The 72,089-nt window shown below is 36.5% G+C and overlaps 2 protein-coding genes across 6 annotated transcripts; one reads left to right on the top strand and one right to left on the bottom strand.

Annotated features, from left to right (window-relative positions):
- Positions 1–15,015: 15,015 nt before the first annotated feature.
- SERP1 (stress associated endoplasmic reticulum protein 1) lies at positions 15,016–19,713 on the bottom strand. The gene is made up of 3 exons (XM_069473090.1): positions 19,261–19,713; positions 18,897–18,972; positions 15,016–17,678 (listed from the first exon to the last, which is right to left on the bottom strand). The coding sequence occupies exons 1-3, from the start codon at positions 19,342–19,344 to the stop codon at positions 17,638–17,640; spliced, it is 201 nt and encodes a 66-aa protein (XP_069329191.1). The 5' UTR covers positions 19,345–19,713; the 3' UTR covers positions 15,016–17,637.
- Positions 19,714–19,928: 215 nt separating this feature from the next.
- On the top strand, positions 19,929–54,794 carry EIF2A (eukaryotic translation initiation factor 2A). 5 transcript variants are annotated; one of them, XM_069473086.1, is made up of 14 exons: positions 19,929–20,026; positions 28,339–28,408; positions 33,154–33,228; positions 35,781–35,884; positions 36,814–36,913; positions 37,279–37,361; positions 38,963–39,036; positions 39,172–39,316; positions 39,454–39,570; positions 42,537–43,108; positions 46,950–47,063; positions 52,384–52,512; positions 53,774–53,839; positions 54,437–54,794. In XM_069473086.1, the coding sequence occupies exons 1-14, from the start codon at positions 19,999–20,001 to the stop codon at positions 54,500–54,502; spliced, it is 1,743 nt and encodes a 580-aa protein (XP_069329187.1). In that variant the 5' UTR covers positions 19,929–19,998; the 3' UTR covers positions 54,503–54,794. The 5 variants fall into 5 exon arrangements, with proteins under 5 accessions (XP_069329187.1, XP_069329186.1, XP_069329188.1 ...); XM_069473085.1 differs by having other exon boundaries at positions 35,766–35,884; XM_069473087.1 differs by lacking the exon at positions 33,154–33,228 and having other exon boundaries at positions 35,766–35,884.
- The last annotated feature ends 17,295 nt before the right edge of the window (positions 54,795–72,089 follow it).

Below are 72,089 nucleotides of genomic sequence, written 5' to 3'. Positions count from 1 at the left end.
TGATAAATGGCTATATTTGATGCTGTCATGTAGCTCTTTATTCTGAATTGTCCCAGATTAGCCAAGTGGTTCATATTTAACTGGACAGTGAGCACAAAAGCACAAGAGTATATACAAAGAGGGTAATACAAGTGATCAGAAGGTCACAAAGTCTAAGACAAGGTACTAGGAGAGACTTTCTTCTAAGACTGTATAGATGCTTAGAATAAATACACACCATGAAGGGGCACATGATCCTTTTTCTATTTATTTTTCCTTTAAATGAATGTTGTCCTCAAATCACAAAAATATTCTCTATAGCAAAAATCATTCAAAAACCCATAAAGTGGAAGCAACCCAAGTGGTCCATGTACAGAAAAATTGATAAACAAAATGCGGTATGTACATACAATGGAATGGTATGCTGCCTTAAAATATGATATATACACATAATAGAATATTATGCAGCCTTAAAAAGGAAGGAAATTCTGACACATGCTACTAAATGAAATAAGCCAGTCACAAAAAAGACAAATACTGTATAATTCCACTTACATTAGGTACCTAAAGTAGTCAAATTCGAAAGAAACCGAAAGCGGAATGGTGGTTACCAGAGGATGGTGGGTGGGCGGGGGTGGGGAAAGAGAGGTGATTGTTTAATGGGTATAGAGTTTCAGTTCCACCAGATAAAAAAGTTGTGGAGGTCTGTTTCATAACAATGTAAATATACTTAACCCCACTGAACTGTACACTTAAAAATTATTAGAATGGCAAATTTTATGTTATATTTTTACCACAAATTTTTAAAATTAAGCTTCCTTTTAAAAGTGGTTAAAATGGGTTAACATAGTTTAGTTGGGAGATTGATGTCAGTGAGACGGCCGACCAGAAGTCCCTCGCACTTGTGTCCACCACAAAGACAGCCAAACCAATGAACAATTACATTTTAACAAAAATAACTAAAAGATAGCACCATAGTACATCAAAGGAGTGACAAAACCCCAGGTGAGCACTGCAACTGAGGACAGCCACATAGAGAATGGAAGGAAACACGGAGATTCCACCACCCTATGCCCCACCTGGGACCATCTGGGAACCAAGAGCAGCTTCTCCCTATGGCAAGAAGGTGAGCAAGAGCATCCCAGCAGCCCCCACCGACACCTTAGACACTAAGTCCTCACCCCTGGCGTCCTCTGCCGTCAGCACTAAGCCCAGCTGAGGGAGCTGCCTGGCGTCCACACACTGTGCTCCCCCTAGAGAAGGAGCTGCCACTGTGCCCCACCCCTGGTGGCCCTCGTGGCTACTGCACTATACCATCTTGGAACTGGAACTAATGCTGGAGAGTGTCTTGTTCTGGGGGCGAGTAGCCATGGCACCCCTCCATCCCTAAGACTAAGCCATCAAACCACCCTCACTGGTGGGCCAACATCCCCAATCAGAGCTGCAAGCAGCTGTTACACCCTCCCTTGTGGGGCCAAGGCTGCACAGTTCCTCCTGGGGAAATGGTACTTTAACAGAAGCACTCTATCTGTATCTCCCTGTGTGGCTGCGCCCTGCCCCCTTGGGCTGGAGCTGAAGCAGCACACGCCCTCCTGGGGAAACAGTGCCTTGTCAGAGCTGCTCCGTCCACCCCTCGTAGGTGCTGCTGCTGCTGCTGCTGCTCCCTGCGCCTGGGCACTGCAGCTAAAGCAGTGCACTCCCTCCTGGGGAAACAGTACTGAGGCAGAGCTGTTCCATCTCTCTCTCCCAGCCACTGCTGTGCCCTGTCCCTCAGGGCCCAAATTAAAGCTGTACACTCTCTTGGAGGAGTTGTTCCACCTGCCCTTCCAAGTTGATGTTGCACCCTAACCCTAGGGGCATGAGCTAAAGCTGCACACTACCATCCAAGAGTTATTTTATAGCAGCTCTGCCAAGGCACTGTTTCCCCAGGAGCTGCTCCAAAAACCCCTCCCGATCGCTGGTGCATCCTGCCCCACGGGACTCTAACTGAAGCCTCCTAAGGAAACGGTGCTTTGGTGGAGCCACTCCATTTACCCCTCCTAGTCACTGCTGTGCCCTGCCCCTGTGCCAGAGCTGAAGCAACACCAGTCATCCCAGGAAAATGGTGTCTTGGCTGACCAGAGCAGTTACACCTTCCCAGTGCCAAAGTTGAAGCAGAGCCCTCTCTCCCAGGAAACTGTGTCTTGGCCACCTAGGACAGTCATGCACTCTAGTAAATATGCTGAAGCAGTGCCTTCATCCCAGGTAAATGGAGTCTGGGCCATCCAGAATAGTCACATCCCCAGGTCTGAGCTGAACTGGCTCATCATCTCTGGAGAATCAGTGTCTTGGCTAAACCGAGCAGTTGCACATCCTGGAGCTGAGCTGACATAGTACCCCATGTTCCAGGGAAATGGAACAGTGGCTGAGCTGAGACACCCTACCCTAGAGGCCAAACAATGCTAGCACCCTGTTTCCCTGGAGCTGGACTAGCCTCCTAGAATAGGAGAACTGAGACATCCCTTCCCCCAGGGATGTCTGTGCTGCTCCCTGCCCCGCAATGTCCAAATAACAGTTGTATTACACCATTCTGGGGTACTTGCTGCTGCTTCTGCACCTGGCCTCAGAGAGTCTAAGATACTGCTGAGCCCCACCAACCCAAGGTCTAGAGTCACCACTACACAGTGCCTCATTTCCTGGAATGTGAATTGCCACTGCACCCTACTGGCTCAGGTTTCCAAATTGTGCCCGCCCTCCCCCAGGCCCAAGCCTCCAGCACACCCCTTCTTCCTCAAAATTGAGCCAACGCTGAGCTGAACATTTCAATGAATGAGATAAAGAAATAAAATAGAAAGCTTCCACAGTAGACTCAGAAGAAACAATCTCTGCACTTGAATATAGGTCATTTGAAATTATCCAATCAGAGAAAAAAAAGAAATTGAAATGAAGAACAGTGAAGGAAGCCTACAAGACTTACGGGGCACTATTAAGTGAACAAATATTCACATTATGGGAATGTCAGAAGGAGAAGAGATGTGAAAATGTGTAGAAAATCTAATGAAGTAGATTAAAATCTTATGGAACCACCATTATATATGCAGTCTGACATTGACAGAAACATCATTGTGCAGTGTATGACTGTAATTCCTTTTCTTTCTTTATCCCCCACTCCCACTCCCAAATTTGGCTCCATCAATTCAGCAAAAGATAGAGGAAAGAAATGCCGTTTTTTTTTTCACCACTATGAAGGTAAAGAAATGACTATGTCTTCTCTGAAAAATTACTATAAAATTCAAGGTAATAAGAACATTTAGAAATAGTAAAAAAAGTTATTGGGTGTCTCTAATGGAAAACTAAGCACTATTAAGAGCCCACCCTTCCCATTATCTGTTTCTACCCTTCTATTGCCTTGGAGCTATTAATATTTTACAACTCTGTAAGTTGTGGATAAGTAATAATGAAAAGTAAGTCTTGTTTATAGGCAGGCAAACACATTTTGTTATATGGAGGTCTAATTTTTTCCTCTCTGTGAAACAACCCAGTTTCTCTATTCATTTGTAAAATTATTTCAGCATTCCTTTACTCCATAAAAAATTGTGCTTTTTTTGACAGAATTGGTTCCTTTGGACTGGCTGTTTAACATCTTACTGGTTCCTTCTTTAATAATGATTTAAATAAAATCTTTAACATATGTTCATTTTATATTTGTATAGAGTCATGATTTTACCCGTTTTTGAAAATCATCCTTTAACAAGGTCAAGCTTTCCAATTAATTCCAATAAGAGGAGTAGGAAATTCTACCCTTCCATTCAAGAGATTGCTAAATAAAATATAACAATAATCCCCTTAAGTGAGTAGCAAAACTCACAAGTTGTAAAGAAGAATCTCCAAATGCCAGAGTGAAGAAGGAATGGAAAACTGGGCAAAGAAGGTAATCCTGTGGCTGTCCTAGAAGCTACGAAGGGACTAGAGACAAAACCTTGGATCCCCAAGAGTCAGGGAGGTGAGGTGAATAAATTAAGATCTTTGAGTGAAAAAGTGGGCCAGAATGAAATGTGTCCACCAAGTTAGGAAGATGCCAAGGAAGCTTATCTTTGCTGTTCTGGACAGTTTAGAGAAAAAGAAAAAGAAAAAGAAAAAAAAAAAACCAAAAAACGTGTTGCTAGTTTTCCTGCTGTGACCACTTCACCTCCAGTAAATCGATGTTTTGAATAATTCTATGCCCTATAATTATCATGGATTATGCATAAATCCCTAGTTTTGACTAGTCTGTGTGCTGATCAGAGTCTTAAGGGAGGCAGAAATCTGCATTTGATATTACAGAGCGTGGGTTTGTTTTCATATTTTAGTAGCTTGTGGCTTTTTTTTTACTACTTTTGATATCACATACATTCCTTTCATAAATTTATGTTGTCACCTCAAAGAAATCAACAAAAAGGCATACTCAAATAGTTTTGACAAGTTGAATTTGAATGTAGTTGCAGAAATTGAACACTGGGTGGCACCCAATCATAAAAATATTAATAGTTTACAATTTTTTTTTTTTTCCTTTGTTTTTTTACTTATTGTGAACGGAAAATTTCACAAACAGAAGAGATTTTTAAAGATCCTTTGCTAAATATGGACTTTAAAATTCTTTATTTGGAAATACTTTCAAAGTTATAAAATGTTGCAAAAATAAAAACAGTACCAAAACCAGCCATATACCCAGATTTACCTATTGTCAACATTTTATACTATTCACTTTCTCTGTCTCTCTGGATATGATTATTTTCCTGAACCATTTGCAGATAAGTTACCTACATCATGGGTATTTACCCGTAAATATTTTGGTGTGTATATCCCAATGACAGGGTTAGTCAAAAGAGTCTATCTTTTGACGGTAAGCATTATAGAGAATATTTTTACAGTACAAAAGATCATGATAAAATTTTTTTCTCAAAGGCTACATGGTAAGCTGCAGTTTTGTGTACTTTATGTAAGCTTAAATTATGATTCATAAATTTTTAAAAATTTGTAATAATTTCTACAAATTAAGTCTTTCTCAAATTACCCATAAGCTGAGGGAGGGGAAGGAACTACTACCGAAAAGATGGTCTCTAATTTCTGAATAGAAGAGCCACAGGTAAAAATCATAATAAAGAAAATGTCATGCTGATGAGATATATTTTACTCTTTAAAAAAAACCCAGAAATCCTAAATCCCAATCAATCCAATAGAAGAAAATTAAAAATAAGCAAAATATAATAATGATAAGAGCTAAAATATATGGTAAACAGAAAGCAAGAAATATGACAGTAGAAATGTCTCAAAACATCACTAATTATAATATATTTAAATGAACTAAACACAGTATTTTTTAAACTACATAAAACTAATCAAAATCTAGATATTTATACTAGACACTTAAAACATAAGGACATAATAGAAAGATTCAACACAAAGGGATAGAAAAAGACACTGCATAAACTGCATCCAAAAGAAAGGTGAATATATACATATACTTATATATACTATTTGAATATATAAATATTTATATTCGAATACATATTTGAGTATATATATTTGAATATGTTTTTCAATACATTTAGGATTTATATATTTTTGAATATATAAAGTCATCCCCTGATATTCATGGAGGCTTATTTCCAGGACCCCTGAGGATACCAGAATTTGTGGATTCTTAAGTCCTTTATTTAAAATGGCATAGTATTTGCATATAACCTACTAATATTCTCTCCTATATTTTAAATCATCTCTAGATTACTTATAATATCTAATACAATGCCCACATATTACTTTATTAATGTGGACTCAATATAGTATTTGGCACAGCAAATTCAAATTTTGCTTTTTGGAACTTTCTGGAATGTTTTTTCTGAATATTATCAATGTGAGGATTGGCTGAATCCACAGATGTGGAACCCACAGATATGGAGGGCCAACTATATATATAAAGATTATATATATAACTGTACATATAAAAATTATATATAAAGATTACATAAATCTCAACATCAAATATAATAGACTGTAAGTGAAAAAGATTGGGATGAATATTACATAATGAAAAAGAAATAATCCAACAGAAAAATGTCCCTGATCTTGAATATATCTAACAGAGCCTTAAAATATTTAAAGCAAAAATTTATGGAAATAGTAGAAGAAATTTATAAGCCCATAAACCTTTTTCAAAAAGTTAAAAACTGATAAGAGGCCGGGCGCGGTGGCTCAGGCCTGTAATCCTAGCACTCTGGGAGGCCGAGTCGGGTGGATCGCTCAAGGTCAGGAGTTCGAGGCCAGCCTGAGCAAGAGCGAGACCCCCGTCTCTACTAAAAATAGAAAGAAATTATCTGGCCAACTAAAATATATATAGAAAACATTAGCCGGGCATGGTGGCGCATGCCTGTAGTCCCAGCTACTCGGGAGGCTGAGGCAGTAGGATTGCTTAAGTCCAGGAGTCTGAGGTTGCTGTGAGCGAGGCTGACGCTACGGCACTCACTCTAGCCCGGGCAACAGAGCGAGACTCTGTCTCAAAAAAAAAAAAAAAAGGAATATTGATTTAAATAACATAATTAACAACTTGAACAAAGATCACAGAACTGGCACTAAAACTAGAGAATACACATTATTTTTATTGATCACATCACTACATAATAAAAAGTAACCACATAGGGATACTGACAATCTTATACATTGCTGATGGGAATATAAAATAGAACCACCTCAATGGAAGGGAATTTGATAATACATAACTGCACTTATCCTTTGACTCAGAAATTTCACTTCTAAGAATTTATCCCAAAAATACACATTCAAAAATGTGAAAAGATATAATGCATAAGGCAATTTATCCTAGTTCTATTTGTAATGGCAAAAGACTGTAAAATAAATGTCCATCAATAGTGACTGGTTGAATAAATGGCACATCCTGATCATGCAGCTATAAAAAGAAGTGGGGAATATCTCTGTACACTGATAGGTGCTAATACCCAGGATATATGTTTATTGCTTTTGTTTTCCAGGATATATTTTAAGTGGAAAAGTGGAAAAAGCAAAGTGAAGAAAATAGCATCTGTGCTATCATTTATCTAAGAAATCAAATATTTATATATCCACATTCACATCTATCTACTTACCTATCTCTAAATGAAAGAATAAAACAAAATCTTTCTTTAAAAGGTTATCTATATAATCAAAATTCCTGCAGAAATTTTTAAAATTTTAAAAAGGGGGGGGGGTGGGGAAAAATAAATAAATAAATAAAACAAAATTTTAAAAAGGAATTAAACCCAGCAATTCTTCTCTGCGGTATATACCCAAGGGAAAAAAAAAAACATGTGTCCAACACAAAAATTTGTACATGAATGTTCATGGCAGCATTATTCATAATAGCCAAAAAATGGAAACCCAAACGACCATCAACTGATGAATGGGTAAGCAAATAAAAAGGGATAAAATATTAATTGATGCTATAAAATGAACCCTGAAACATGTTAAGTAAAAGAAGTCAATCACAAAAGATCACACATTATATTAGTCCATTTATATGAAAAGTCCTGAATACGCAAATCTAGAGAGAAAGAAAGTAGAATAGAGGCTGCCATTGCCAGAGGCTGGCGGGGAGGAGGAAATGAATGCTAATGGCTACAGGTAGGGGAGTGATGGGTATGAAGTTTTTCTTTTTTTTAGGGAGATGAAATATTCTGTAATTAGATAGTGATGAGGCTTACAAAGCTTTGTAAACATATTTAAATTTAAAAGGGTGAGTGTTATGGTATATTAATTACATCTCAAAAAAACATTTTTAAACCTTATCAATAGGAAGAGACAACAAAGTAGAAAGAACAGGAATAGGAACTAGATTTCTCTGGATATACTTGGTTTGATAGATTTGATATTAGACTTATGTAAATATGATAGTTATGAAATTAAATTGCTTTCTATTTTTTATTTTACTTATTTACTTATTTATTTTGAGACAGTCTCACTCTGTTGCCCTGAGTAGAGTGCTGTGGTGTCAGCCTAGCTCACAGCAACCTCAAACTCCTAGGCTCAAGCGATCCTCCTGCCTCAGCCTCCCAAGTAGCTGGGACTACAGGCACACCCCACGATGCCTGGCTAATTTCTTTCTATTTTTAGTAGAGACGGGGTCTCACTCTTGCTCAGGCTGGTCTCAAATTCCTGAGCTCAAGAGATCCTCCTGCCTCAGCCTTCCAGAGTGCTAGGATTACAGGCATATAAAATTAAATTGAATTAAAATTAAAAAGCAAATCCTAAGGTTCTACTTCTGGTAATGTGAGGACCTCTGTGGACCTACTCCACAGTGCAATTGGTGAAAATTATTTTTTAAAAAATTTTAATTCTCTAGAAATCATCTTAAGGCCATACAGCTAACGAAGAAACATTTATTCAAGAAAACCTACTAAAACTACGTAGGGACAGTAAGTCTGTGGCATCAGAGTCATGATCCATTTCCCTCCTCTATACTCAGAGTGATGGAAACTCTACTCTGGATGGACGCAGCCAAGAACACAGGGCTCCCTCTGCTCTCAACTGGAGGGCTACAATATCTTCCCAGGAGGAGCAGGATGTCTGCATTTCTCAACCTGCTCCCAGCTACCTGTTACAAAGGCTAAGTTCTGAGGAGTATGGCCAAAAGGTGAAGTTCCTTTCTTCTACCTAGCCCCCATGCATGGGATAGAGTATCTACTTAGACTACTGGGTCCAATTTCCCTCACCCAAGCTCATTCATAAAGCAAAGCTTCTATTCTAAGAAAGACAAGCCAAGAATACCAAGAGCTATAGAGCAGAAATTAAAGAAATTGAGAATAAAAAGAAAACAGAGAGAATTAATAAACCCAAAAGTCTTTTCTTTGAAAAGAACCACAAAGTCAATAAAGCTTTAGCTACACCAAAAAGAGAAGGCTCAAATGAAAGAGGGGATATTACTACTGATTATACTGAAATTTAAAGGATTACAAAGGAATATTGTGAATAATTGTTTGTCAATAAATTAGATAACTTAGACAAAATGACAAATTCCTAAAATGACACAAACTACTAAAACTGAGTCAAGAAGAAATAGAAAATCTGAATAGACCTCTATAAGTAAAGAGATTAAATTTGTAACAAAACAACTATCCACAAAGAAAAGCCCTGGCCCAGATGGCTTTACTGGTGAATTCTACCAAATACTTAAAGAAGAATTAATGCCAATTCTTCATATACTCTTCTAAGAAATAGCAAAGAAGGGAAAAATTCCTGATTTATCCCATGAGGCCAGTATTACCCTAATACCAAAACCTACATCTCAAAAAATGAAACCTATACCAAGATCTCTTATGAACACAGATGTAGAAATCTTCAACAAGATACTAGCAAACCAAAATCTTTACCCAAAAAAAGGCATCTACAAAAACCCACAGCTAACATCATACTTAATGGTGAAAGGGCTGAATGTCTTCTTAAGATCGGGAACAAAACAAAGATGTCCACTCTTGCCACTTCTATTGAATATTGTACTGGAGGTTCTAGCCAGAGTAATTAGACAAGAAAAGGAAATAGAAGTCATTCAGATTAGAAAGGAAAGAAGTAAAACTATCTCTATTTGCAGATAACATAATCTTGCATGTGGAAAATCCTAAGGAATTCATTAAAAAACTATTAGAACAAATACATGAGCTCAGTAAAGAGTTGTAGGACACAAGATCAATATACAAAAACAAATTGTATTTCTACACATTAGCAATGAAAATTCTGAAAATGAAATTAAGAAAACAATTCCATTTATAATGGAATCAAAAAGAATAAAGTACTTAGAAATAAATTTAACAAAAAGTGTAAAACTTATATACTAAAAACTACAAGACATTGTTCAATGAAATGAAAGAATATCTAAATAAATGAAAGATAAGCATGTTCATAGATTGGAAGACTTAATATTGTTAAAATGGCAGTGCTCCCCAAATTGATCTACAGATTCAACACAATCCCTATTAGAATACCAGCTGACTTTGTAGAAATTGGCAAGCTGATCCTAAAATTCACATAGAAACTTGAGGGACCCAGAATGTAGATAAAACAATCTTGAAAAAGAACAACGTTGGATGACTTACACTTCCTGATTTTAAAACTTACTACAAAGTAAGAGTAATCAAGATATTGTGGTACTGAAAGAAGGCTAGACATATTGATCAATAAACTAGAATAAAGAATTTGGAAATATACCTATGTATAAATGGTCAATTGATTTTCAGCAAGGATGCTAAGACAATTCAATGGTGGAAAAATAGTCTTCAACAAGTTGTGCTGGGACAACTGGATAGCCATACACAAAAGAATAAAATTGGACACTTAGCTCACACCATATACAAAAATTAACTCAAAATGGATCAAAGACTTATAAATATAAGAGCCAAAACTATAAAAGAAAATATAGGAGTAAATCTTCATGACCTTGGATTTGGCAATGGATTAGTAGATGTGACACTCAAAGCACAAGCAACAAAAGAAAAAGATATATAAATTAGACTTCATCTAAATTAAAAAACTATATGATTCAAAGGACATTCTTTAGAAGGTGAAAAGATAATCCACAGACTGGGAGAAAATACTTTCAAATCATATATCTGATAAAGGATTTGTATTTAGACTATATAAAGAATGCTTACAACTCAATAACAAGATATAAATAACTCAATTTTTAAAATGGGCAAAGGATCTGCACAGACATTTCACCAAAGTTATACAAATGGCCAACAAGCACATGAAAATCATTAGACATCAGGGAAATCCAAATCAAAACCACAATGAGATACCATTTCACACTCGCTAAGATGGCTAGAATAAAAACAACAGATAATAACATGTTAATAAGGATGTAGAAAAATTGGAACCTTCATACAGTGCTGATGGGAATGTGAAATGGTGCAGCCACTTTGAAAAACAGTCTGGCAGTCCTCAGAAAGTTAAACACAGAGTTACCATTCAACCCAGCAATTCTACTCCTAGGTGTGTACCCCAAAGAAATAAAAACATATGTCCACATAAAAACTTGTACATGAATGTTAATAGCAAATTATTCATAATAATCAAAGGTGGAAACCACCCAAATCTTCATCAATTGATGGATGGATCCACAAAATATGGTATATCTGCATTCAATCAAAAAAAGGAATGAAGTACTGTTACATGCTATAACATGGAGGAACAAGCAAAGAATTTTATGTTGGAGGCTAAATAGTTTAATATTATTCATAGTCCTATAAGTTTTGAGAGTCATTCAGAAGGTAAAACTTTGGAAAGGTAAAAGTTATCATTTGAGATTTATAGATAGCAAGTGATCCTAAGAGGGTGGGTGACTTTCTGCCAGGTCAAATATGAAGCCTATGATTCCTTTTTGTTCTCAGTAAGGAAGGCTTCACCCTATCAGAGATCTCTTTGTTTTTGCAGTTCACAAAGTCAGTGGTATCTTATTTGCATAGAATATTTCTACCTTTTCAAAGCACTTTTACCATGATTAGATTTCATAACAGTTGTGTGAGGCAAGAGGGTGTTTTCTTTTCCTCAGATAAAGAAAACGAAGCCCAAAGAGGTTGTGGGATTTAAGACTTGTAACTAGTTAGCTCTAGAGCTGGAGCTAGAACTCAGGGCTCTTTTCAATACTTCTCAAAGTTTCATTTGCAGACAGATCATCTGAGGATCCTGTGAAATGCAGATTCAGATTTAGTGGGTCTTGGGTGGGGCCCAAGATACTGCACTTCTAACAGGCTTCCAGGTAACTGCTGGTCCCCAGCCTATACTCTGAGTAGTAGGAGATTAGACCAGGCTGGGTATTAAACTCCCCTGGTCAGCTTTCCCTGCATGTACTTGGCAACACCGATGGATTTTAATGGAATGTTTACAAAAAGAAAGGTGTCCGGCCTTGAAAAACATGTTGATACTGTTCTCAAGAACAAATTACTTTCCAAATGGTTTTTATTCTCTGCGGTACCTTTTTTTCATTAGTAACCAAGGCTGGAGCTAGCTGGAAATATACTTGGATATTCCCACTGTTTGTCTTTATGATTTCGGCTTTATCAGAAATTATAACCTATCTCAATCCTGGATGTGTTTGCATTTTGGAATTTGCAATTGTGCATTTATTAGTGCCACACACATCAAACAGAAAACAAACATCCAGCACCTCTGTGGCTCTGGCCTGGTCTCATGGCACTCCTGGATGTCAGGAGCTAAGTGTGCTGCAAGTTGGGCACTCCGCGTGGTCTGGTAGATGAAAGTTTCCCAAAAGAACCCTGGAAGTCTCCTTTGCCCAATGCATGAGATCTGGTTTGAAAACCACACCATATTCTAAATGATAGTCAACATGGTGTGGCCTTGCTGTGGGGAATTCCTTGCGAGAAGAACAAGCTATTTCTTCTCAAGGGCTGAATTTTGTGTGGGGTACACCTGCCGGATTTGCACAGGTCTGGCACTGAGAAGGGCACACCTGTGTGGTGTCCTTGCCCCTTCCTCCACTCTAGGATAGGGCTAGGACAAAGGGCAGCTGATAGCCCACAGGCACCTGCTCTAAACAGCAAGCATGGCTATTTGACTCTTTCCTTGTAACCAGACTGACTGGTTACAGCTTTCTTTGATAAAGCACTTTTTCGTTTTCTCAATGACACTTATTATGAATGCTTCTCAAATGTGACTGCAGGGCAAACATCACACTGTTGATGTGTTTCCAAATATCAATCTTATCCTGGATGAGTTTATTTCAAGGGTAAAGAAACTGAATTCTGGTGCTGAACCCAGCTATCAATCAGAGGTCACCAAGTTTGGAAGTAGTTGGATGACTGTTATACTAGAGTTAGAAGATTTCACAAAAAGACACATTTCTTAAAGATTATTCTGATGTCATAAGGCATTTGTTGTTGTTTTTCATTTTACCATTCAATTAATATGTTAATCTCCCAGTATCTGTGTAAAGCTCCATACTAGCCTTGGGGGTGGTGAAAGTAGGCAAAGAAGTAAAAAAGAGAAACATATGGCCTTTGTCCTTAAGGATTCCGTACTCTGAGAAACCAAGAAACAAAATTAACAAACATGGCAACATAGTAAATGCTAACTGTTCCAGAGTCACCAATCCCAAAGAAAGTGTTTCTGACTCCCATGGCAGGGGAAAACGTTTCAGAGGAGGTGAAATTAAAACTGGATCTGAAGGGTAGGTAGTATTGTAATGTATGGGAAATGAGCAAAAACAAAGTAAAGGTATCTGGAAAATTTGAGCTAGAACAGTTCTATAGAGGGAAGCTGTGGGGACAAGGCTGAAAAGGTAGGTTGTGAAGTGCTCTGAAAAATCAAGGATAAAGAATTATTTCACCTCAACGGCAGTGGTAAGCTATCGAAGTTTAACAAATCTTTAGATTTTACCTCCATGGAAAACTCTTGGGGTTTAATGAGATTAATACATAATCTGTGAAGTTAAAGGAGACATTCTTAAAGAATCATAATTCCTTGGCACTCAACATACAAAAGAGCCATTCTAGTCTTTACAAATCAGTTTTCTAATCCTTGTTCTGCTAGTGGTTCATTGGTATTTGGGAAAGATAATCTTTCTAGGCCATAATTTCCTCAAATGTAAAATAAAGGGGCCAATCAAGATCATTTCTAAAGTTCCTAAATCAATTATTTCAGTCAAAATCAATTATTCTCCCTCTCCTGTTTGAGAGGCTTTCTCCATAACAGAAAAAAAGAAAAACTTGTTATTAGTCCATTTAATGATATGGACATCATAGTTTTAATTACTTAAATTTATAGATTTGTTCTAATTTTATCTGCATCCCAAAGTAGAAATTTGCACACTGGAAAAGAATTCATACATGGTTTAGTCACTGAACTTTTCTTATAAAAAGTATCTATGGAGAGCACATTATTGCATTTTTTGGACTACTGGACTACTTATTTTTAAAAATAATTTTTAAAATAATTTTTTCTGTCTCTGCTGCTTGAATCAGGATAAAAATAATTTTTAGATTTTCCAATGTCACAGATAAAAAATTTTAAAACAAAATTGTAGCAAAATAATTTTTAAAAATGTAATCTTGAATATGTCACAGTGGTAACATTACTGGTTTGATCGTTGCATTTTTGTGCTGTAAACACCAATAGTAAATTTGTTACTTGAGTTCATTTTCAAAAGAAATTGCACCCATAAAAGGACAAATTCCTTTTATTCTTCCTTAAATTGGCAAGTTGAAAAAAACTGAAGAACTTTTGTAAAAGAAGTCGGAAAGGACTCATCATGAAAACAGAAGTGTTCTAAGTTTTGCAATCATTCTTATGATTTCTATAGAGTACAATGAGTCAAGAAACTCCAGTTCTAATTTCTGCTTTACTTCAATTAGTTAAATGGCAAAAAACAAAACCAAACAAAAAACCTGATTTAACTGGTTTTACTTTTCCTTTGAAATACTTATCGCAATTATGATCATGCTTTCATTTATTGTCTGTTCCCACTCCACCAGATTGAAAGATACTTGAGTGCTGGGGCTCTATGTATTCACAGCTCCCTATCTGACACATAAGTTACTCAATATTCATTGAATAAATGCACAGTTTTATTTATCCATTAATTGAAGCAGTTGGACTAAATTTCCTATGTCCTATCTTATGTTTCTGTGATATATATGAATTCTGTGACATATTTGAGTTCTCTAAGTCTACATAGTTAATTCTTTCCCTTCAGTTTAATTTCTAGCCTTTTATTGCTTGTTAGTACTCTTTCCAAATAAGGACATGTTATCCTAATTCAACTTGAAAATAAAGCAGTACAAGTAGCTAGAATGAAACTAAGTTTAGACAGAAAATGCTTCTCTAAGGGAGTGATGTAGAGTTTGCTGTTGAAGCCAACTTCTACCTCTTGAAATTAGGGTTTGCATTGAAAACAATAAATCAAAAAACTAACTTAAAGGTAGGTAAAGGGAAATCAAACTTAAGAACAATTTCTAAATGGAGAATTTAATGATGCTCTAAATTTCACAGATGTTTAAATACAATAAAGTTTTGCTAGTGAATCTGCTACTGAGCCCAAGAACATAATCCACCTCTATATAAGAAGTCCTTTGTGTCAACAGAATTCCAGCAACCTCAGTGAGAAGAGACATGGCCCTGCAGTTGAGTATATACATTTCTTTAATGTAAGTCAAAGCCCATTACAATGTATCCTGTTACAATGAAAATCTGTACTTATTTTGGAAGCCCACTTAATTATTTTGAGCAACATTATATACAACCAACAGATACAATGAAATAACTGACAACTCCTTGAAATGTTAGAGCTAAACCACAAAGAGTAATTGGATAATGTAGACAACTCCAACAAAATATTTATTCTCATACTGTGCTCAACACTACGTCATATATAAAATTCAACTGGGAAAGGGAGATCAAAGAATTGTGCTTTTTCCTTGAACCTGACTTGGATAACAATGAGATGAGTAAATCCTAAGTGGAGAAAATTTAATTCATTGTGCTTTTTACATATTTTTTTCTTACTACCCATTTTCAGTTATAAAACCTTACATCTGTGCCTCTGGGTACTATTTCTTTTAACTTAAGTACAACGTAATACTAGGCATTCTTTACAATCATTTGCTATTAACTATAAAAAGTACACTCAAGTAAGTCTATAAAATCATTTTCTTTTAGAAGATAAGCATCAAATATTCCGGGAACTTTATTTTTAAAGGAGAAGTCAAATAAAACACAGCTTTTGTTTATCCAAACATGCATAATCCAACCTGAATATAAAATGTACTCCATTGGTAAATTACACATGAAATACAAAGGGAATGCAATTTTACATATGCAAAATGATTGCCGGCTATAGCAATTTAACAGTCAAATTAATCAAAAACATTGTACATTAAAAAACAAAAACAAAAAACACCTTGAAGCCAATTATCTATAGTAAATCAAGGAAAATTCTGATATGGAATGGTTTGACTCGAAGCAAAGAATAAGGCACCTGCTATAAATTTAGAGAAATAACTTTCATTTTTAAAGTTACAATAAAATAGCATTAGTTAACCAAGACGCTTGTTTCAAAGAGGGAAACAAGTACAGGGGTTGATTTACTGGGCGAGAAGGGCAGGTAACAATTCGGTTAAAAACCTGCTGGCCCAAGGTCAGCTGATTCCTTTCCTATTCCAAAATAGTTAAGTTCTCAACCATCCTTAACCACTTCTCTCCCTTACTCTTCTCCATATTTGAGGGTATCAGAAACCCTCTATGAGGTTCATACTGTGTTATAGACTAGGTAGATTTCCCTTCTGTTCCTCTTAAAACAGCTTATTTTAAAAGAGATATCCTGAGGCAATTAACAAAGCAAACATAAGCAGCTTTCTTTTTCCAATTCATTACTACATAAACACTGCTCAGGCTTTTTTTCATCAAGTTATGGCTAAGTATATAAATAGCCAATACTTGCAGTTTTCAACTAGAAAACTCAAAACCTGCCCTATCACCCTCACTCTTACCATCAGTAAAAGAAAATTTGATCAATCATAACCTATAAAAATCATACAACAAAGGGAAGACTAAAGATTGATCCTTATCAGTAAATCCATTTAATTCCAAATGTCACTGATGTATCTAATACCTTAATGGCATTTCAATTATAAATCTAGGAAAAATATTTCCAAACTAAGCATAACTTTTTAGTTGATGTGCCTTGTTGCTATTAAAAGTGCTATTAACATGCTAAGATGTCTTATGGCATGCTGGACTCAACAGCATGTCCTGATGAGACATTCATTTTTAGTAGTATTTTTCCCTAAAATTTTGTCTAGCATAGTAAATCCCTTTGATATATTAAAATAATTCTGGTAAAAATCAATGTGACATAAGCAAACCTTCCCAGATTAACTTCACTCCATCATGAAAGCTTTTAGTGAAACCTCAGTGACTGATTAAGTTACAAAATGCTCAACCAATTTTTTTTTTTAATGGCATCTTAGGTTACTATACTCACTCATGCAAAATCCAAGGTAGTACAACAGAAACTATATTGTTAAAATAGATGTTGTGGCTATAAGCATCTCCCTTTATATTAGGCATTTAGAAGCTTTTTAAAATTTCTAGATGCTGAAAGTTGTGGTAAAACTAGGCTAACTATGTAGTTGTTCCATTTATAAGCACCTTATTACAGGACAGTTACATGACCCTATAAAGGAGTGTGCTTTGAATTCAAGAGAGAGTAATAAAGTGCCTAGCTATATAAAAATCACAAGACTCTAAATTTTAAATTAAGCTAACTGCAGTTACACATTAGGGTTAACAAAATCTAGACACTGTCTACACAGATTTAATCTAATTGCCCATTCCGCATACTATTTCAATAACCACATAAAAATCTTACTTTTTACTGACTAAATAAGTAGGGTCCACTACTGTAGCTTAACAATCAAATTTTATTGCTTTATTCATGTGGTGTTTTTGCAAGGCACTGTGGTATGGACTAGAAAACTTGGAATGACTCATGAAGAAACCTTGGAATGACACATGAAGGATGATAGGAAAGTTATTCTGAGGCAGGATGCTTTACTGAATTGTTTTTAACCAGGGTATCAAACATCAGGAATGAGTTCAAGTTAAAATTCACAGGAGAATGGAAACATCTTAAGGTCAGTCACTTCACATGCCCATCCTGATACTTTGAATAATCTGGAAAATTGCTGTAAAGAGAAAGAGCAAATATTAAAATAAGCTTTGAATAAAATAGGTCTGCCAACTGGCAAATATTTATAAAGGTAGTTGAAGAATCCAAGGATACTCTTACATTTGTAAATGCTACCTAACTTCATTGTAATAAGTGAAGACAAGCCTATCGTAATAAACAATTAAATGCCCCTAAGTTATTTTTGTAAATCTCAGTTTCCCTGAACTTTATGTCTAAGTGTCCAAGTGAGGTTTGCAGATAACTAATCATTTTTAGAAAGAACTTAAAGCACCAAAGCAAATAGGTTTTTCTAGCACAGAGTTATTTTTGGTTTATCCCTAAATAATTAAGCATCTTTTTAAGGTCTGGCCTATAATATATGCATGTTTCCTCATTCTCACAAAGCTGAAATTCAATCATCTTTAGGTTATATAAACTACTTGGCTCTTGGCCATTTATCAGGAAAGCTTCCTATTGGTAAGTTCAGGAGAAAGGCAAAGTGAAATGTTAAACAGAAATCTCAGTAACTTTACAATGTGGAAAACAGAAACATCTACTTCAGTTTTAACAGCTTGCATATTAAGATAATAAACGAAGAGAGGAAAGACATTTTGTAACTCATTTGCAGAAGCAAATGTCTATTACTGTAACAGACTGCCCAGACAACTAATTTTTCTTACCACATGTCAAATTTTTTTTATTAATTTAAAAACATTTGTTTCATACGTTAAATTGTCAATCAGGTATGTTTCCTCTACAGTAAACCCATTCTTTGCACAAGCTTTATTCCATAAAACATACCCAGTTTTGACAAAAAGACATTAGGTTTTAGTACATGTTAAATCAAGTTCTAACTCCATATGTTCGTGATGTGTTTAAGTTTCTTTGCAAAGGCACTGATAATGTAGTTGCATTACATTCTAAATTCTCATTCCGTGAGTTTTTTGCTTGTGTGTTTGGTATTAAATTTCTTCCAACTTGATTATTACCAAGGACCTGACCTCCTTTCTGATCTCCTGTGAGCACAAATCAAGCTGGGAGAAGTTTCTGGAGCACCACCCTCTGTGCATATGTGGGACAAGTAATTTGGTTCATACAAAACAGAATTATATGGCGCTTCTGGCAGGTGGAATGAGAACTACGCAGGTGGGACTCACCACTGATCGGTCACCACGTCATCCCAAAACCTTCACCCAAGCCTCTCTACCCGACGGGAGCCCCCCAGGACACTTACCAGAGCCACAAACAACAAAAATGAAGAGAGCCAATAACCAGGGTCCTACAGACGCCTTCTCTTCGGGGGCATTTCTCTGCAAAAGCGAAAATCCACCGTTCAGATGCAGAGAAACCACTCGGACCCAGGCTTCCACAGCCTGCACCCCGGGCCAGGTCGCGTCGCCAGGCCTCCCTCACCTCACAGGTTTTCCCTCCGTTCCCAAGCCCCCCGACTTAGCGTCCAGCTCGCAGCCTCGGGCAGCCCTCCACGGCACCCGGAGCCCAGCTTCGGCCGGGTCTGCGGCAGAAAACTCGACGCGGCCCCAGGGCCCGGGACTCAGCCCCAGCTGTGGAACGGAGAGGGGCGCCCGCTCTTTCCTTACCGAGGTCTTGGCGACGTTGCCGCGCTGGGTGATGTTCTTGCTGTGCTTCTCGTTGGCCATACGGATCCGCTGTTTGGCAACCATTTTCGCGGCGCCACCACTTGCCCCGACCACCCCTCCCACTCGCACGCTCGCCGATCCTCGAGCCGCTGCGAGGCTCCGCTCCGGGTGCCCGCGCCACCGGAGCGCGGAGGCTATCAGGCCGGGCACTAGCTACAGCCGAAGGGCCTGGGCGCGGCGAGCGCGGGGACTGAGCGCTAGCGGGGCGCGGGCTGCCGACTGACTGACGATGCCGGACTGACCAGCCGAGCTAGGAGGGTGCGCGGGAGGAAGACAGCAGGCCGCCGGGACGCCCTCGCGCCGCTGCCGGGAGCGTGGAGTGAAAGAGGAAGGAAACGCAACACAACCGGACGGTGCAGCCCGCCGCCTCGAACTACTTCGGGTTCGGCTGCCAACGTCAGCACTAGGCGGGCTCCGCCCCGCGGAAGTGCGGGCTCCGCCCGCTGAAGAGGGACGGCAAAAGCAAGCTCACTCGCTCTAGTCCAGCCCTCCCAAGCTCTGTAAAGTATTGCCCCAGTGCTGCGCGTGCGCGTTCGGGCTTCTTTCCGCTTCTCTCCGCAACCGGAAGTGAATCGGCCCCGAGGCTGGTGGCCCCGGAAACACCAACTCGCAGTCTCCACGCTTGAGGAGACGTGTAGGGGCCGGGTTCGGCCCTCGTGAACTCTCACACGGGACGATATGGCGCCGTCCAGGCCGCTCTTGACAGGTAAGTTGTGAACGAGCAAGGGACTCTTGTTTCTTCAGAGCAGTTTCATTTTCTGTCTTTGCCCTTGAGAACTTACTTGAGGAGCCTTGGAGTCTGATCCACCTCTTCTTGTGCCTTGCGAAGCCAGACTTTCTGGCTTTCTTGATATCGCGTGGCAATCGGAAGTGAAGCCTCCGCCCCTGGGCTCCAATATTCCCCCTCCCTTTTACCCATCCATCATTCTTCCTTGCCACTTGGCCTTCTGCAGGAATAGAAGACGGGGGAGAAGAACAGAAGGTGCTAGTTGAATTTGTGAACTCTGGGTCTGCAATACTGGTGTTACAGGGGTCCCTGTGAAATCATTTAGCTCTATAATAAGAACAAAAGGTAAACATATCTTTTAGTCCTGTAGAATGACCACACACATTAAGTACACCTGGACTTACGTAATTCTGAATTCCGTACTCCCTGCCTTAAAGAGGTTTGTAGGACTGAGTAAGGAGAGTGGAGCTGTGGTAGTGCAGATTTCAAATGATGATGGTATGGTTTGGGGGAGCAGTAGTGAGCATGATAGAAATATTCAAGCAACATTTGATATTGAAATGGTTATGAGCGTTTTAGTAGAGGACTCCTGAGATGTTGAAGCTGCGGAAAGTTTGTAGTGCTGAAGAAGATAATAAACTTAGTATTGGACAGTGCCGGGGAAGAAGACACTGGACTATGGTATGCCTGGGAATCTTTGGGTATGAGTATCAATAAGGAGTGGGCAGTTGGGAGAGAAAAGAAGACTTTGAATAAGTCATAATAACTACATAGGAGGAAAAGAGTCATTACGAGAAAGGTTGCTTACAGTTTGAGGAGGGGGATCATGTTCCCCCCAGACTTGAAAGAAACCTTAAAAAGTTTTTGCACTTTTTGCTATTCTACAATTTTAAGACCTTTGGTGTTAAGCACCATGCCCACTCATATTCAATCTATCTACCACAGTTTATTCATCAGTCATTTATTAAACTATGACTATAATCTGCTAGATATGTTTCAAAGGCATAATTAAATGAATTTTTTCTCTAGATTCATGAAGGTAGCTTATGTTATTCACAATTTTTGAATACTAAATGCTTATTTGAACTCTAATAAAAAATTAGTATATTTTAAAATCTGATAAACTTTTCAAATACTTGCAGTGGTTCCTCACTGCTTACAGGGTAAATTCCATCCTGTGTAACATAGCATAGGGAACCTTTATAATCCTTGAATAGCTCTTGACACTCATTTATTTCCTTGCCAGCACATCTTATTTTGTGTTCCATCAATACTGACCTGCCTGTAAAATCCCTTCGAATAATCTATTTCTTCAGCCTAGGAGTATTCTGTTCCTCTTGTTGAGTTGACAAACTTCTTTTCATTTGTTAAAATTCATATCAGACACCATTGTTCTGTGAAGCCTTTCCTCATTCTTGCTAGATCAGTCACTCCACAGTCTATTTTTGTACCTCATGTATAATTGAATTTTTTTCCACTTATCACATAGGATAATATTCTAGATGTTCAGTTGTTTTTCTCCTCTGCTAGACTGTGAGCCCCTTGATGTCAGGGGAGGGTCTTATTCATCTCTGTCTTCTCAGTACCTAATACAGTGCCTGGTAAACAGTAGGTACTCTCAATAAATGTTTAATGGAGAAATAAATTAACAAAGGATTGCTACTTTATAGTCAAATTAACCAAAGATGGCTATTTTCTTGCAGTGCTTAAAATCAAGGGCTTTGTAAGAGCTTAAAGGTTATCTATTCAGTCTACCCCTCATATTCTTAGAGATCCTGAGAGATTGTGGTCAGATACACCCTGCAAATTGGCAAGGTCAGGATTATATGTATTCACATCATTCAACTCCATGGTCCATTTTTCTTTCACTAAAATACACTGCTTAATTTTTTAAATGTTCTTAATGTAGATATTTCACTCAACAATAGATTATTTTACTTCCATAGTCTTTTGTTAAACATAGACTGATGGGATTTTAGAGCTGTGAATAATTTGGAGATTATCCAGTAAATTTTATTACTCATGGCTCTAATTAGAAATGACAAAAAAGCCAAAGCAAATGAAAAGGGGATTTTTTTTTTTTTTTAACTCATGTAACCTAAAAGCTTCAATATTGCCATATGCAGGTACTGACGTGCCTCAAAAATCTGTTTTTCTTCATCCCTAGATCCTTGCTTTCTTCTAGATTAAATTCATTCTCAGTCTAACATTCAGCTAGTCCAGTAGCTCTAAAGGAAAGAGCACATTTTTTGCCAGTAGTCTCAGCAAGAGTCTCAAGGCTAGCTGTCTGTGACTTTGCTTGGTTCCTGTTCATCTTTGCATCAGCCAACTTTTAGTCAGATGGTCAGGACCAAATTATATTTTAACTCCTAGATAGTTCACAAAAGCTTAGTGTCTCTTAAAGAAGAGGAGCTGGATGCCAGGCATGTAAAACAACAATGTTCATTACATGAAATTCATGTTGTCTAATCAGCTTTCCTAGTTGAGGTCGTCAAGATAATTTATCAAAATTGAGACATTTTCCTAAACTGATATGTAGTTCAGGAAATGTAAGGTTTAGGAAAAGTATCATATTTTAAAGATTACTGTACCCCTGACATAGGACCCTTGTTTGTGATACCCCAGTGTTTTTCTCATTCCAACTCAAACCTGGAGCAATAAATAGTAGATGAGTCTTTAAAAAGACTAGTAAATTTAGAAAAGATACTGTGTAATACAACTTCAATTATTGTTTTTAAACAGTTACTGTGTGAAACTCTGGCATTTATTTGTTGTTGTAATGAAAGGAATTACTTGCATTCTAGTTTTTTCTAATAGAACGTATTACTAATACCCTTTGATTAAAGGAGAAAATAATTAAGGAATCACACCAAGTCTGAATGCACTGTATTAAGCTAACTGTACATTATATTCACTGTTTCACATTCAGACATTTCTAATTAAAATGGATTCCTCATTAAAAAGTTACATGTAGAACAAATTTGTATGTGTATTGAAAAGAGTTTGTTTTTAGTCCATATTTATTTTTGCTTTTATTAACTTGCAGAACAGTTTATGTTCTGGTATGGACCTGATTTTGTGTTTCTCCTAATAAACTTTGTTTATACATTTATTCAGATTTGAGGCAGCGCGTTCAGCGGTCCTGTGGATCTGTCTCTTGCTTCAACAGTGTTTGAACAGAACAGACCACGCACTTTTTTTTAAAAAAAAAAAAAAAAGAAAAGAAAAAAAAAACCAGATTTGTATAAGGAAGCTGTATAAACTGATTAAATCTAGTAAAGTATCTTAGAGGTGCAAAATGTGTTGTGGCACTTTCTCCTAGTTAGGCTTCTCTATAGGGAGGTATGGAATAAAATACTTGTTTTAAATAGTGATTTATATTTATGAACAAAACTATAATGACCCAATATGATTTTTATTATGAATTCAATTGGTAATTACTTCAATTGATACCCTAAGACTGACATATCTATCAGAAAGTATCATGTACAAGGAAGGTTGTCTAATTTAATGGAGGACCATCAATATTATCAGCCTTCATAGTAGCTTTGGTATATATTTTTGTCTCTTGAAATGTTTTTACCTTAGTACAAAAATCTTAAGTCTATTCAGTATTTGATTTTATAACTCTATACTTTTGTCCAGTATTCCCAAGTAAAACCCAATGTAGAAAACTTTAACTTGCCATTGGTTTAATTTCTTGTTAAATTGTGAACAAAACATTACCAAAAATGATTTTTAAAAGCTTTTCATTTTGATATAATTTAAGAATCACAGAAGTTGCAAAAACAGTAAAGAGAGTTCTGTGCACTTTTCACCCGATTTTCTCTAATCATAACATCTTATATAAATGTAGTACATTATCGAAAACAGGAAATTGACACTGGTACAATAGTATTTACTAAACTACAGTCCTTATTCAGATTTTACGTGTGTGTGTGTGTGTGTGTGTGTGTAACCAAAATACTAAGAAATTTTATCACATACAACTACTGCTATTAGAATATAGAACTCCATCCACCAAAAAACTTTTGTGCAACCCTTCTATATAGTTAGATGCTTCTTCCAGCTCTACCTTTTACAGCCACTCTGTCTGGTATCATGATAATCTTATCATTTCAAGAATGTTATATAACTGGAATTATTGGAAATGTAGCTGTAAGGTTTCTTTGAAGTAGCCGGCGCCAGAGAAAGAAAGATGAGCAGAGTTGAAAGGGATAAGTAAAGAGGCTTTATTGGAGTGCTCCCGGGTAGGGGTAACGAGTCCCCAAGAGAGGGACCCGGGCGAGCCTCACAGTCCCACGAGTGGAACTAGAGAAGCTGCCCCGCCCAGAAGTCTGAGTGGGTTTATGTAGGTTCTTAGGACTGGGAGATGGGAGCTTCTTCGGCCAGGAGATGTCTGCGTGAGGAGTAAGGAATTTCTTTGTTGCAGCTTTGGGGCGGGTATTGAGGGATAGGAGGGACTTCTTCTTTTTTCATTAGGGAAGGGAGGGGTGCCTGCCACCAGCCTTACAGTAACCTTTGGATTTTGTTTTTAAAAGTTTTCTTTATTTCAACATGTACATGTTGAAAAGCAGGATTTTCCTTTTCCAGAAACATACTAAAACGAGGAATTAGAGGCCACATGAGGCTTGGATGTTATTTGAGCAAGAAAGACATGGCAATTTTCACACTGACTTTTCTGTTGCCTTCTGAGATTTTGGGCTATTAGGCTGTGCGCAGTAGCTTATGCCTGTAATCTCAGCATTTTGAGGAGCTGACGTGAAAGGACCGCTTGAGGCCAGAAGTTAACGAGCAGCCTGAGCAACATAGCAAAATCCCATCTCTACAAAAAATGTTTTAAAAAATTAGCTGGACATGGTGGTACACACCTGTAGTCCCAGCTACTGGGGAGGCTGAGACAGGAGGATCACTTAAGTCCAGGAATTTGAGGCAGCAGCAAGCTGTGATCATGCCACTGCATTCCAGCCTGAGTGATAAGACAAGATCCCGTCTCAAAAGGAAAAAGGTTAGGGTGAATGTGTGAAAAAGTGTGGGTTAAATGGATTTTCTTCGCCCATTCCTTTGGGGTCTTCTACCTTTTTAGTTTGGGAAATGGATAAGAAATACAAATTTTAGAAAAGGAAAACCTTCTACTGGTTGCCCTGTATACCATGAAAGTTCTCACTGCTGTAGCCAAAAAGTCTACTTTTGTGGATTCTGGGGCATAGCTGCCACTTAAGTAATGTACAAAAACTTTGAATTTTCCCCAAGTAAACATAGTGGTTAGTGATAACAGCAAAATCAAATATGGAGGACCAAGGCTACTAGTTAAAAGTTTCAGGAGAACACAGGAAGCTGAAATGAACTGGGTAAAAGCTTTTTTCTTTTTCTTTTTTGCCAGTCAGTTTAGGCATATGTTCTTGGGGCCAGCAGTTAAGGTAACAGAACATGGTTTGATTGCATCAGCCTTTTCTATTCATACTGCAGTTTCATTGGGGCTATATTAACCATATGCCATTTTGCTATCCTAGACCTGTGTGTGAATTCTAAGAGAGCTCTTAAGTGTGTTTACTTGCACCAGCAGCTTGTGAAAGGGTCCTCATGGTGACAACCTTTTGTGTAATGTAGGAATAAAATGTAATCTGATAATTATGAACTCCCTCACTTGAGAAATTCATTTTTTATTAATCCCTCAAATGTCTGTTAAAATCTTAATTATAGTATTAAGAGAAAATGGCCTTTTCTATTCTAAATTGTAATGTGTCATACTTGGTATTGCAATAGATTATTGATTTGGTAATGAGAAATGGCACTACTTTGCCTGTATGGTAAGAGAATTTTAGTGCTAAGAATTAAACTTTATAGTGTTTAAATCTAGGAGAACATTTTCTGGCACAAGATGTTTTATAAATGTCATTAGAGATTTTTAGAATGGATTATCTTCAGTGTTTCATTCCAGCTGTAGCAATAGGCTGAGCTTCTTTGAAATCACTATCTCAAGTGCAGTGATGGATTCTTTTTTTTTTTTTTTTTTTCCCTTCATCCCTGATGCCTAGCATACAGTAGAGCTATGCAGAGGCTATATCATGTAGAGCCTTGTAGGCCATTGGTGTAAGGAGTTTGGGTTTTGGTATAGGCATAGTTCTGTTTACAGGTAAACTATTCCCAGGGGCAACTGCTTTCCCAAACTAGCTCAGCCCAGTATTTTGCATATGAGAAAACATGACATCCATTAATATACTTGTGGATGTCTAGCGAGAAGCTCATTATTCAATTATGTGTGTTTACCTATTTATTTTCCATCTCTCCACTAGAGGGAGGCTCCATGAGGACATAGGTTTCATCTTGTTCATTAGTGGTTCTTTTACTTTTGTTCTAACTTTAGATTATTTACTTTGAGATCATAGGATACCTGAAATTTGAGCTAGTTAATTCTCAAGTAGAATATCAGTGTTTTGAGAACTGTCTCTTAACAGTTTTTGAGAAGGGAAAGGAAATAGAGATCAGAGTTGGAGCACCCAGGCAGGGTGGCCCCTATTTACCAACTCTGCTGCTTTCCCAATAACCAGGAAAAGGGTGGGAGGTTTGTGAATAACTGGCAGAAAAGGAAGCAGGTGTAATGGTAGCCAGGACCCTTAGTAAAACGTTTTCATCTCTTCAGCCCTTATACTGTTGCTGCTAGTAAGAAGTCTAACTAATGAAGCCCAGTGTGGTGGTACTTGCCTATAGTCCTAGCTACTTGGGAGGCTGAGACAGGAGGATTGCTTGAGCCCAGGAGTTCGAGACCAGCCTGGACAACATAACGAGACCCCCATCTCTAAAAAATAAAAATAAAAAAATTCTGCCTGATGAAATAGCAACTCATCATCAATTTTTTAAGTTTTGTTAGTTTTCTCACCTATGTATTACATACTCATTTATTGCTTTCCATCTCCACTGCCCAACCCCAGTTCAAGTTTCCCTAATCTCTCTTATGAAACTACTGTGGAAGCATCTTGAATATTTTCTCCACATCCACACTTAATAGTCCACTCCAGTTCATTGTCTACACTGTACCAGATTAACTTTTTCAAAATGCAAATCTTGCATTTTAACAATCTGCCTAAAACTCTAGAGGATTTCCACCATTCTTAGGAAACAGACCAACATTGCTTAACATAGGCCTCAATATCCTTCTTGTTATGAGCTCTATTTTCTTTTCCAGCTTCATTTTCTTCTAGTCACACAGGCCTTTTTTCAATTCTTCTGATGCTCGGCCATTTCTCTTACCATGGAGTTTTTGAACTCATTACTGTTCTCTTTGCTTGTTAGTTGCTATTCATTCTTTAGATCTCAATGTACAAATCACTTACTCAAGGGCACTTTCCCTAACCTTCTATTTTTAGGTCAAAACTCTCTATTTTACACTCTTTGGTACCATATATGTTTGTAGCACTAAACACAGTTATACAATTCCATATATTTGGAATTATATTGTATTACTGTCTGCTAAGTTCAATGAAGTCAGAGACAAGCCTGATTTTCTTTCCTATTGTATCTCCAGTGCTCAACACAGGACTTAGGAGGTAGGGTTTTTGTGTGTGTGTGTGTGTGTGTGTGTGTGTGTGGTTTTTTTTTTTTTTTAATCCAGTAAGTATTTGTTGAATAAATGAGTCAATTTATTTGGGCCAGCTTTAAAAGTATCTAATTCAGCCATTTAAAAAGTATAGTCTAGTTCTATAGATATTTTAATTATTTAATCTTGAACTTTGTTTTCACTTAATTTTTCAGGATATTACTGTCATTGGGAGCTTAATAAATGAGTGTCTCATTCCACTTGTTCTTTTAGTTGGAGAAATAGTAAATATATTAATAATGCCTTACATTTCCAAGAGCTATAAATATATACTATATTTTAATATTATTTTTTTATATAAAGCATATAGCTATCTTGTGTTGTAATAGTTCCATTTTATAGATTAGGGCACAGATTCAGAGGTAGTGATGTATCCAAGGTTCCACAGGCAGTTACAAACCCAGGTCTGCCTCTGAGTTCATGTCCTTTCTACTGTACCACAGCTGCCTTTCTTTCACTGGTGACAGTTAAAGTTTTGAGTTTACACTTGTAAAATTTATGTTTGTTTCTCAGCAATTATTTGATTTTATGTACTAGGGTAAGAAAGTATGGCCTTTTAATGCTAACATTCTGTAGTTCAGTGAAATATTTAATGATTTTATTAATGTTTTGACTAAAGCTTTTAAAAAACATTTGTGATAACTGAGTCTCTATTAACAAAGTAATGGTGGTTCTTTCCATTTTATTTCTTCAGTCCGAGGATCAGAAGGACTATACATGGTAAATGGACCACCACATTTTACAGAAAGCACAGTGTTTCCAAGGTATGGTTTATTTTGTTAAGTGGTATTATGAGGAACATACAGTATATTCTAAACTGTTTTTGTTTTGGGTATATTTTGAACAAGAAAGAAAAAGAACAGATAAACTAGTTTCTTGGAACATATATAATATTAACAGAACATGAAAAGAATACGTATTCTCTGTCAAGGACAATGATCTTGACACTAGATAATTGAGTTCAAGCCTTTAGTTTATAATAGTTTTATCTTACGGAGTGAGACAAAGATGCAAATTTTATAGCCAAACCACTACCAGTAATCTTTGTGAAATCAGAGAATGAAAAGGGTATAAGAAAAGAAGGAAATATGACTGTATGTGCATAATACAGAGCTAGCTAGATATATTTTTCCCAAAAAGAAATAACCGAAGAGTAAACCAAAAACTAGTAAAAATGCTTGCAGATAGGGGAGAGAGAGTTAACAAGATTCAGGGGATATGTCTATGAATGAACTTAAGTATATATAGTTTTGACTTTGGCCCATGTAATTGTTTTAAGTTAAAAAATAAAAATAATTAAAATAGGAAACTGAAACAAGTGATCCCAGCTTTATATCAAGTTGGTGGCACATCATATGAAGACCCGTAAAATTCTTAAAAGCATCCAGGTTTATTGTTAACTGAAAATTGATATTGTCATTTAACTCTGTTATAGGATAAAGTAAATAAGCAATTATATTAACATCATTAGGAATCAAGATTTTTCAGCATAAGAGTAAGGAAGTAAACTTTCCTGTATCAATATGAATTCGTGATTTCTTTTCCTTAAAAACATTTATATTTCCTATTTCTGTCTACGGAAAAGGCCAGTAGCAATGAATACCCCTGCCTCACAGATTGCGATCTCTATCATTCCTCACTAAAAGAAACTAATTCCTTGAAGAATTGATCAACTCTAGACCTAGGACAGAAAATGTACATACGGAGTTAAGGACATTTTGTATCAGGAAACAAGGAAGCTATAAAATACTTACGGGGTTTTGTTAAAAGGTCATAGGAGTCAATTTGAAGGGAGTTCACACCAATCTAAGATGGGACACTTTGAGCATTAAGAATTATAACTAAAAGGATAAAGCATGTCAAATGTATAAATGCTCAAAAACAAAACAAAGCAGAAAGATCTTTCCTCCAAACCTATTGTTCAGCCTTGATGGTTAATGGAATCGTTGCTCATTACTTTGAAAATTGATAAATAAAGGGAAGGAATCAAGTATTTATCTTATTTTCCCCATAGAAACTGTCTTTCAGAGTAACCAAATAGTTGATGAGGAAAATATTTTTATTGAAGAATTCCAGTTAATAAATGTAGGGCTGATGGGATTAGACAATCATCATTTTATAAACCTAAAGAAATCATGGATCTGGGCCAGTGGTTCTTGAACTGTACCAAGAATCATCTGAAAAGCTTGTTAAAACACTGATTGCAGCTCCCTCCTCAAATTTTCTGATTCATTAGATAAGCAATGGGGCCAAATAATTTGCATTTTTAACAAATTCCTCGGTGATGCTGATGGTGCAAGACCAGGGTCCCCAGTTTAAGAACTGCTGATCTGGGCAGATGATCATCAAAGATTCTGAAACCATTACATGAGCCGTTGATGACTGTTGATGGGGAACTTTATAATCAGGCTGACATCATCTGTATCTATTGACCAATCTTTATTAGGCCCAGTTCTCTAGAGCCTTGCTATGGGAAGTATGGGCCCCAAACCAGCCATGTTGACATCACCTGTGAGCCAGTACTGAAATGCATCCCAGGCCCTACCCAACTTACTCAGAATCTGTATTTTAACCAGGTCCTGACATGATTTTTATGTACTTTCATGTTTTAGAAGCACTACTCTAGAAAACAGAGTTTGTGGCAAAGTTATGTACTACACTTGATTGGGGTGTGCAGTCCCAAGACAGCAGGAGTGAGGGGACAAAGGGAAGTGAGGCAGGGAAGGAGTAAAAGCAAATATAATGGGGACGCACTGAGCTGACCACAGATCTCCAAAATATAGCTGAGTTGCTTGGTCACGTGTGCAGATTTTCTCCAGGGAGGCTGTGTGGAACCATTGAACCTGAAAACCAACCTGTTGTGGGGAGGAAGGATAAGACATTTATCTGCAGCCAGAGTTTTTTATCCTGTTTGGGTTCAATCTGAGTGATGGAGCTCCTCTCCTTGCTCTCCCATGCAGTGGGCATGATGGAAACCATGCTGAAGTATGGCTCTTACTCCTAGAGAGTCTGAGACAACCAGTGTCATTAGTTGAGGTGGCCAGTTCTCTTCGTTGAATAGGTGAGGTTTGGCAGCAGAAAGGATTAAATGGATCCAAGAAGGCACTTGACTGAATCTAGTACAATCTCAGTAGAACTAAGAGATACTGTGCGCTTCCTGGTAAGTTGCAGTGGGAACGTATGTGGTACTTATCTTCTTTGAAGGCTAAAAATGTTTTGAAAAAACTCTGAATTTAATCACTTTTAGATGAATGGTTCTCAAATTTGGCTGCACACTAGAATGACCTGGGGAGCTTTTAAACCTGGATATTCAATCCAGATACTGGCTATTAGATGATAATAAGGAGTTAATTTCATGAGATGAAGTGGCATGGTGGTGATTATGTTTTTTTAAAAATCCTCATCAGTTAGAGATGCATACTGAATTATAGAATAAAATGATAATGACATCTGGGTTTTGCTTTAAAATATTATGGCATTAAAAATAACAGAGAGTAGGTAAAATTGGCTTAGGGTTAATAGCTGTTTAAGCTTGATGATGGGCACATGGGTGGATTATCATACTTTTTCTCCATTTTTGTGTATATTTGAAATTTTTCATTTAAAAAAATTATGCCAAAATGAAACAGGCAAAATTTCTCAATTTCCATTATGGGAAAGAAAATAATTGAATTCTGGATTCTGTGGTCAAGCTTGCTTTCAATCCTAAACACAGTTCTAGAGTGATATACTGAAAGGACAGTTAGTAATCATTGAGATAAGGGGGCTGATTATTAGAGTCAGAATGAGCTTGCTAAGAACAAATTGTTTCAAGCTTATCTTATTTCCTTTCTGAACAGAATTTCCAGACACATCAGAAAAATAGAACTGTAAACATGATCTTAGGAAAAAATCTCAGAAATCAAGTCTTTAGGTTGGACAATGATGACACAATTGTCATTGGTTAAGGGCAGTGAGGTCAGCTGATTAATGAATTGATTTTAGTTTGAAGGAAGGACCGTTGGTGAGCCACCGGATCTTGTTCAGAGCTCATTCAATATTCTTATATAGTTTAGAAACGATGTTTTATAATCTACATATTACATAAATCCGTAAAGAATGACTAATGTTTTAAAAAGAGAAAATCAAGATTTAAGTGGATCTCAGTAGGCTGGAATGATAGGCCAAAACCTGGGTGGAATTTAATAAGGATAATTATAAAATTCTGCCTTAAGGTTCAGAAATGAGTTGCACCAGGATAAGATGGGGAACATCTTGGTCATAGCTATTTATGTGAGAAAGAGGTAAAAATAATAGTTTCATTAACTTTAAACTGAGTATAAGCTACCATTGTGTGATTAGAGAAGTGCACATGTCATTTCAGATGAATTAATGTAAAGATAATGTCCACCTTAATTGGGAAGTATTGGTCAGTTCTCAGTGCATTTGCTGTTATTTAGTAATTTGAATTATGTATCAGTCATGAAATTCTCATCTAATGTTGTGACGATACTAATGGACATCTACATGTACACAGATATACATTTCTATTTGGGTTTTCATTATCACTGAGAGATATATTCATAGTGGCCATCTCCAGTTGAGAGATAAAGTACTCATGGTTTTAATTACTTGATAGAATATTGCCAAGCAGTCTGATTTCCACAGATCTGCTTTGGTACAGCATACTGCATCAGCATTTATGTAATGGGAAGATCTCTTGTTGTGCTTTCTATCTCTACACATGAGAAATTGATGGAAGGTCTACCTTTGTTCTTCAAATCCAGGGGCATTTCTTGGCCACATGAGGATAGTCTATCTACCATTGTTTTGTTATGGAGGTTGTCTGGGGCATTTTCCGCAAAGTCCTCGTTTTGAAATCCTACAACATTCTCAAGATTAGGGCTGATAGCTGGTAACGTTTACATTCACTTACATTTGGGGGTTTCCACACAAACTTATAATGCACTCAAAAGGGTTCTTTTTCTTTTTTTTTTTTTTTTTTTTTTTGAGACAGAGTCTCGCTTTGTTGCCTGGGCTAGAGTGAGTGCCGTGGCGTCAGCCTAGCTCACAGCAACCTCAAACTCCTGGAACTTAAGCGATCCTACTGCCTCAGCCTCCCGAATAGCTGGGACTACAGGCATGTGTCACCATGCCCGGCTAATTTTTTGTGTATATATATATATTTTAGTTGGACAGATAATTTCTTTCTATTTGTAGTAGAGACGGGGTCTCACTCTTGCTCAGGCTGGTCTCAAACTCCTGACCTTGAGCGATCCACCCGCCTCGGCCTCCCAAAGTGCTAGGATTACAGGCGTGAGCCACTGCGCCCGGCCTAGGGTTCTTTTTCTTAAGATTTATCTGTTGGTATAAAATCAGTTTTCAGCTTACTTTACGTGATTGTTAACATTGCATTTTAAGAGATTAAAAGTGTTTTGGCAGACTAAAGCATTTTTTTCTAAAATTTGTGTAAGTTCTTGGTTATTAAAAGTATTAATATTTAAACTTTTTTTTTTTTTTCCATTTTCAGAGAATCCGGGAAAAATTGCAAAGTCTATACCTTTAGTAAGGATGGGACCTTGTTTGCCTGGGGCAATGGAGAAAAGTTAGTGTTCATTTATATAACATTATATTTTATGTGTGTCATGAATATAAACATAACTGGCATTATTTGAATAACATATTTGAATGTTATTAATAAAGTCCAACTTTTATTGTCATAATGTGGCATCTTCAGTGTTACAAAGAACACCTTCAGAATTGTTTGTATCTGTGTTTATGCCATGATTTGAGTTATCTAGTTACTTAGAATTAAAAATTAACATGTGAAAAAAATTGATTTAATGCTGAAGAAGCTAAGTTGTTTTAAATAGTGCTCAAAGTTATTGGTTAGCGTTTCTTAAGTTCTGTACTGAGAAAATAATTCTCTTTGCTTGTTTTAGAGTTAGTACTTTTTATCTTTGCTGTTAAATTAGTAACAACTGTACTTACTACTGTTAGTCTTATTTATATGAAAGAATGTTTAGTATAACATTCTAAAAAATTATCAGATTATAAAATTAGTTTTGCAAAGAATAATAATTTTGGTTAAATGCTTATATTGTACTAAAAAATTAGTCTTTTTTAATTTTCTAAGACTTACCACAACATTTCATTTCACAGACCAAGAAAATACCCAAATATCTGTTGCTTGGTTTAAAATTACATTGTTTTTAACCACATATAATAGTGCTAGGTTTTTTTATAGAGAGAAAAGTATGCATTCATTCAAAAAGTGCATTTTCTTTTCTTTTTTTTTCCTTTGATCTTTTTCTCAAGTTCTGTCATCCTTATGAAAAGTGCATTTTAAATGTTCTTGACAGTGGTACTGTCTTTAACTATTAAATAAGATTGGATTAAACACAGGATTTTTAAAAACTATCTACTAAAGAGAATCTTTGTTAACTTAGGTGGTTCACCTTTTATGACTATAAGTAGCTGGCAGAATTAGCTTTTATAATTTAAAAAATTATTCGTTTTTAATTTTTTTTAAGTTATTGAATCCAAGGGTCTTATCCACAATGTTAACAGTTATAATCTCAGCCTTAAAGATAGAACGTATTCTCAAATTGTCTTATTTCTTTTGGTGTAACCTATTGTGGGTATTTAAGTTTTATTTTTTAAATCCATATTTTAGTTTATACTATTTGAATAATGAGTCCATAGAAATTTGCTGCCCAATAGGATATACCATACTTCTTTTCATTGTTACTTCTTTAAGTTATCCCTTATTCTTCTAGCTTAGAGTTTGTTGAATAAGTCTATTTTTACCTTGGCAATTATTGTTCATACTTCATATTTCCACTTAGCCTTCTCTTGGGTTCATCTCTAAATCTTTTTTAATGTGTCCCCATATGTTATGTCCATTATTTTAATATATATATTCTACACCAGTTTCTAGCATTTATTTCCTTAAAGTGCTGTGGCCACAATGGTACATATTGTTGTTCGAGTGCAAGAGAATCAGGTATCGTGTATTGATTGTGGTCTTTGTTCAGTTTCTGGCTGAGTCAGAAACTTTAATTGATTCTTCCTTAAATATGTATTTTTTAATTAAAATAAAATCCTTCATTAAACTAAGAATTAAAGGTTATCAATGACAACAAAAAACAAGAAAGCTGCTTGCAATTCTAAAATGTTATTTTTTAGTAAGTTGTGAAAAATTATATATGAGTGTGTTTAAACAATATGCAAAAATCTTTCATTCCTACCAGTTATTGCTTATCCTAACCTTGGTATCTTCCTCAAACCTAAGTAGAACGAAGTTACTTTCAGCAATTTCTGGAATAAGATGGAGTATAATTGTTTTTCGTTTTTTGTTTTGTTTTTTTTTAACCCCAAAGAGTTTAGTGTAGTACATAAAAGCAAGTCAGGCCTAAATGATTTCAAAGCTTGGCTCTGGCATTTATCAATATTATGATCTTGGGCAAATCATCAAATCATTTGATTTTTCTAAACCATTCAACAGAGATGATGACACTTATATGGCCATTATGAGGATTAAATGAGAAAATGTACATAAAGGGGGTAGGTCACTGCTTGGTACATAGAAAATATCCAAAAAATGGAACTGCTTTTATTATAGTCATTTTTGTCATTATTGTACTATAATAAATCTTATAATCATATCTTTTGGAGACTGCTTTTGAGATTTTAATAGACATCAAAAGCTTCCCTACTGATTTCCCTAGCTGCTATAGCTTCTATTTATTCAAATTTAAAAATGTGCTCTTGCTATTCTTTCTAGCACCTATGCCTTCCCTTTGGTTTGATATACCTCAGCTTCTCTGTAGGTTAGCTTTGTGTTCACTCAAAGGCCTTATCATTTCCCTTTCAGCTGAAGGTAGAATCATCCATGTGTCTTTCTGCTAATTCTATTTTATTTCCCAACACTAATCTTCTATAGGGACCTTTTGGTAAAATGTATAATTTTTTTTAGTTAAGGTATTTCCTGGATAATTTCTGGAACTAACTGAAAATTGATTTTAATGGAAAATGAACACTTGAAGTGATCTGTATTTGAAAAGAGGTATGAATGTTTTGGTTAGTGCTGGCTATTATAAAACAATATTTCATTGCTGAAGTAATTTCTTTTGAAACCAGAGTAAATATTATCAGTGTCACTAACAAGGGACTACTGCACTCCTTCGACCTCCCAAAGGCAGTTTGCCTTGAATTCTCACCAAAAAACACTGTCCTGGCAACGTGGCAGCCTTATACTAGTAAGTATTTTCCCATCATAAAAATATTCTGACAGGACTAATTAAATTTAGTGGGGAAAAAAAGGAGAAAGTTTATAATCTTATAAGAAAGTAATTAGTCTTTATGACAGTAAATAGTGTTTGTGAATATTTATAATCAAGAATGAGTCTCATACTTTCCAAATACAATGCACTGAAAATAATTTCAAGATACATAGTAAGGTAGTGAAAAGATCCATTATGAGATAGAGGAAGAGAAAAGCTCAAGGGAAAATTTACAGATTAACTGCTGGGTAGAGGAGATCTCTAAGATTAAGAATAATAATGACCTTTAAAATCAAAACATTTTAAATACTCATTATAAGTGAAAAGAAGTACAGTTAGACACAATATCTAAGGGATGACAAAAAGTAGGAAATGGTATGTCATTCTCTAATAATACATTATGTAATACATTATGTGAACATTTTATATAGGTGTGCTTCATCAAGTAATAAAATATAGGAAACTGGTATAGGGGCTTATTTTAAGAGACATTTTCTAATAATGTTGATACTATTGAATAAGTAAATGATAATAGGTCATTGTTGGGTTATAAATCTCTTGGGTTTTGTTCTTTCAACTCTAATGAATCTTATTTTTCCAAGTAAATAAAAGAAAGTTGAGAATCATGAGTGTTTTTATGTAACTTTGTATGATTTAATCCATTTGACAGTAATTTATGTCAAACTTAATAAATAAGAAATCTCCTAAGTATTCTTAAAATCTGTAGTAATTAACTCATTTCAGAGATGCTGGGTTTTTACTTAAACATCTATCATCATGGCTTTTAGAATGGATGATTAACTCTAAGGCTAGAGAGAAAAGTTGATTTAAAGCAACTCTTTTACTTGATCTTTATAATCTCATTCAAATTTTTTCTAAGAATGAAACTATTGTTTTTATTGCAGCTTCTAAAGATGGCACAGCTGGAACACCCAACCTACAACTTTATGATGTGAAAACTGGGACATGTTTGAAATCTTTCATCCAGAAAAAAATGCAAAATTGGTAAGTACATGCTTTAAATTACTAATTTTTTACACACTATTTCAAATATCATCACTGTATACTATGTGTTTTTCTGGTATTGATTTTTAAAATAACTTATCAGACCAAAATCTAGATCTTTTAAGATTTTGTATTTAGGAATGTAATACAATAAAAACTTGATCTTTCTTTTGTTTAGTATTTAAATGTAAAGGAACAATATTTTTTTATTACATACACTGACTGAAACTATTAGTAACTGACTTGATATCATATTTATAATTACTTTTCCTTAAATAGTAAGAAATATCACAAACTTTAACATGCTAACATGATGTTACATTCTGTCTAAAAATTTTTTTTTATACTCTTTGTTTGTGACATAGGTGTCCATCCTGGTCAGAAGATGAAAATCTTTGTGCCCGAAATGTTAACAATGAAGTTCACTTCTTTGAAAACAACAATTTTAGTATGGAAAGATTTATGAAATAATTTATTATTTACTGTAATTATATACAGTTTTCATTAACTTTTATGGCATATAGGGTTTTTCTAAATGCTGTTAATTTATTAATCAGTAATTACTGTTATTTTCATATGCATAGCTCTATAAGTCTAAATCCAGTGAAAATCTGTAACACAAAGGTTTTCTTTTACAATAACTTTTTATTATCCGATAATTGCTGTTAAATTAAGACATTTGAATACCTCTTCCTGAGTTTAATTGCTGTTGAAATTCTGTGACACAAAAATTTTTAAATGTTTTGTTGTGTAGAATTTTAAACACAAAAGTAGTTACCTAGTCCCAAGATCGTCAGCCTGTGACCAATCCTATCTCATCCATACATCTATCTTGTTACATTTCTCTTACTAAGCTAAAGCAAATCCCAGACATCATATAATTTTATATAGAATTTTAAATACTTTAGAATATATATATCTCTCTCTCTGAAGATTAGGGTCCTTAACTTTTTAAACTGCCACAATACCATTATCACAGATCATTAAATATTTAGTCAGTGTTCAAATTTCTAATAATTGCAAATGTTATAATTTTTTTTTTAAACTAGGATCCAAATAAGGTATCTCACATTTAAGTTTTTTTTTTTTTAGTGTAGTTTCCCACTCTATCTCCCCACGGCCCCCCTCCACCCCCCAGTAATTTTTTATTTAAGAAACAAGGTTATTTGTCATACATATTTTCTCATGGTTTGAATTTTGCTTTTTTATCCCATGGTTAGAATAGGAATTGGTATGTCTGTTCACATGTACCAAAGATGGCATACAGGCTGATTTTGTACAGCATCCAATCAGCATAGCCTTGCACTTCATTTTTCTGCATTTGACACTTAACTCCTACCCCCATTGTTTTTGGGTTATCTTGCTTTCTTGTCTTACTTGCCTCTTTGTGAGTATGTCAAATGTAGGAGATTCACCACGTTGGCCTTTGGTGTGCTACTTTTGAGCAGCCATTGATTTCTGAAAGTGAGCAAAGAGTGAGTAATAGCTCTTGATCCCATAAACTAGGGTGGCAGTATTATTAATAGCATGGGTTCTGACTGCCTAGCATAGTAAGCACTTAATAGCAGCCATTGTTATTATTATTGTGATGATCATTATCATGTATCTATGTATCACATTAGTTACAGAATTTCCATATCCACATTCTACAGTAGCAAGTTAGCTCTCCCATCTAATGGGCTCTAAGACTACTTTATTTCAGATATTAAAAAGAGAACTGACATTTATTGAAACCTACCATGTGCCTGGCACTGTGCTCTTAAAATCAATCGCTGGGAGTTGCCCAAGCAATGTGCTCTTAAAATCAATCCCCTTCCTTGCCCAAGCTCACGTAGCTATTAATACTAAATGACTGAGTTGGAATTGAAACCTAAATCTGTTTTGGTCCTACTCCATGCGTTTTCCACTGTGTTGCTCTGCCTCATCTATATGAGACTGTAATGAGCAATGTTAATGTGTAGTTATAGTAACCTTTTATATTGCATTCAGAGTTTAACATGTTCCTATTAGCTTCTGTCATCAATCTGACATTATTTACTTTCTTTTTAGATACAATTGCAAATAAATTACATTTGCAAAAAATTAATGATTTTGTATTATCACCTGGACCCCAGCCATACAAGGTAATTGCTATCCTTTTATTTGTTTAGATGCAATATTTTTAAAACTTTTCCTAGTTTTTGTGACTGTAAAAACATATCTGCCTCACTTTATATGCTTCCAAAAATTAAGTAATGATTTATGTCTGTGTATCTTAGGTGGCTGTCTATGTTCCAGGAAGTAAAGGTGCACCTTCATTTGTAAGATTATATCAATACCCCAACTTTGGTGGACCTCATGCAGCTTTAGCCAATAAAAGTTTCTTTAAGGCTGATAAAGTTACAATGCTGTGGAATAAAAAAGGTATGATATATATATTTTATCCCTAATTTTGTTTATCAAGTGTTAATTTGGACTATGTTCCTATGTGTATAAAAAAAGAGTATCGATGCTTATTTAATTTGTGTTTTGAATCTAATTAAAGTTTTTTACTGTTACAGCTACTGCTGTGTTGGTAATAGCTAGTACAGATGTTGACAAGACAGGAGCTTCCTACTATGGGGAACAAACACTGCACTACATTGCAACAAATGGAGAAAGTGCTGTAGTGCAATTACGTGAGTATTCCAGCAGTCCTACTTTTGGTAAAAACAATGATAGTAAAAAATACTATGCCATAAAGATAATATAATCTAAATTCTTAATCAAGTAGTAGAACTCAGATACTTTAATAACCTTTAAAATAAAATTCCTCTTAATTAAGAAAGTTAAAATCATCTTCAAACATACCTTATTTTGACAGGATCGAATTAGTTAATTGAGTTATGCCAGCACTTTAGTAGGGAAATTCCTGAGTGAGGTAATTCCATTGTGGTAGCTCTTTTAGGATTTATTTAACTAATTATGACAGCAAGTTATTTAGTATGTTTAGTACTATCTTTATAATTGTTAATAATACCCAAGAATGTTACCACTTCATCTGTTGTTTTGAGGAGCTAAAACTTTAAAATAATAGTTTTTAAATAAAGGCAGCTTCCTAATTTTCTCACTTTGAATTGAACATTCATAAGTAAGATAACCTTCCCTACAAAAAACTTTATTCCCATTGAAGTCAGAAACAAAATAAGGATGGCTCCCCTTTCCACTATTAGTTTAATAACATTCTAAAATACCTAGTCAAAAGGTATACCTGATCAAAAGAATTAATTTAATAACATTCTAAAATACCTAGTCAAAAGGTATACCTGATCAAAAGAATTAAAATGTGCAACTTTGAAAGAAGGAAACTAAATCATCTCTGTTCTTATAGATGAAGTCCATTATAAACAATAGCCACTTAAAAAATAATGAAAGGAAAGATTCCCAATACAGCAACAAACATGAGAAATACGTAGGGGCTGGGCCAGGCGTGGTGGCTCATACCTGTAATCCTAGCACTCTGGGAGGCTGAGGCAGTAGGATTGCTTGAGCCCAGGAGTTTGAGGTTGCAGCAGGGGTGACAACAAAATGCTGTTCCAAAAAAAGAAATATGTAGGGCCAATGGGAAGAAAACTTAAAAATTCTTCAGAGGAACAAACTATGACTTTTAATAAGAAGAATTTTATAAAGATGTCATTTCTTTCCAAATTAATCTAAAAATTAAATTTAAATGCCAATTGATTTTTTAATAGATAAATTGGTTCTAAAGTTGATACTAGATAATGAATATGCAAGAATGTTTTGAAAATTTTACAAAAAAAGAGTAGGACAGGGGGAGTTTGGGAATTTTTATATTGCCAGATGTTAAAATGTAAGGCAGTCGTAATTAAGACAGTTTGGTTCTGGCAAATGAATAGAATGGTAAATCAGTGGAACAGAACAGGGTCTAGAAACAGATCCATACTTTTGTAGGCATTAATATATAATAAAGTCAATATTCGAATCAATGGAGAAAATATTGGTCATTTAATATATGGTTTGGGGATAACTGGCTAGCAATTTGAAACAAAAAGTTACTATCTCTACCTCTTCACCAAAATAAATTCTGGTTGAGCCAAAAAATTATCTGTAAGACTACAAAGGAACTAGAAGAAAACATGGGAGAATATGTTTTCTAATGTTGGAGTAGAAAAAGAAGTCATAAGGGGAAAAAATTATAAATTTGAACATATAAAAAGTACAGATTTCTACATTGGGGGAAGAAAAGAGTCTATAAATTAAGCAAAGCAAACAAAAATTTGGGGGAAATTTTTTTTAAGCAGAAAAGGGATGAGTATGAGAAAAGGTGAATTTTCTTAAAAAATAGCAAGTAAACCAAGTAATAGACCAATAACTGGAGAAAAATGGGCATGGGACAGTAAAAATTAGTGTACAGAAAAATGAAATTACTCATTAAAGTATGAGTATAAATTACTGATATTAAAGCTTAGCTAATAAGTAAAGAAATAGAAATGAAAAAAAGATGGGCTTATTTTAGTACAGAAGGAAAAAATGAAAACAAGATAGAAGTTTTCACTTAATAGGTTGGCAAAGATAAAATTATGAAACTACACAGTATGGGTGAGAGCAAAGGAGAAACCTCTACCATCAAAAACTGTTGATAGGAGTGTAAATTGGTACCACCTCTTTACAGGGCATTTTGGGGGTATATTATCAAGTAAATGCATATGCCCTTTGACTTTGCAGTTTCACTCCTACAGATACATTTGTGTGTACTCACAGTGGAAAATATGCAGCAAAGTTTGCAATAGAATATACAGTGCGACTAGAGAAGAGTGAGACAGATCTTAAGGTTCTTATGTGGAAAAATTTCCAACATTGAGTACTAAATGAAATAACAGAGGTCTATAACCTTGTCATTTGTTAGTGTGCTTAAGAGAAAAATGTTTTGTTTCAACAAAAAATTTCTGAAAGGATATGCAAGAAATATAGCAGAGGGTTGCCTTGTGTATAGGGAACTTTTTTTTTTTTCTTTTGAGACAAGGTCTCACTCTATTGCCCAGGCTGGAGTACAGTGGCCTAATCATAGCCCACTGTAGCCTTGAACACCTGGGCTCAAGTGAGCCTTCCACCTCAGCCTCTCAAGTAGCTGGAACTACAGACACTTACCACCACACCCGGATAATTTTTTAATTTTTTGTAGAGTTGGGGTCTCACTCTGTTGCCCAGACTGGTCTCGAGTGATCCCCCACCTTGTACCAGGATTACAGGCATGAGCCACCTCACTCAGCTCTGAAGGACCTATTTTTTGGCATGTCTTTTTATATAGTTTTTATTTTTATTTCCAGGTACGTATATTACCACTTACAAAAAAATTGTTTATTAACAGAATAAACTGTTACAAAAAGCCCATATGGGCTTCTCTGAGTCCAAGGTATTTAAAAACAATTAAGATTCAGTTGGGATTTTTAGATAAATTTATGATTATACATTAATCTCCATGGCATATCCTGTAAGAATATTTTAATTTTAACATTCCTTGCAATTTGTAGAGGTTTTTTTACTGTTCGATGTGTTTATGAGTGCTATATGTTTATAACTTGTGCTAATGTTATATTCATATAATTCTTTATTGCTAATTGGGGCTTTATTTTTTTTTTTCTAGCAAAAAATGGCCCAATTTATGATGTAGCTTGGAATTCTAGTTCTACTGAGTTTTGTGCTGTTTATGGTTTTATGCCTGCCAAAGCGACAATTTTCAACTTGAAATGTGATCCTGTATTTGACTTTGGAACTGGTCCTCGTAATGCAGCCTACTATAGTCCTCATGGACATATATTAGTATTAGCTGGATTTGGAAATCTGAGAGGACAAATGGAAGTGTGGGATGTTAAAAACTACAAACTTATTTCTAAACCAGTGGCTTCTGATTCTACATATTTTGCTTGGTGCCCAGATGGTGAGCATATTTTAACAGCCACGTGTGCTCCCAGGTTACGTGTTAATAATGGGTACAAGATTTGGCATTATACTGGTTCTATCTTGCACAAGTATGATGTGCCATCAAATGGAGAATTATGGCAGGTTTCTTGGCAACCATTTTTGGATGGAATATTTCCAGCAAAAACAATAACTTACCAAGCAGTTCCAAGTGAAGTACCCAGTGAGGTACCTAAAGTTGCAACGGCTTATAGACCCCCAGCTTTAAGAAATAAACCAATCACCAATTCCAAACTGGTAAGTGAAGTTTTACTAATTCGGTAGGGAAGGTTTTTCATTTTGTGGAGTTCTCCAGAATTGTCTTATGCTCTTGTGTTACTTAATACTTGATTAGAATATAAATTCTAGGTAAGAAATCATTGAAGATGTACTCCTGAAGATGGTTAAACAGCTCATATTGTTAAGTTGACAAAGTAGTTAACATAAAACAATTCACGTTTAAATTTTCTGGGAAAGGTAACTGAGTATAACATACTGGCTTTGTAGATCAGGGGCTCAAATTCAAGTGCTTGTCAGGCTAGGCCAGTCATATAAGGCAATAGTGAGTGGTGAATGAAAGAGCTTATGCCCTGTTTGAAAGCCATAGCAGCTACATAGCAATAGCTGAATCTTTCCATAGGAGATTTTAAGTCCAGTTTTCCAAAATGTTTGATTTTCAAGACAAAATGAGTCTGGATGCTTATGGGAAATTTTTCAATTTTTAAAACACTGTTGGTCAACCAAAACACATTTGTTGTCCTCAGGCCATTAGTTTCCCACCTCTGTTGTAAAGTTATGACCAGGGTATTGATCAAATTGCTTTAAAAATGTTGCATTTGAGAGCTCAGAGGAGAGCATTTATTAATTCCCTGAGTTTCTGTAATGGTGTTAAGGAATAAAGATGCTCTGAGAATGAACAATATTATTGGTGTTACTAGAAAAGTGACCATACAACAGCTATAAACTGGGGCTGTACCAAGTAAAGAGGGATCTATAGTTGCCTCATTTTTAGGCACTCAAGGAAACAGATAGTTTTTCAAAGAATAAATATTCCTATGACTCTCTTGTGCCATTTCTTACCCCTACAAAAACAAAAATAAAAGAATAACCCTTCCTCTTGCACTAAGCAAAATATAGCCACCATCTGTAACTTCTTAACTCCTATTGAGATGTTTCTGTTTAAACACTGTTGTTATATTAAGTTATTTAAGTAAAATTGTACAAAAATATATTTAGGTTATTAAGTGAAATGATTTCCTTAAGTACTAAGTTTGACAGTTGATATCTCTAACATTTCTCTTTGATACTTCTTGTTTTATTTTTATTGTGAAAATACATCTTTACTCTTTCAAATGCATGTTTTGGCTTGTGGTTATCTTTCAAAAAATTTTTTAGAGCAATTTTTGTGAAATCACGAATAAGTCAAAAATGTGTGTTATTTTCAAATATGAGTTACGTCGTGGAACCAATGCAGTGCAGACAGCTCAAAATATCAACGAAGTGTGTTTAGGAAGGATGTGGCTAATGAACGCACAGTATGTCGATAGTTTGAGAAGTTCCATTCTGGTGATGTTAATATTGAAAATGAGCCACTTGGGCAACCTGACACCAAGGTGGATAATGATGAGTGAAATAGTGGAAGCGAATCCATCTTAACCTATTGTGAATTAGCAGCAAGGTTTGATGTTACTATTCCAACGATAGTGGACCACTTGAAACAAATTGGCAAGGTAAAGAAGCTGGATAGATAGGTTCCACATGAATTGTAATAGTTGCATGAATTTTTTTTATCTAAAATGAAAGGCTCTTACTGGCTACATGATGCTCGTAAGTGTGGGAGAGACTTGTAACTTTCTTCTGTCATCATTTTTAATCAAAATTCTCATGAGCAGAAACATTTTCAGCCAAAGCAAAGTACTGTAGAAGAGCCCACTATTGAACAAATTTTAACGTTATGTTGTGCTCTAAATTAGTTCTACAAATGTGGGTTATTTCTCTGTATCTTAAGTGTTTGAACCTTGCCCATTTCCCTATATTTGAGACCTAGTACTCAAGAAACTTCATAGAGAACTGGTACTTTTGAAGTGCTAAGTATGACAGTCTAAAAGACATGCTATATTAAAATAATAGCAATGTAGGTAGAGATCAATAAGTAGATCAATCTGATAAGGAGTTGTAGTGCCATCACTTAATATTGTATATGTTGCTTGAAGCTACTCAGAGGTACCTTGAACCTATACTTAATTTGCCCTTTTTCTGTCTTGGAATATAGTTATATGGTTATGTAAATATGAAATGGGTCATTAAATATGAAATTTTCAATTTCAGATCAAGAATGTAGTTGTTATATCTCAAACAAGAGAAGTACAATTAATCAAAGTATACACCTAAACTATTGACACAGTTTTGCCATCTTAATAGCTTATTTATGCCAGCAACAAAGAAACCTGGAGAGTGAGTGCCAATGAAATCGAAAAAGGCGTTTTCCATAGCTTGTTGAGAATTGAATGTTATTCCTTGCAAAGAGTGGTCCAAAGCCTGGAAGAAGTAGTAGTAAGTGCAAGATGTGGTGAATATGGTCGATAACAGAGAGTTTCTAAGTCCAGCTGCTATGGTTTGAACAACGTTGTTTGTGCAACATTTGATCAGTCCAGTGTTGTCTTGCAAGAAGATGGGCCTGTCTCTGTTGACCAGTCTTGGTTGCTTAATTGCAAGCATCCTCATCATTTCGTTCAGTTGGTTGCAGTAGACATCCGCTGTAATCCATTGACCAGGTTTCATGTAGCTATAGTGGATAATACCAGCGCGGGACCACCAAACAGACACCGTTAGCTTTTTTTGATGAATATTCAGTTTTGGACTGTGTTTTGGCACTTCATCTTTATCCAGCCGTTGTGCCGAATGCTTGCAATTGTCAAAAAGAATACATTTTCCATCACATGTAACAATACAGTGTAGAAATGGTTCACCTTTATGTCATGACAGCAAAGACAGACAAGCTTTGAGACCATTTCTCTTAGGCTTGTTTAAATCATGCGGAACCCATCTATCCAGCTTCTTTACCTTGCCAATTTGTTTCAAATGGTCCACTATTGTCAGAATAATAACACCAAACCTTGCTAATTCACACATAGGTTGAGATGAATTCACCCACTACAGCTTTCAGCTCATCATAATCCACCTTGGTGTCAGGTTGCCCACGTGACTCATTTTCAAGATTAACATCACCAGAACGGAGCTTCTCCAACCATCAGCATACTGTGCATTCATTAGCCACATCCTTCCCAAACACTTCACTGATATTTTGAGCTGTCTGCACTGTATTGGTTCCATGATAGAACTTATATTAAAAAATAACATGCATTTTTGACTTACCCATGGTTTTACAAAAAGTGCTCTAAAAAAATTTTTGAAAGATAATCACAAGCCAAAGCATGCATTTGAAAGAATGAGGATGTATCTTCACAATATAAATAAAACAAGAAGTATCAAAGTGAAATGTCAGAGATGTCAACTGTCAAACTTAGTACTTAAGAAAATCAGTACAGTCTGACAAACCATTTAATTTTTTGTTGGCCTCTTCATTATGTTAATCTCAGGTTTATCATTATGCAGTTACCCTTTCTAGTTGATCTATTTTCTCATTGTTTTTGTTTTTAATCTTATAACTTCTGGTTTTACAAATAAAGATCTAGCAAGTAATCGTTTGTGTGAAAAAAAGAAGCAAGGCAACTAGGCTTCTGTTGACAGTAGCCAGAAGCAAAATACTTCAGAAGAAGTTATTGGTATCAGTTTCATAAGAATCATGTGTCTGCAGTAGTCATAAGAAAAGTGATATTGCTTGAACAAAACTAAAGTGAATTTTGCCAGCTCTATGTAATTGAAAAATGCCTATAACCTACTAGGAAGACCATTAAATCTATCGTGGCAGTTGGAGTGTGCCACTACTAACGAGTATTGAAATAATTTTTACCTGTAATCTTAAAATAAATTTGATAAAATAAGTTTATCCTATACTGGCAAAAGTATATAATTTTTTTGTGTATAACTTTTAAAACATGGACTCCATTTCAAAATTGTTTATTTTACATTTCCATAGCATGAAGAGGAACCACCTCAGAATATGAAGCCACAACCTGGAAATGATAAGCCATTATCAAAAACAGCCCTTAAAAATCAAAGGAAGCATGAAGCTAAGAAAGCTGCAAAGCAGGTATTTGGGGCACTAAGCTCTTCAAAACAAAACAAAAAATCAGCTAAATTAGCTGTGAGCCTTCAAAGTTTAAAGAATTGTGGTACTAAAATCTTGACTGTTATATTATAAAATGTAGTTGGAGTTACAGTTAAATAGGTAGACTATCTTTTGTGTTTGCCTATGAATTTCTAAGTAGTCCTGTCTGTATAATGGGTGATAAAGGAATTGGACCTGACTTTAAGACCTGAGACCCCAATGAGGTCCCACTATTAATGGGATTATGTAGTAGGTTACTAGCTGTAGACCCTTATGGTTGAACCTGTGGGAAGTAGTATAGTTTGCTTTTTTTTGAGACATAGTCTCACTCTGTTGCCCAGGCTAGAGTGCCGTGGCCTCAGCCTCGCTAACAACAACCTCAAACTCCTGGGTTCAAGCAATCCTCCTGCCTCAGCCTCCCGAGTAGCTGGGATTCCAGGCATGTGCCACCATGCCCAGCTAATTTTTTCTATATATATTTTTAGTTGTCCATATAATTTCTTCCTATATTTAGTAGAGACGGGGTCTTGCTCTTGCTCAGGCTGGTCTCGAACTCCTGAGCTCAAACGATCCACCCGCCTCAGCCTCCCAGAGTGCTAGGATTACAGGCATGGGCCACTGTGCCCAGCCTAGTTTACTTTCTTTAGAGTATGTATTTATCAGTAGAAGCTGGAAATTATATGATTATAAAGCCATTTCAACACAGAGTATTATATTACTATGTGAAATGTCCATATTATTCAGCTGAGAATCTAAATATCAGAAGTACCCAAACAATGAAATTTTTAAAGACAGAATCTCTCTCTGTCGCCCGGCACTAGAGTGCAGTGGTGTCCATAGCTCACTGCAACCTCAAACGCCTAGATTCAAGTGATACTCCTGCCTCAGCCTCCTGAGTAGCTGGGACTACAGGTGTGCACCACAATGCCTGGCTAATTTTTCTATTGTTTCAGTAGAGACAGGGATCTCACTTTTGCTTAGCTTGGTCTTGAACTCCTGGTCTCAAGTGATCCTCCCACCTCGGCCTTCCAGAGTGCTGGGATTACAGGCATGAGCCACTGAGCTCATCGTATTGGAATTGTTCTAAAAATAATTTTTTTATTTGATTTTATTGTTGAAAAACCACATCATTGTAAAAAATGACAAAAATTGTGATAGTGTATGGCTCATGGTGATATTGTGATGAGCTGGGCTGGAAATGTCTGATTAGTGAAGTCATGATAACTACATTTTTGCAATTCAGAGTATAAGTCTTGGTCCATTCAGACTGCTATTACAAAATACTAGGTAATTTATAAACAACAGAAATTTATTACTCACAGTTCTGGAGGCTGGGAAGTCTTAAGTGCAAGGTGCTGGCAGATTTGGTATCTGGTACTCATAGATGGTACCTTCTGTGTGTCCTCACATAGCAGATGGGCAAGGGATCTCCCTTGAGCCTCTTTTATAAGGACATTAATCCTATTCATGAAAGTGGAATCCTCATTACTTAATCACTTCCCAGAAGCCCTATCTCTTAGTACATTGGGTATTAGTTTCCAATATATGAATTTTGAGAGGGATACCAATATTCAGACCATAGCAGCGAGGTAGATTTTTAACTGATGATTGCTGTATCACCAATGCAATCTTGCTGGTAATTCTTGAATTTTGACAGATCTAGGTTGCTCATGTGTTTTGGTAGGCACTTGCTATTTTAAGGTGTAGGATTGCATTATATAACCATATTCTGCTAAAATATGGGCTTTTTAAAAAAAAGTCATTGTGCTCGTTTATAGCTAATAAATTTCATCTCCAGCTAGGCACAGTGGATGGTGCGTAAATGCCTGTAATCCCAGCTACTTGGGAGGCTGAGGTGGGAGGATTGCTTAAGCCCAGGAGTTTAAGATCAGCCTGGGCAACACAGTGAGACCCCGTCTCAAATTTTTTAAAAAAAATCATCTCCAGAAATATCTTAATTGGTCGGGTTTAGGTTATTCCAAGTAAAATGATCTATTCCATGCATTAGATTGGTATAAAAGCAAAACTTGTCCCTCATCAGTGCAGATAGGGACCTCTGCTGTTCCTAGATATTATAACACATTAGTGGTATTCTTATAACTTCTTATGCCTTCTAGTTGAGATTTAGGGCCCCCCTGAAACCCACACAACTTAGAATTCTATTTTTAGAAGTAAGCTTTCTTCCTCTTTATCTGAAGATATTTTTAATATGACCATCACTGGTATTGACCTAAGATCCCTTTGAAATAAAACATTAGTTGTTTTGTATGCTTTTCTGGTATTGGAACATGTAAAAATTTTTTGGGTTATAGAATCAGTATGTCTTATTCAGAAAAATGAATTTTAAAATAGTTGACTTGACTAAATAGAGCCTTGTGGCTCTTTTAACAAAAGCATCAATGTTGTTAATATAAAACATAATAATTATAAAATCAGTCCCCCTCCAATCCAGTCATACAAGCACCCACACATAGTGTTTACTAAAGACAATACCACTAATCCACCATTATAGAGTTACTTTTTGAGTGTTTTTCCACTAATGGCAAAAGATTTTCAACCTGCAAGATAATCCTTTCAATATACATTTTTGAGGTGACTGGCTGGATTTAGTAAAAGTTACAGCTGTGTAATAGAACAGAGCTAAATGTCCCATGACAGGATCTCACCTTGAGCAGGCCTTCTCAGTCTCAGACCTGAATTATGTAACCAAAGATAGAACAGTGAGATGTATATAATCTAACTAGTGTTTTTATAAACTGGTAATACTTTTATAAGTTTGTTGACTTTACCAAAAAAGGATTGAAATGTAAGAATTTAGTCTTACCATATATACATCCTTTCTAGAGAGTGACCAGAATTTAAGTATAATAATGCAGACATTTTAAATTATTCTTGATTAGTTTATGGTAGAAAAATAAGTTTCATATTTCACTTAACTTTAATGGTTTTTTTATAACATTAATCTTTCTTCCTAGATGAAATGTTATATTCTTGGCTGATTACAAGCAACTAAAATTTTATATTTTTTTATCTGATATCAAAAATGAACTTTGATAGGCAAAATATCCCCCTTATCTTTTTTATCTACTCTTCCACTCTAGTTTTATGTTATGAAAAATACCTAACTGCATAGTATCAGAACTTACAGTTTTCTTAAGAGTAGAAACTAAGTATTTTCTTTCTAAATACTCAGAGTGCCCAGTAATGTGTTTTTACACAGAAAGTAAGGAATTAATGCTAGTTGAATTGGAATGTAAAAAAAGTGAAACCAATATGACTTTAAAAAGAAAAACTGACTCCAGTTCTGTACTCTAAAAACTTGTAGGCAGACTTTTTTAGAGCTAGAGATCGAGGAATGATACCTGTTCCCCCAGGATGCTTTGAGAGTTTAGAGTATCCTGCCCACAACTCTGAATAAAGGGTTTTGGAGACCTGGGGCATTATATATTCCACTGAGAACTCTGCAAGGAAGTAGAAACCTTACCTTGGGGCCAAAAAAGATTTAAATAACTTTTTTCTTTCTTATAAAAACATATGTCCTGTCATAATTACAAAGGGAGAGTCAGTCTTTCGCTTTTTTATTTACTTAACCCATAAAGCAAGTATCATGCCAAGGGCCCAAGTCTAATGGGGGATAATACTATAGGGTGTTACAGTAGGGTTAAATACTGGGTATTGTGGGAGTCTGAGCAAAGTGCCACTAACCCAGTCTTAGAGTGGGGAAATTTTCTGGGAGATTTAAAGAATAAGTAGAGTTCAGCCAGGTGACTTGTGAGGGGAAGGTGTTCTAGGCACAAGGAACAGTATCCCCTTATCTGCAGGGGATAGGCTGGAAGACCCTCAAGGGATGCCTGAAACCATAGATAATACCCAACCCTAGATACACTGTTTTTTCCTATACATACATACTTATGATAAAGTTTAATATATAAATTAGGCATAGTAAGAGATTAATAACAATAACTGGTAATAAAATGGAACAATTATAACAGTACACTGTAATAAAAGTTTTGTGGAGGTGGTTTTTCTCTCTCTCTCAAAAAATCTTATTGTAGTGTACTCACCCTTCTTGCATTGATGTGAGATGGTACAATGCTGGCGTGATGAGATGAAGTGAGATGCATGACTGTGGCCGTAACTTTTGTAGTTTGAGGAGGGACTGCAAAACCAGCATGAATTTTTTTTCCTTCTTCACAATTTCACAGACAGAAGATTCATTTTTACTATAGATCTTAGCAAATCAGTGTACAATTTTTTTGGTTCTTATTAACTCAAGAACTTTCACCTTTTCACTTAAAGGAAGCTCTTTATGGCTTCTCTTTGGCATATCCAAATTGCCATCACTACTCTTGAGCTTTGGGCCGTTATTAAGTAAAATAAGGGTTACTTGAACACAAGCGCCAGGATTCCATGACAGTCGATCTGGTGGTGACCAAGACGGCTGCTAAATGAAACATGGGCGGGGAGCATATACATCAGGGATATGCTAGATAAAATGATGACTCTTGTTCTGGGAGGGACAGTGAGAGATTTTATCATGCAACTCAAAATGACATGCAATTTTAAGTTTATGAATTGTTTATTTCTGGCATTTTCTATTTAATATTTTCAGACCACAGTTGATTGCAGGTAACTGAAACCAAGGAAAGCGAAACTGTGGATAAGAACTACCATACACAAAGGCCAGGAGGCAAGAATATACGACACCTTAGCAGAAGTAAAAGTGGTTCAGAATCAGTGGTCCTTCAATGAGGAGGGATGAGTCTAGAAAGGTTATCAGAGGTCTGATCATATTGGAAGCAATGTAGCATCCCTGTAAGGGGAAAAAAGGTTTTCCATGGCATTTTGCTGCAGAGCTGAATTGATCTATAATGATTATAAATAAATCTCTATTAATAGGATTCTTATTCTCCATCATCTGTTACATGTACTTGATCATAATACTCTTTATAGTTTTGGAGAGGGCATTTTAAGAGTAAAACTTTAAACACTTTCAGTAGAAAAACCCCTTTCACATTTTGAGACCATCTGTATAATGGCACATTCTGGAATATCTAAAACTTTGGAATGCTTTTTGGCTGATAACTCCCAGTTTACTCAGATAGTTATTTCATTTCATGTCTATTATAAGAGTATGTAGCATATTTTATGAGGCCTTTAATTCAGATTGTTTCTTTTTCTGAAGTGTAGATTAAAATCATATATTTGGTTTCTGTATTTTATATACCAGGACTGTATTGATTGAAATACTTTAATGTTTTTAATTATGAAAATTGAATTTTAAAAAAAGTATTTCCTACAGGAAGCAAGAAGTGACAAGAGTCCAGATTTGGCACCTACTCCTGCCCCACAGAGCACACCACGAAACACTATCTCTCAGTCAACTTCTGGAGACCCTGACATAGACAAAAAAATCAAGAACCTAAAAAAGGTGAGAGACTTAAATAAAAAACAGATGTATATGTTAAAAGGCATACGTGAGACTTATGTAAATATGGCAGTACTTAGATGCCTACAGGCAGGTAGGTATCTAAGAGGTTTGTAGCAGTTCTCATTGTTGCTTTCTCAGTATGAAATACTGTAACTCAGGAATACTGATTTTAGTTCTAGTCACAAGTATCTAAAAGCTAATAGTACTTTTGTTATCGATTTTTGAAGAAATAAAAAATAATATGCATTCATCTAGAAATGTGCTGAACATTTTTATACCCAGTATTTCATTAGATAACTGTGAGATAAGTGGGAACAGAGATTTATCTCAGTTTTAAAGATGAAGAAATAGATGGAACATGGAGGCTCATGCCTGTGATCCCAGCACTTTGGGAGGCCAAGACAGGAGGATCACTTGAGGCCAGGAGCTCAAGATCAGCCTGGGAAACATAGCAAGACTCCCTGTCTCTACCAAAAAAAAAAAAAAAAATTTTATTTATTTATTTTTTTTTTGAGATGGAGTCTCGCTCTGTCACCTGGGCTAGGGTGCTGTGGCATCAGCCTAGCTCACAGCAACTTCAAACCCCTGGGCTCAAACGATTCTCTTGCCTCAGCCTCCCAAGTAGCGGGGATTACAGGTGCCCGCTAAAATGTTCGGCTAATTTTTCTATTTTTAGTAGAGACGGGGGTCTCACTCCTGCTCAGGCTGGTCTCAAACTTCTGACCTCAAGTGATCCTCCAGCCTCAGCCTCCCAGAGTGCTGGGATTACAGGCCAAGCCACTGTGCCTGGCCTACAAAATTTTTTATTTTTAAATGAAGAAACAGACAAAAAGAAGTTTATTAACTTATAAAATTGCAACCAGTGTGTGGTGGTGGCTTTGAGGATAAAACCAGGTCTCTAGAGCCTCAGCTGCATTTTGAGGTTTCTTTTAAAGCCAAAGACATCATCCAGGTCCAGTGGGGTATTGAAATAAATTGTGAAATTAGTGACATATTTCCATACACATATGTATATATGAGATAACATTAATTAAAAGCTTGAGAAAAATATTTTGTCAAATCTTGTGTTTTTAATGTATAAGGTTTACATTTAACGTTAAAAAATAGTTTACCCCAGCATTTTAACAGACCATTCTTCATACAAATGTAAGATGATTGATTCTCCTTATTCAGGTTTCACATTCATATGTTGAGTTAATAAGTAAATTTGCATTTGACATGTCTTTTTCTTCCTTCCTCTTAACTCATTTGATATTTACAGAAACTGAAAGCAATCGAACAACTGAAAGAACAAGCAGCAACTGGAAAACAGCTAGAAAAAAATCAGGTATTTTCTGCATTTTTCATTTGGACTGGTAGTCACCGCCACCCTACCCCTTTTTATTAAAAGCAATTATTTAATCAGGGAAAAGAGCACAAAGATTTTAAAACTTGTTTTGAAGACCACATGCCATATTCCTTTTAATGTTTTTACTCTTAAATAGGGGAAGATATGATGTAGATTATGGTGATTGAAAGAGTCACTATTCCTAAGAGGCATAGTATGCTGTTGCTGCTGAAAATAATGGAATTTTCTTATATTAGAGAAATATAAGATTCTCTTCCTTCTCATATCTCAGGTTGTACTCCCTGTTTGCCTTTCTCCTGTTTTTTTCCTCAGCACTTTTAATCCCAAATATAGAATGGAAAACTTGACCTAAAAGGATGCAGTAAGACCATATCTGTTCTTTGCCCCCTTGATTCATACCAGATAACAAATTAGAATTTGTTTCTAATCTGTATTTTTTAATTTGTGTTTACCAGTGGATCTGATAAAGTATCAAATATTCTTTCAATAGATTCGTCCTCCTGTGCTATTTCGGTTACCAATCCAATAATTATTTCATTTCCTATTTAATAACTTCATTGTTTTAAACTTTTCTAGTTGGAGAAAATTCAAAAAGAGACAGCCCTTCTTCAGGAGCTGGAAGATTTGGAATTGGGTATTTAAAGATTCAAAGAAAGCAAGTTGGTGACCAGAAATCAGTGCAAACACATCTTCTGTTAAACCCATTTGTATACACGGGGTATTCATATGCCCATATTTAATGCTGATCTATAATTTTAACCAATCATCCAAGATTCTGCATTAGTGTGAAGTTATTTAATAATGTCTATTAAATTGATGTTTACATCCTGCATCCTATATCATGTCAATATGTGATATAGAAAAGAAATACATGAATGTTTTAGCTAAGCTTGACAGATTGAAATACAAATGTCATTGTTTTTTAGTAGGGGACAGTATTTACCATATAAATAAATAAAGACATTATAAATGTAATCATTTTGCTTTTGTTAAAAGTTCCTTAGCTAAGAAATCCTTTATTAATTTATGAGGCATATATTAAATTATTTAATTCTCACAGCAAGACTCTATGAGGTAGATGTTATTATATTTTATAAATGAAGAAACTAAGGCCATAAAATTAGAAGCTTGCTGGTGTCTCAAAGCTAGGAAATGGGATTTGAACCCAGGCAGTCTGATCCCAGAGCCTGTCTTCTAGGTTACTTATGATACACTGCTCCTATACCCTTAGGTAATATATTCTTCAGTAACACTAAGCACCCTGTTTAGTGTTACTGAAAGAGTTCTGTAAGTATGACTGCTGGATCATAAACTGTGTACATTTGAATTTTGATGTATTCTGCCAAATTGCCCTCTTTCAAGGTTTATACTTCTACCAGTGAAAGTTTTCCATGCTCTTACCAATATGAGAAGTTTTAAGGCTTTCAAATTTTTGCTACATTGTTTAAGAGGAAATGACAGTTTATTGTTCTATACATTTCTTTTTATTAGAGATGGGTTATGTACTTTTCCACATTTGACAGTTGTTTGTATTTCTGTAGTGAATTGTTTTTCCTTTTCCTCTGCCCATTTCTCTATTTGGTTGTTTTCCTCTTAGTTTATAAGAATGTCTTATGTGGTAACATGTAAAATCCTGTTTTTAAAAAAATTATAAGTAGAAAATACGTGCATAGGATTTTTTAAAAGATTCAAACAGTACAGTGAAAAGTAAGTCTCTGTTCTAGAGCAACAATTACCAGCTTTGTTTTTTTTTTTTTTTTTTTTTGGTGTATCTTTCTAAAGTTAAATAGCATATATGTATTCAAGTATACATATATACACATTTTTTAAAAAGCAAATGATGGCATATATGCACTGTTCTCTACCCTTTTTTCCCCCAAATATTTTGGAGATCATCCCATATCACTACATCTCCTATACAGCTATTTTTTTATAATGGTACATTGTTTAGAAGGTAATTTAACTAGCTTCACACTGATGCACATTTATGTTATAAAACTCAAATATATACACACGCATAAACAACAACAACAAAGTATAGATGCTTATCTGTGTTCTGGGATTGAGTTTTGTTGAAGTTTTGAGAAATTAGTTCCATGGATGATCAGTTTGGTGGTCATTTTTGCAGTGTGACTATTTCTTTGAGTTAGTGAGATGCTGGGAAGGACAGTTAGGAATATTGATTTTTTTTTTTATTCAAGTGAGGTTTCAAAACAGTTCTTGGGCTCATCCACTTGTGTAAGTAAATCAAAATCCAAAGCCGGGGCAAACTGGCAAGAATTTATAAGTAGTAAAATGGCAGGAATGACTGTGACAGCCTTGCTGTGCCATTCTTACCGAAATTGTTTTGTTCTGAAAGGAAGGAGGAATGGAATAAGCCCATATCAGGTACCTACTTCTCTAGGTCATACTTAGTTACCAAGACCATAAAATGGAACCTAATTTAGGAGGAATAACCTTCACACTTGTTCTAAAATTACATTGATCATTCATCAAGTGTTTACCCGATACAATGCAGGTTACAAAGGAAATATAATTAGAAATATGTATCATTTAGAAATGTCAAGTTATTTGTAGGTATATTTGTATATTGGTTCATGAAATGTAACAGAAGACATTTCAAGATTCAAAACTCGAGCCGGGGGCAGTGGCACTTGTCTGTAGTCCCAGCTACTCAGGAGGCTGAGGCAGGAGGGTTCCTTGAGCCCAGAAGGTATCTAGCCCAAAGAGTTCAAGGCTGTAGTACACTCTGATCATGCCTGGGAATAGGCACTACACTCCATTCTAGGCCAGATAGCAAGAACATAGCAAGACCCTGTCTCTTAAAAAAAAAAAAAAAAAAGATTCAAGACTTGGTACCAAAAGATGTGTCCAGGGGACATTATAAAAACAAGCATTGATTTGAAAATATGAGAATATTACTGTGCTCTGCAGTATTTCTTGTTCTTATCTTCTTCTGGGCATGTGGGAGAATTATACTTCCCCATACCCTTGAAATTAGGCATGGCTAAGTGACTTGCTTCAACTAATGAAATGTTACAGGAGGCAAGTGAGGTGTGTTGTTTCTGAGCGAAAGCATTTACAAGCCAGTGTATATTTTTCTTCATGCCTCTTACCTTGCTGTGGTGGAGTCTGAGGCCTGGGGTTGAGATGGCAGCGTCATTGGTGGTAGGCCTCAAGTGACTACGAAGATAAGCAAAATTCCCTTTCTCCCTGAGTTTGGACTTGTAGCATGAATGAGAAATAGACTTGTGTTTTGAGATTTTTGGGTTTTCTTATCCCTAGTGATGCTCAAATTTTCTTGCTTGTTAAAATCTCTTTGAGAGCTTTTACAATTCCTAATGCCAAAGTCCCCATTTATACCAATTACATAATAATATCTAGTGTTAGAAACTAGGCATGAGTATTTTTCTAAGATTTGGACGTTTGACTTATAAGTTGATTCTGGAATGAGTTAAGATTTTTGGAGCTATTGGGATGAAAATAAATGTGTTTTGCCTGTGAGAAGGACATGAATTTGAGGGAGGGGCAGGGACAGAATGTATGGACTAAGTATATCCCCTTAAAATTCATGTGTTGAAGCCCTTACCTCCAAAGTGATGGTATTTGGAGATGAGGCCTTTAGGAGGTAAGGAGGATTAAATGAGGTTATGAGGGTGGGGCCTCATGATGGTATTAGTGCCCTTGTAAGACACCAGAGGACTTGTTCTGTCTCTCTCTGCCATGTGAAGACACAGTGAGAAAGCCACCATTTGTCTGTAAGTCTGAAAGAGTGCTCTCACCAGAACCCAACCATGCTGATACACCGATCTCAGTCTTCCAGTCTCCAGAACTTTGAGAAAATAAATTTCCTTTGTTTAGGCCACCTAGTCTATGACATTGTGTTATGGCAGCCTGAGCGGACTAACATAAGCTGTGTAAATTTCAGTTTGTTAGAAAACTCAGGGACAACCAATTAATCAGGGAAGACTTAATGAGAAAAACTAAGATTTAATATTTATCTGTTATGGGGGCTTTATATAGAAAAACAATTTGCTTTTTGTTTAAGGTTTATCAGGTTTGTCATTATGTTTATCATGGTTGGCAGCTAAACAAAGGAAGGGCCAAGTCCAGAAAGAATCTTAACATTTGGGCTTCTTCCCCATATAAACAGTGATAGAAATATTTCATATTCCTATTCTTTTTCATTTGCACAGCATAATATTTTTATTCTGCCAGTCTACTACACAAATACTGGGTAATCTTTAATTGTAAACTCCAGGAAAGTAGGGACAGCCACACTATCAACTTCATAGCCTTTCTCAGCTTCAGTTGAGTAGCTGGGCCAAAGTCAGTTGGGCCAATGACGTGTCCACTAGCCTTGAGTGTAAAAAGGCAACCTCAGAGAGGTAAATCAGAAGAACTAGAACTGAAAGAAGATAAAATAAAAGTGGGTGAGGTAAAGAAAAGACAAGGGAGGTAAGAAAAGTCAAAAGAATATAACAAAAATATAAGATAGGTAGGGGTGCTTAGAATTTTACCTATCTTTTTGACTCAGCAACTTCACCTCTAGGAATTTATCTAAAGGAGATAATTAGAGATGAATGTAAAACTATACTACTAAAAAATGTTAACCCTAGTGATGTTTACATAACTTCAGCTCAGAATGGAATACATACACACAGCCTTTAATAAATGATTCTGTAGAACAGAGTTCAGCAAACTATAGTCCTTGAGCTAAATCCTGTCCAGCACAGAGTAGTTTTTACATCTTTAAATGGTTCAAAAATCAAAAGATTATTTAATGACATATGAAAACTGTATGAAACTATATGAAATCCAGTGTCCATAAGTAAAATATCCCTAGAACATAGCCATTCTCATTCATTAACTTATTTTCCATGGCTGCTTTCATGTTACAACTGCAGAGGTCAGTAGTTGCAACAGATCATGTTTTTGCAAGGCCTAAAACATTTACTCTCTGGACCTTTACAGAAAAAGTTTGCTAACCCCTACTGCAGAAGAATACAAAATAACATGGAAATAGTCATAATATATAGTTATTTTGCTGCTTTTGTTCTCCACTATACAAACTCCTAGAAGTGGAATTGCAGAGTCACATCATATTAGAAAATGTAAACACTTTATTATTAATATTTTATTCTGATTTTTTTCCTTCACCAACCTCACCTGTTTTGGGGTTTTGTTTTTTTTCTTACACACAATCTGTTTTCACATTTGGTACTGCTATCACTCTGAGACCATTGTTTTCATTTAATGGAAGCATGATCAAGTTATTTAAGTTAATCTGGTGAATGAGTGCAAATTGGCATTTTAACACCTAAGCTTTTTTTTTTTAAGAAGTAAAGCAATAGACCAGATTGATTTTGATATTGATTGAACCATTTAAACATTTATTGCACAAAACATTAACGAAAGAAGGTCATGGCCACCAATGTGCTTCAAATTGTTATATCATTTTTTAAAACTAAACTGAACACTTCCTAAACTTATACCTACTGCCAAATAAAAAAAAGAAATTTTACATCAGAAAGTCTGTGATGTTTGTGTTGCAATCCAAAAACATGAAAAAAGTAAGATCTTGAGCTTTCCAAAAGTAAATTGTAAGCTGAGCATTTTATTTTCAGCTCTTCAGCTCTCTACGTAGAGATACAATCCATTAATAGCCATAGACCTGAGACCGTCAAATCAGTGGTCAGTTACAGGTCCTGTAAGATTTCAGCTCTACAGGGACAGCTCAGACCTGTCGAGTCGATGAGATTAGGCAGCAGGCATGGGCACCACTGTAGTTGTGAAGACCTGTTTACACCTAAGGCCACCCCTGAATGGGGGGAGGGGCAGTTGCCTTCTTATAGTTGGTCCTGCTACAGGCAGGTGGCCTGTTAGTGGTGGTGGTGACAGGATGGCAGGGGACCCCCATAATTTCCAAAGTAAATGCTTTCTTCTGTCTCTAGTAGTGGAGATTTCTTTCTTTCTTCAAGACTTTGAGGCAGTCTGAATCATCTGAGGCTCAGTACTGTCTTTGGAAAGCAGTTTGTAGGACTCCAGCCAAAGCAAATGCTGTAATCGTTTGTTCTCCATATAGGAGAAGGTCCGTGCCCTGCAGTGCCACAGCTAGGGCCCTAATTAGCTACAGTCATATGCCGCATAACGACATTTCAGTAAATAACAGACCACAGTGGTTCCATAAGATTCTAATGGGCCAGGCGTGGTGGCTCACACCTGTAATCCTAGCACTCTGGGAGGCCGAGGCAGGAAGGTCGTTTGAGCTCAGGAGTTCGAGACCCTGTCTCTACTAAAAATAGAAAGAAATTAGCTGGACAACTAAAAATATATAGAAAAAGTTAGCCAGGCATGGTGGTGCATGCCTGTAGTCCCAGCTACTCGGGAGGCTGAGGCAGTAGGATTGCTTGAGCCCATGAGTTTAAGATTGTTGTGAGCTAGGCTGATGCCACAGCACTCTAGCCTGGGCAACGGATCAAGACTGTCTCAAAAACGTTGGCTAACGCCTGTAATCCTAGCACTCTGGGAGGCTGAGGCGGGTGGATTGTTTGAGTTCAGGAGTTCGAGACCAGCCTGAGCATGAGTGAGACCCCGTCCCTACTAAAAATAGAAAGAAATTATATGAACAGCTAAAAATATAGAGAGAAAAATTAGCCGGGCATGGTGGCACATGCCTGTAGTCTCAGCTACTCGGGAGGCTGAGGCCAGGAGAATTGTTTGAGCCCAGGAGTTTGAGGTTGCTGTGAGCTAGGCTGACACCATGGCACTCTGGCCTGGGCAACAGAGTGAGACTCTGTCTCAAAAAAAAAAAAAAAAAAAACAACAACAGAGATTATAATGGAGCTGAAAAATTCCTATCGCCCAGTGACATCATAGTCATTGTAACATCCTAGTGAAACATTTCTCATGTGTTTGTGGTGATGCTGGTATAAACAAAGCTGCTGTGCTGCCAGTCATATCAAAGCATGGCCCATACAATTATGTATAGTATATAATACTTGATGCTAATAATAGATAATTATGTTACTGGTTTATTTATTATACTCTACTTTTTATCGTTATTTTATAGTGTTGTCCTTCTACTTATTAAAAAAAAAGTTCACTGTAAAACAGCCTCAGGCAGGGCCTTCAGGAGGGATTCCAGACGAAGCTATTGTTATCTTAGGAGATGACAGCTCCATGTGTGTTACTACCCCTGACGAGCTTCCAGTGGGACAAGATGTGGAAGTGAAAAAGAGTGATATTGATGATCCTGACCCTGTGTAGGCCTGGGCTAGTGTGTGTGTGTGCGTGTGTGTATATGTGTGTGTGTCTTAGTTTTAAACAAAAAAAAATTCAAATAGAGAAAAGCTTTTAGAATAAGGATTTTTAAAATATTTTCATACAGCTATACAATGTATTTGTGTTTAAGCTAAGTGTTACAAAAAAGTCAAAAAGTTAAAAAAACTTTATAAAGTAAGTAAGCTAAGGTTAATTTATTAATGAAGAAAGAAAAACATCTTTTATAAATGTAGTACAGCCTATATGTACAATATTTATAAAGTCCACAGTAGTGTACAGTAACGTGCCAGGTCTTCACATTCACTCACTCACTCACTCACTCACCCAGAGCAACTTCCAGTCCTGGAAGCTCCATTCATGGAGCTGCCCTATACAGGGGTACCATTTTTTAATCTTTATGCCATATTTTTACTGTACCTTTTCTATGTTTAGATACATTTAGATACACAAATAGTTACCATTGTATCACAACTGCCTACAGTATTCAGTACAGTAACATGCTATACAGGTCTGTAGCACAAAAACAATAGGCTATACTGTATAACCTAGGTGTGTAGTAAGCTATACCATCTAGATTTGTGTAAGTACATTGTGATCTTTGCACAATGACAAAATCACCTAATGACGCATCTGTAAGAACATATCCCTGTTAAGTGACATGTGAATGTACTTGAGCCACTGCTTCGTAGCCTACTCCTTCCTTCTATAATGCTCCATTTTGTTCTTGGAACCCCTCTATTAGAGGGACTTCACCAGCTCCAACCTTCACTACACCCCTGGTATGTTGTGGAAATGATAGGTAAGCCAATTAGTGTGATTCCATCTACTTTCTATTTTCTAGAGGTTTTAGACAGTTTCTAGAGCGCTGGTCCTTCTTTTCAATGTTGCCATGAATGTATTGCTTGTAATACTTTCCTGTCATGTCCCTGAGATCCTAAGAAGAGTGAGGCAAATGCATATGCTTATTCTGTTATCTTAAACTGGAAGTCAGAAAGGCACATTTCTAAAGATTTTTTATATTTTATAAAAAATATATATTTTAAATGAACTTGAAAATTGAAGGCATTTTCCGTGGTTCACCTAAAGCAATTCCTTATGTGGCCACTAGAGGGTTCCCAAGATCTGGAATACAGGGAAGGAAATCAATGAAGAATTAGAAATTTTAGAAAATATCTGAAAAATTTGTTTGCTCACTCAAAACTTGCCATTTTGTAGCCTGATTACTGTTCTTTCTTTTCTTATTGTCAAATTCCTTCAATTAACCCTCTTTAGCCTTTTGCCATCAAGCTTATTACCACCCTTCTCCTAAACTTGTTCTATAATAGTGATCTCTTATTGGCTGCAAATGAATCATGTTCCAAGAGTTTGTTTATAGCTCAACTATTTACAAAATGGAATATGTTTTCCCATTGAGGGATTTTTTCTTTTTAAGAGACAGGGTCTCACTCTGTCGCCCAGGCTGGAGTACAGTGGCACGATTATTGCTCACTGTAACCTCGATTCCTGGGCTCAAGTGATCCTCCCATCTCAGCCTCTCAAAGTGCTAGGATTACAGGTTTGAGCCACCATGCCCAGCTATTGAGGGAATATTATAAATGTTCACTGGTTCTGAAGACCATGAAAACCTTAAATGGAAAAACTGGGTGTAGGCTCATAGGCTCATTTAAATAAAAAAAAAAAGTTAGTTTAAAAATTACTTAATTTTTCCAGAGAATGAAAAGACAGCCACAGAAAATGTTTGCAAAAGATATATCTAATAAAGATATATCTTTATCTTTGGATATCTGTTATCCAAAATAGACAAAGAACTCTTAAAACTCAACAGTAAGAAAACAACCTGATTAGTAAATGGACCAAAGATCTTAACAGACATCTCACCAACGAAGATATACAGATGGCAAATAAGCACATGAAAAGATACTCCACATCATATGTCATCAGGGAAATGCAAATGAAAACAATAGTGAGATACCACTGCATACCTATTAGAATAGCCAAAATCCAGAACATGGACAATATCGAATGCTGGCGAGGATATGGAGCAATAGCAACTCTCATTCATTGTTGGTGGGAGTGCAAATGGTACAGTCACTGTGGAAGGTAGTTTGGCAGTTTCTTACTTAACTAAACATACTTTTAACATACGATCCAACATGACACTCTTTGGTATTTACCTAAAGGAGTTGAAAACTCAGGTCCACACAAAAACCTGCACGCAGATGTTTATAGCAGCTTTATTTATAATTGCCAAAACTTGAAAGAAACCAAGATATCCTTCAGTGGATGAATAAACCGTGGCACATCCAGACAATGGATTATATGTAGTGCTAAAAAGAAGTGAGCTATCCAGCCATGAAAAGACATAGAGGAGACTTAAATGCATATTACTAATTTTGAGAAAAGCCAATCTGAATAGGCTACATATTATATGATTTCAACTATATAACATTCTAGAAAAGACAAACTACATAAACAATAAAGAAGGTGACAGGGATTAAGAAAAAGGGAAGGATGACTAGGCAGAGCACAGAGGATTTTTAGGGCAGCAAAAATATTCTGTATGGTAACTATAATGGTGAATACATGTCTTTATACCTTTGTCCAAACCCATAGAATATGTAACACCAATAGTGCTACCCTAATGTAAACTATGAACTTTGATTATGATGTGTCAATATAGGTTCATCCATTATAATAAATGTACCATTCTGATGTGTATTGTTGATACTGAGGGAGGCTGTGCATGTGTGGGGGCAGGGGGTGTGTGGGATATCTGTACCTTCTGCTCAATTTTGCTATGAACCTAAAACTGCTCCTAGAAAAGTCTTTTAAAAATTACTTAATATTTAAAAATTAATGCCAGAATAAAAAAATAGAATGAGAATTCTTTTCGAAAGTTTGAATGCTATTTTTTTTTAAGAAAAATCAGATTAAAATGAACGAAAAAGTAGAATAAAAGAATTTTCAGGAGATTCCTAAGGATGCTTTTGTTTGCTTTAGATAGTTTCTTTACAACAAACATATAAATTTTCTTTTTTCCTTAATATAAATTTTCACTATTCTCAACAATGACTGAGATCATTCAGTGTTTACAAATGAAAAGAGGGAAAGAAAGGAAAACAGGTTTCTCCAAGATCACTAAGCAAAAAATGGAATTGAGGAGAGGAGAGAAAGACATTATGGAGAAAAAGATATGAATGAGAAGGACAGAAAAAGAGGACGAAAAAGGGAGAGGTGAGGGAAAGAGACATTCTGATCAGGTGGGAGCCGTTATGCCCAGGACACATCTCAGGTTCTTGTTTGAGGGCAGAGAGGAAGAGTTGGGGGAACTGTGAGCACTCTTGGAAGAGGAGAGAGGAACCGTGTAACCCAGAGATTTAGCCCTGGGATAGTTACAAAGCAGGCATTATATGACTTGGCAATACATCCACAAATCTTTTAGGACTTAAATTCCTTTTCAAAGAAAAGTCAGCTGTATTTCTAGAGCCTCAGGCCTAGCAAAGCAGAGTTTTTTGCATTTACACTATTCGGACAAATTACTTCTAGGCACACAGTTGTGTTGGTCTATGTTCAACTGAATTTAAATGGCAAATCCTAGAATTGTGATCTCACTGGAGAGAATCTTTTATTGTGCCCACCCTGTTTTGTTTTTGCATCTTCTTCCCAGCAGGGACCTCTGGCCTCCATTTAGGGAACCTGAAGTCTGAGCTTGTGCTTCTCTCACTCCCCCCATCATATCTGAGACAATACATTCATACTTATTTAATGATTGAAATCATACATTTAGGATTGCTTGAGCCCAGGAGTTTGAGGTTGCTGTGAGTTAGGCTGATGCCATGGCACTGTAGCCTGCACAACAGGGGTGAGACTCTGTCTCAAAAAAAAAAAAAAAGAAGAAGAAATAATACATTTTGATCACAAAACTCAAGCAGATAGTTACATTTTAAACACCAGCAGTGAAAGACTTTTTCAAGGAATTTCAAATGGAAAGTTTGGTAATATTAATGGTGGTATGGAAGTGATCAGCCTTGGGTACAGAAGTAGAACCAGCTACATAATTTGCAGTGCCCAGTGCAAAATAAAAACACAAAGTTCCTTGTTCAAAATTATTAAGAATTTCAAAACAGTGACAGCAAAGCATTAAACCAACTGCAGAGGTCACATACCCATAAAGCCAGCCTTGCTTAGAAACTACTGAACTTCCAACTCCCTCTGACCTATAAAGAAGATCTTTAGTTTGCTTCTGGACATACAAGGAGGAAAAGGAAGAAAAAGCAGTGGCCAACCCCACCAAGACTGCTGGCAGTCTTTGAGTTGGGAACCACTGAGGAAAAAGATTTTTGTTTTCTATTTCTCTTTTTTTTCTTATTACCAAAGTAACATACGTTTAACATGGAAAATACAGCCAAGCAAAACATTTCAGTCCGTATCTTCCTTTTTATGTACTGTAAAAAATATATAGATAATAATGTAATACTTTGCTGTTTCATAATCCAATTTTTTCTTAACGTTATATCTTGAGAATTTTATTTTTCATTAAATTCTAAAATGTTTATTTACCTTTTGAATAAGTATTACATGACAATAGAACAAACTTTTAAAGATTCAAAAGTTACTTATGCAATAAAAAGAACATCTCTCCCTCCCAACCACCCTGTTCCCCTCTCAGGAATCAACCACTTTTTGGTTCCTTGTATATTATTTTGCACATACTTATACATATATAAAAACTATGTCATTTTAATGGTTGTTAAAGTGCTATTAAATTAATATACCACAATTTAATTCAATGTTGAACAACAAGATTGCTTCTGATTTATAAATTTATGAAATAACATTGTGATGAACATGTATATTTTACCTCTCTGTCTAGTCCCATACTACTATCTTCAAGCATAGGTTTATTTGAGTCTTTAGTCAAAAGTTGAAATTTAACATGTTGAATTTAACATGTTGACAATCAAATTATCTTTTACTGCTTGCCAAGTTTTCCATTACCATTCATTGCAGTAAAAGTTTATGTAACTTCCATGTTCACAGAAATGTGTTAGGTTCTCTGGGGATTGGAAGACAAATAAGACCAAGTCTGAGCTGGACATGGTGGTGCATGCCTGTAGTCCCAGCTACTCAGGAGACTGAGGCGGGGAGGATCACTTGAGCCCAGGAGCTCAAGACCAGCCTGGGCAACATAGGGAGACTCGATCTCTTAAAAAAAAAAAAGCCCAGTCCATACTCTCCAGAGACAGTGCACCAGACTTTGCTGCACATTGGAATTATCTGAGGAAACTTATAAATATATGGGTGCCCAGGCCCCAGCCTACACCAATTAAATCAGGGCACCTACATTAAAGTAAGAAGTATTGGTTCTTCACTCATCTAGATTCCTCATCAGCATTACCAAATAGCAATATTTTCTTTGAAAAGTCTCTTCTTTGTGTCTCTTCCTTTCTCTTTACATTTATCTTCATCCCATATTCAAAACTTTAGAGAAAGCAATAATCACAGTCACTGTCACTTACTGAGGCACTAGGCTAAATTTTTACATCTATCATTTTATTTACTCTAATCCTTTTAAAACTGAGGAAACTCACAGCCACATGGCTAGCAAAAGAGAAGAGGATCTGGCTTCAAAGCCAGTGATCATCAGCCCTCTGCCCTGCTGTCTCCATTCTCTCTCTCTTTTCCAGTCCATCTTTCACGAAGCCCCGTAATGACCTTCCTCAGAAATGTTCTGCCGCATTTTTCTGTGCTCCAGAACCTGTGGTACCACTATTGTCTGCTCCATTTGTTCTCTGGTTTTCAGTATGGCTTTAAAGGTCATCAATTTTATGGCCCTTTCTCATATTACTAATTGTATTCTCCAAGGAAATTCCTTCAGGCCAGTTCTTTTGTTCTTTTTATGGACCTGGGCTACTTCTCTGTAAAGTGAATTTCAGACCAAACATCTGGGCACATTTACCATATCACACCCCTGATATGGTAGAGCCCATCTTGTGCCAGAGCTTTGTCTCTGGATAAAATGGAGAATGACACTCTTCCCTTTGCATTATGCTCTTTTGTTGGGAGAGGGTTGTTGAAAGCTGTGCTTCTGAGGTCCCCATGTTGTGCAGCAATTTTAGACTTTTACCTGTCACTATTTTGAGTCTAGTCAGGCTGGGATGAGGATGCAATCTGAGTGCCAGTCACTATGCTGAGGTTGGAATTATCCTCCCTGCAAAGATAGTGCTCTCTTGCTATTTGGCCCCTTCTTCTCCTAAGTTGCATTATTTCTCAGGAGCATTCATTCCACATCCCCTCAACCCAGATACACATCTATCTGCCAGCCACACCTGACACCTCTGAGCCCCAGCACTGGAAACGTTCTAGGTATATTGGGATTCCCCACTCATCTACTTTTGCAGTTCTTATTTGTGCCACGTGAAATTGTTAGGGTAGAAAGATTAGTGGCTCGGGTGCAGAAAGATTTCTCACACAGAGATTAAGTTATAAAAGTAAAAAAAGTTTATTTTATCCTCTAGAAAGACAGAGAGAGAGAGAGAAGGGGGGGGAAGAGAGCAGAGAGACAGGTGGCATCCCAAAGAAAGAGAAGGGAGATGCCAGCAGTGAGGCCAAGTGGCTCACTGATTTTAAGGGGGACGAAGAGAGGGGGAAAAAATAGTGATGGCTGTCAGTTGACAACAAAAGTGGCAGCAGGTAGATAACAAAAACTGCAAGGATGTCAAAGTCCAAGACTTGGTTTCCTGCCTTTTCTTAGAGAAGGGATTATCACAGGAGATGTGACTCTATCCTCAAGATATGGTTGAGGTTGTAGCTCGTTCCTCTGCTGTTTACTCAGGAACTCTGTAAAAGCAGATTCTCACTTGACAATTTTGAAAGAGAGATTTACAGAACTCCTGCGGGTACCTGTTAGTGAAAGAACTCATAGGATTGATCTTTAACCATTACTGGGGAAATTGTCAAATTAGGTATTTTCCTGTTATTTTTGCAAGGCCACCCCTTTCAAAATATTTTATTACCCTGTAGGATCTTCTTTAAGTCTTTCCTCATGAATCCACCAAATCTAATTGTTTATGCCCTGGCTTTGTGCTATATCAGACTATTTTTTGTTTGTTTTTTGTTTTTCTTTGTATTTCAACAGCTATAAATGCCAGGGGGTTTTTTGTTTTTTGATTTTTTTTTGAGACAGAGTCTCTCTCTGTTGCCCTGAGTAGAGTGCGGTGGTGTCAGCCTAGCTTACGGCAACCTCAAACTCCTGGGTTTAAGTGATTCCCCTGCCTTGGCCTCCTGAGTAGTTGGGACTACAGGTGCATGCCATGATGCCCGGCTAATTTTTCTATTTTTAGTAGAGACGGGTCTCCTCTTGCTCAGGCTGGTTTCGAACTCCTGAGCTCAAGTGATCCCCCTGCCTCGGCTTCCCAGAGTGCTAGGATTACAGGCGTGAGCCACCTTGCCTGGCCAAAATTCCAGGTTTTTAAAATTATTATTTTTATTTTTATTTTTTTTAGAGACAGGGTGTCTGTCTGTCACCCTGGTTGGAGTACAGTGGCACAATCATAGCTCACTATACAACCTTGAACTCCTGGGCTCAAGCAACCATCTCACCTCAGCCTCCTGAGTAGCTGGGACCACAGGTGTGTGCCACAACACCCAGCTAATTTTTTAAAAAAAATTTTGGGCCAGTTGCAGTGGCTTGAGCAAGAGTGAGACCCCGTCTCTCTCTCTCTCTCTCTCTCTCTCTCTATCTGTATGTATTGAAGAACAGGAACTGATAGTAGGAAAATGTGTGCTCTCTTTGATTCTAACTGATGCTATTCGCTTCTGTGACTATGCTTGCTTTTAGTTGTTTGATAAATATAGTTAATCAGAATGAAAAACAGGGATAAGAGCAAAGGTAACTAACTCCATGATAGACTAGGCTTCCTGGATGTGAGAAGCTAACAGCCTAGTTCTGCTTCTGTATATATGGCTTGCTGGCTTGGCGCTTAGCGTAAGTGGAGCCATGGCAGGCTTCACTAAAGTAAAGGAAAACAAAGCCCTGGGGAGGTAACCGCAAGTTACTTCCTGATAAAGGGCTGGAGAGTCCAGGTGCCCTCCAACCAACTAAGTAGATAAGAAGAGCAAGACATGATCAGCACATGAAAGGCTTGTGCAGGGCATGTGTTCCCAGTATCGCTTGTAACCAAAAACTAGAAGGTATGCAACAACAGCCCCCCCTCCCCCGTCGGAGACCCTCCTCTTCCCCTAAATGACGTTAACTACAACTGGCGCCAGCGCGAAAAGCCCAAAGCTTAGAGTCAACCAATCAGGAGCCAACGCGATCAGCCACTTCTAAAAGAACAAATAAACTAAAGGGGGATGGAGTGCAGACCAGTATGTCGTGTGCAGACTAACGTGTCGTGTGCAGAATAATGTGTCATGTGAAAACTAGCATACAGAAAAGTATAAAAGCTTAACCTTTACCCCAGGGCGGGGTCCTAGTTCGTGGAGAGGCCACTGCGTTGGTGCTCTGGGACTTGGACCCTAGCTCGAGCTAGCCAATAAACTCCTTTGCCTTTTTGCAGCCTCAATGACTCTGCCTCTCTGTTCCTGGGGCCAAGGGGAACCGGCCCTAACAGTATGTATAAATAAATAAAATGAAAGTAAAAAAAATTTTGTAGAGAGAGGATCTCGCTATGTTGCCCAGGCTGGTCACTCCTGGCTTTAAGCAATCCTCCTGACTTCGCCTCCCAAAGTACTACAATTATAGCAAGTGAGCCACTGTGCCTGGCCCCAGGTGGTTTTTAATAGCTGTTGGCCCTTCATGCCTCTAGCCACTCTTAACTTCAGTCTTTGTGTACACAGTTGCTTCAGTCTTCCTAAAAGGGCTGTCATAATGAGCCCAATCTTCAGTGACTCCCATTTTCTACAGGTAAACAATTCAAACTGCTTAGTCTGGCATTCAAGTCCTTCTACAATCTGCCCTACCTCTATTCCCAATCTGGTTTCCCATTCTTGCCCTAGAGGAGCCTCCCTTCCAGCACAGCAGTCATGCAATGACCTCTCTCCTGGCCTTTGCTTATGTCTTTTCCTTTCTTCTTCACTGTTCAGGAGCTTAACCATTCCTGACATGCATGCATTCAAATGCTAGTTCCTGTGTGAGTAATTGATAAGTAAATAAAAATAATATATATATAAATCCCCTAATAGCACCTTATATATAGTAGGCACTTGATAAATAATAACTGATATTATTTAATTCTCATTATTATTACAAAAATTATATGGTCACCTGGGCTACAAAGATGAATGATAGCCCTTGCTCTAGCCAAGCTCTGATAAAAGCAGAAGAGACCGACACAGTAACAACTGATTACAATGACATACAATAACTAAGCAGGTAGGTCAATGCTGAGTGCTTCAGGGGCGCAGTACAGGGATGGCTGAGGGGAGATTTCACTGAAGAAACATTCAACTGGCCTTGAAGAGTGAGTAGAAATATTTGTATTTTTCTTTTTAAAGGTTTTGCACATTTCATTTTAGATTTATTCTAGGGAATACTAAAGGGCACCTTTTGTAAAAATTACATTTTCTAATTATTGATGAAAAATAACTATTGATATTTGTAAATTGAGCTTGTATCCAGCAACCTTACTATACTAAGCTGGTAGATCCTTTTTGGTTTTCTATGCATATAATCATATTGTTTGCAAAAAATGGCAACTTTGTTTCTTTCTTTGCAGTCTTCACATATTTTCTTTTTCCTATTATGTTAACTAAGATCTCTAGCACCATGCCCAATAGGAGCAGTGAGTGGGCATACTTGACCTGTTTTTAGCTGAAATGGGAATGTCAACTCAAGTAAACGACTGAGGCAAAGATCTCAATCAATGGAGATTAATTAAGCCAAGATTTTGAGGATGCACCTGGGAAAAACATGAACCACAGACAAGCTGTGGCCATTTTTCTGAAGGGGAAGTTGGAACCTTAATCATTTAAAGCCATACAGAGAGAAGGGAAAAGGGAGGGGGAGCTGGTTTATGAGGCAATGTGGTTATAATTTGGTTACATTCTTGTGAGGCCCAGGAAATCTACATTTAGCATAAAATAAGGGGAATGTCAGAAAGAAGAAAGGGAGTGAAGGAGCAGCAATTATGTAGGATGTCCTTGGGTAGGTGGAAAAATGTCTGATTCTCTCTTGTCTCCAGTTCCATTACCTATAAATTTTTAATTCATTATTAATGTGGAATTGAATAGGCTTTAGTTTTAGGTGGTAGACATAGGTACAATTTGCATGTCCTTGCTTATGGGAGGTTAACAAGGAATTTCCTTAATGAATGATCTGTGGGGCCAGTTCTGCACAGGTGCCTGAGGCTTTATATTTTCTCTTTTATATAAGGAGTTGAGGTGGGGTGTCTGGCCCTGAGACTTTGATTTTCTTTTTATGGGAATTTTCTGGGATTCTAATATTTCAAATTAAGTATTGTAACAGAGGGTGCCTGAAAAAGGGTAAAAATGTTTTACATGCTGTCTCTTGAAAACCTCCCCCACTCTTTTTTGAGAACTGAAACCTGCATCCCGGTGTCAGGCCAGTAGTTGGGAGGGGTAGGGGAGTGCCCTTTGTTCTTTGTACCACAGGATATGGCTCTACGGAACTGTCTGGAATTGTCCACTCTGGAGGTCCAGATGGAGGGTATGAGATTGTCTTCCCAGAGATAGGATTAATCAGAATCATCAGCTATACTTAACAGGAATAGCCTGAAGCTGAAAACCCTCCCTTTAAAAGCTCTGTATTTCTGCTTATAGTTGGGAAAATGGGTACTTTAACACTGGAGTCTGTCGTTTGCCTCATTTGCCAGCAAATTAATAAATCCTCAAACCACTTGTCCTCATTCTTCTGATGTGGCCTTGGGGACAAGTGCCAAACTTTCAGTAATAGTATAGTGTTTGCATTTTTTTGTTAGATACT

This window comes from Eulemur rufifrons, chromosome 7 (genome assembly GCF_041146395.1).
Source record: "Eulemur rufifrons isolate Redbay chromosome 7, OSU_ERuf_1, whole genome shotgun sequence".
In the NCBI taxonomy this organism is placed as follows: domain Eukaryota; kingdom Metazoa; phylum Chordata; class Mammalia; order Primates; family Lemuridae; genus Eulemur; species Eulemur rufifrons.
Note: the sequence above shows the minus strand (reverse complement) of the source record. Positions and strands in the feature narration are given on the sequence as shown.

Excerpts from the sequence above, each read along its gene's own strand:
- SERP1 (XM_069473090.1), bottom strand. The coding sequence starts at position 19,344 with ATGGTTGCCAAACAGCGGATCCGTATGGCCAACGAGAAGCACAGCAAG. Across the intron at positions 18,973-19,260 it reads GCAACGTCGCCAAGACCTCG|AGAAATGCCCCCGAAGAGAA; the intron begins GTAAGGAAAGAG and ends TCGCTTTTGCAG. Across the intron at positions 17,679-18,896 it reads TTTTGTTGTTTGTGGCTCTG|CAATTTTCCAGATTATTCAA; the intron begins GTAAGTGTCCTG and ends TTCTCTTTACAG.
- EIF2A (XM_069473085.1), top strand. The coding sequence starts at position 19,999 with ATGGCGCCGTCCAGGCCGCTCTTGACAG. Across the intron at positions 28,409-33,153 it reads GAAAGCACAGTGTTTCCAAG|AGAATCCGGGAAAAATTGCA; the intron begins GTATGGTTTATT and ends TTCCATTTTCAG. Across the intron at positions 43,109-46,949 it reads CAATCACCAATTCCAAACTG|CATGAAGAGGAACCACCTCA; the intron begins GTAAGTGAAGTT and ends ACATTTCCATAG.